General features: G+C 34.4%; 5 protein-coding genes, 1 long non-coding RNA gene and 1 pseudogene across 13 annotated transcripts; 3 read left to right on the top strand and 4 right to left on the bottom strand.

Annotated features, from left to right (window-relative positions):
• Positions 1 to 15,095: 15,095 nt before the first annotated feature.
• On the top strand, positions 15,096 to 19,727 carry LOC112771446 (K(+) efflux antiporter 6-like). 7 transcript variants are annotated; one of them, XR_011876191.1, is made up of 10 exons: positions 15,125 to 15,530; positions 16,013 to 16,278; positions 16,519 to 16,598; positions 16,740 to 16,884; positions 17,549 to 17,666; positions 17,746 to 17,827; positions 18,174 to 18,273; positions 18,476 to 18,520; positions 18,941 to 19,030; positions 19,135 to 19,727. XR_011876191.1 is itself a non-coding variant. In XM_072225161.1 (9 exons), exons 6-9 carry the CDS (start codon positions 18,226 to 18,228, stop codon positions 19,219 to 19,221), a joined length of 270 nt encoding a protein of 89 aa, XP_072081262.1. In that variant the 5' UTR covers positions 15,096 to 15,530; positions 16,013 to 16,278; positions 16,519 to 16,598; positions 16,740 to 16,884; positions 17,549 to 17,666; positions 18,134 to 18,225; the 3' UTR covers positions 19,222 to 19,727. The 7 variants fall into 7 exon arrangements, 6 of the variants coding, with proteins under 6 accessions (XP_072081262.1, XP_072081263.1, XP_072081264.1 ...); XM_072225161.1 differs by lacking the exon at positions 17,746 to 17,827 and having other exon boundaries at positions 15,096 to 15,530; positions 18,134 to 18,273; XM_072225162.1 differs by lacking the exon at positions 17,746 to 17,827 and having other exon boundaries at positions 15,099 to 15,530.
• A 3,165-nt stretch (positions 19,728 to 22,892) lies between these two features.
• On the top strand, positions 22,893 to 23,267 carry LOC112771782 (VQ motif-containing protein 1-like). Its single transcript, XM_072224916.1, has 2 exons — positions 22,893 to 23,040; positions 23,152 to 23,267. Exons 1-2 carry the CDS (start codon positions 22,893 to 22,895, stop codon positions 23,265 to 23,267), a joined length of 264 nt encoding a protein of 87 aa, XP_072081017.1.
• Positions 23,268 to 26,704: 3,437 nt separating this feature from the next.
• LOC112772885 (uncharacterized) lies at positions 26,705 to 31,699 on the top strand. 2 transcript variants are annotated; one of them, XM_072225602.1, is made up of 5 exons: positions 26,705 to 27,002; positions 27,133 to 27,361; positions 28,892 to 30,370; positions 30,601 to 30,964; positions 31,076 to 31,699. In XM_072225602.1, the coding sequence occupies exons 3-4, from the start codon at positions 29,187 to 29,189 to the stop codon at positions 30,788 to 30,790; spliced, it is 1,374 nt and encodes a 457-aa protein (XP_072081703.1). In that variant the 5' UTR covers positions 26,705 to 27,002; positions 27,133 to 27,361; positions 28,892 to 29,186; the 3' UTR covers positions 30,791 to 30,964; positions 31,076 to 31,699. The 2 variants fall into 2 exon arrangements, with proteins under 2 accessions (XP_072081703.1, XP_029150590.1); XM_029294757.2 differs by having other exon boundaries at positions 30,568 to 30,964.
• A 3,187-nt stretch (positions 31,700 to 34,886) lies between these two features.
• LOC114925874 (histone deacetylase HDT1-like) lies at positions 34,887 to 36,327 on the bottom strand (annotated as a pseudogene).
• A 374-nt stretch (positions 36,328 to 36,701) lies between these two features.
• On the bottom strand, positions 36,702 to 37,159 carry LOC112769002 (uncharacterized). Its single transcript, XR_003186306.3, has 3 exons — positions 37,087 to 37,159; positions 36,929 to 36,990; positions 36,702 to 36,772 (listed from the first exon to the last, which is right to left on the bottom strand). It is a non-coding gene; the product is annotated as an uncharacterized lncRNA (long non-coding RNA).
• A 5,296-nt stretch (positions 37,160 to 42,455) lies between these two features.
• LOC112773161 (uncharacterized) lies at positions 42,456 to 47,463 on the bottom strand. Its single transcript, XM_025818222.3, has 8 exons — positions 46,747 to 47,463; positions 46,344 to 46,436; positions 46,166 to 46,209; positions 44,964 to 45,352; positions 44,557 to 44,683; positions 44,180 to 44,464; positions 43,985 to 44,092; positions 42,456 to 43,106 (listed from the first exon to the last, which is right to left on the bottom strand). The coding sequence occupies exons 4-8, from the start codon at positions 45,347 to 45,349 to the stop codon at positions 42,531 to 42,533; spliced, it is 1,482 nt and encodes a 493-aa protein (XP_025674007.3). The 5' UTR covers positions 45,350 to 45,352; positions 46,166 to 46,209; positions 46,344 to 46,436; positions 46,747 to 47,463; the 3' UTR covers positions 42,456 to 42,530.
• A 708-nt stretch (positions 47,464 to 48,171) lies between these two features.
• On the bottom strand, positions 48,172 to 50,093 carry LOC112769989 (uncharacterized). Its single transcript, XM_072224915.1, has 2 exons — positions 48,345 to 50,093; positions 48,172 to 48,258 (listed from the first exon to the last, which is right to left on the bottom strand). Exons 1-2 carry the CDS (start codon positions 50,091 to 50,093, stop codon positions 48,172 to 48,174), a joined length of 1,836 nt encoding a protein of 611 aa, XP_072081016.1.
• Between the last annotated feature and the right edge of the window lie 21,672 nt (positions 50,094 to 71,765).

Below are 71,765 nucleotides of genomic sequence, written 5' to 3'. Positions count from 1 at the left end.
AAATAATAGATATATTAGATGTTTATTTCACTAGGTGTACGGATAGTTATTTTAATACTAAGATTTAGATGGGTAATTTAGAGATGTAATATATTTTTATTTGATTGATAGTTGTTCATGTTATTCAAGAAAGTCATTGATTACCTAGCATAACCCATTAATTAATTGTTTAATTAGTTTTCAAGGTTTCACTAGAATGTTGGCAAGAAACATGAATGCTTGGCTTATTGGCTTCCGTGCATGTGCAGCGATCATAATTCATAGTTGAATACGGTTCCACAACCCTGAATAGAAGAACATATATTTTGTTTTTGATTTTACCAAGGGAATTCTTATTTAGTTGAATAATTCAAAAAAAAAAATGGTTTTGCTGTTGACGTTTATTAAGATTCTGACTAAAATCTTGATAAGTTCATGCCAAATATATATGAAATTGTTTTCTTTATGCATGAACCTCATCAAAGTTAGGCTTATTACAGTGTCATCTTTACCAGCTATTATTGAAATGCATGCCCTTTTACTTTGAACCTTAGTTTGATCAACTTATTATTATTTATTAATTAATTCTTTTTCTTTTGACCTTCTCTACCACCCATTAGGCCATTATTGACATGTGCTTTTACTATGACTCTCTTTGAAGTGTTCATTAATAATTAACTAAATTATTGTCCCATCTTGATATAATCCAAAATATAAAAGATAGATATACTTAAACATATATAAACTTTAGGGTTATTTTACATAACATATACACTTCTCTTTATAAAACATTTAGGGTTAATCACATTTTAGTGTAAATTAAATAATATATATTAATTAATATATTTTTTAATTTACACTAATTTGTTTATTGAAAAATTTTGGAATCATAATTTATATATATATATATAATAACACCTAGTTATTATTTAAAATAACCTATAATATATACCTTCACAACTATCACACATAATTTAATTAACGTAACTCTTGCATTGGAAAATATTCATTATTGGTAAAAAATGTTTTATCTCATCAATATCCATGCATGCCACCTATTCTGACTTATTGAATCCTCTATGTAGGTCAAAAGAGGAACATGTTACTCTACTATATGGAAATTCAATTTGTGTGTCCTAAGTGTGGTAAAATAAATAAATAAAGAAAAAAAAATATAAAATAAAAAAATATAAATAGAAAATTTTAGTATTAATATTCTATAATATTATTATCTCAATAGAGATAATTCATATTTTTTGATAATGCATTTTTTTGTATGTTAGAACGTACATATATAAAGAAAAGTGTTTTATTATTTTTGTGTATGTGTTGTCTAAGATCTTGTTTTTCCTATTTATACACATACAAAAATCATCTTTTTCAATTTTTATTAAATTCGACCTCTCTTTATAACGTGAGCCTCTCACCATTAAAAAATTGAGCCACTCATATTGTGAAAGAAGTCATACATTATTAAATGGGCATCCATATCACAACACTTTCTCTTAGATGTTCATTTAGGACTATGTCTCATTAAAATTTTATTAAAGAAAAATTCAATGAAAAAATTTTAGTGAATGAAAAAGAGTATAATATCCTTTGTGATAAGGACTATCTCATTAAAAATCTTGTCAAGAAAAGCACAATAGGAATAAAAACCTGACCAAGAAAAAAAGAGTACAGCCTCCTCCTCTTTTCAATATTATTTAATATCTTGAAATTGGCGCATCACAATTTGATGTACCAATCATTCAAAAAAGAATTTTGGAAGTGACTTTGTAAATAAATCTGTCAAATTATCACTTGAGTGGATCTATTGGACATCAATGGTTCCTCAATTTTGAAGATCATGAGTAAAGAAAAATTTGGAAAAAATATACTTTGTTCTATCACCTTTAAATTTGATGTATCCACCCTTAAGTTGAGCAATGCATGCTGTATTATCTTCAAATAGAATAGTTGAAGCTATTTTCCTATCAGTTAGTCTACATGATGATAGAATATATTGGACTAAACTCTTGAACCAAAAATACTCGTGACTTGCTTCATATATCGCTAGTATTTAGCATGATTAGAGGACGTTGCTGCTATCGTCTATTTTGTAGACCTCCATGATATAACTGTATTATCATATGTGAATGGGTATCTTGTTTGAGATCTTCCATTGTGTAGATTAGATAAGTATCTTGCATCTGCATAGCCAACTAATTGTGAATTAGATTCATATGGATAAAATAGTCCCATATCAGCTGTTCCATGAAGATATCAAAAAATTTATTTAATTCCATTCCAATGTCTTTTGGTTGGAGAGGAACTATACCTTGCTAGTAAATTTACAGCAAATGATATGTCAGATCGTATATTATTAGCAAGATACATTAGTACTCCAATGGCACTATGTTACTTTAGGACTTTTCCGGACAGAATTGATCATTTCCACATCCAAAGACTTTACGATCATTGGGATAATTAATAGATGTGACTTATCCATATAAAATATTTTCAAGATCTTTTTTATATATTTTTTTTATGAATAAAGATCCTATTATTTTATGCTCGATCTGCAGGTCGAGACGAAATTTAGCCATCCAAGATCTTTCATCTCAAACCTTCTTTTTAGAGTTTTTATGATTGTTGGAATCTCTTTAGGGGTTCCAATAATATTTAAATTATCAACATATACAGCAATTATAATGAATCCAAATACAGATTTTTTTAACAGATATCATCATTCTTGAATCTATTTTTTTACCAGATACTTAGTAAGATTATTGTACCACATTTGTCTAGATTATTTTAGACCATATAAAGATCTTTGCAATTTGACTGAGTATAGTCCCCTGCGAATATTCATTGGATGGTTTAGATATCTTTAGTCATTCAGGAATTTTTATATAAATATCACGATCCAATAATCCATACAAATAAATTGTCACCACATCCATTAGATACATATGTAGTTTGTGTGCAAATAAATTGATCAAATAAATGTTATTGCATCTACAACAAGAAAATATATTTTTTCATAAGCTATACCGGACCTTTGTGAAAAATCTTATGCCATAACTTGAGTTTTGTAGTGTATAACTTTATTTTTCTCATTTCATTTTTTCACAAATACCCATCTATATCCAACATGTTTTATATCTTGTGGTGCACGAACTACAGGTCCAAAGACTTCACGTTTTGCAAGTAAGTCTAACTCAACCTTCATAGCTTCTTCCCATTTTGCCCAGTCATTCCTTTCTCGACATTCTTCGACTATTCTTGGCTCAAGATCTTACTTTCATGAATGATGTGTAATGCCATTTTATATACAAATATTTTATTAAAAATTATTTTATTTCGGTTCTATTTTTCTCCTGTAAAGATATAATTTATCGAGATCTTATCATTTTCACAATTTTTAGGTACTTGAACGTCTTCTAGCGTCAAAACTATATCAGAATTTTGGATACTTGTTGGTGTATTTTCTATGTCTTTATCCTTTTCAACAAAAGTATCATTTGTCTTGGTAATATCAATTACCTCTCTTCTTTTTCGAGAATTTTAATTTTTAGAACCAATTGTTCTACCAAGCTTCTGGCGTGTACTTGTTTTAGTAGCTATTTGTCCAATTGGAACATCAATTCAAATTGGGGTATTTTCAGCTAGCATGTAGGATTCGGTTATCCTCTTTGTATCAGAAAATACATCAGACAATTCATTTGCTATACTTTACAAATGTATAATGTTTTGAACTTCTAATTTATATTGTCCTGATCGTGGATATAGATGCATTAACGATAATACATTCCAATTAAGTTCTTTCTCAAATGGCTTATTCTCTCCCCCGAATGCTGAAAACATTGATTCATAAAATTGACAATCTGCAAATCAGACTTTAAACACATCTCCTGTTTGTATCTCAAGATAATATAAAGGGAGAATCATGTCCCACATAAATTTTCAATTTTTTTGGGTCCCATTTTGGTGCAAGAAAGTGAGGCAATTGAAACATATATCGCACACTCAAATATTCTAAAATGAAAACTATTTGCCTGCTGGCCAAAAGCTAATTGCAGGAAAGGGAATTGATGGTAACTTTTTGGTTCAAACGAATAAGTGTTGCGGCATATAAAATTACATGCCCCACGTAGAAATAGAGAGATTTTTTCTCATAAATAAGGATCTAGCAATTAATTGGAGACATTTAATAAGTCTGCTAACCCATTTTGTATGTGAACATGAGCTATTGGATGTTCAACACTTATTCTGCTATCCATTCAATAAGCATCAAGGATTTAGGAACTGAATTCACCAACATTGTCAAGGAAAATTTTTTTGATTGGATTTTCTGAAAAATGTACTTTTAATCGAATAATTTGAACATGTAATCTCGCAAATGCCAGGTTGCGAGAAGACAATAAGCACACATGTTGTGACCATCTCGAGAACACGTCTATTAGGACCATAAAGTATCTAAAGGATCCGTATGATGGATGAATTGGTCCATGTATATCTCCTTGAATTCTTTCTAGAAATTTAGGGGACCTAAATCTAATTTTCACTGGTGATGGCCTTACAATCAACTTTCCCTAAAAACATGCAGCATAATAAAAAATACTAGATTAAAGAACTCTTTGACTCTTTAGTGAATGTTCATGAGAATTTTCAACAATTCTCTATATCATGGTTGTTTCAGGATGCCCCAATCGATCGTGCCAAATTATGAGTTCATTTGAGCAAGTAAACACTACTAGAAAACTAGTTATTACAGACGAATATTTTCGACGGATTTTATCCCACGGAAATACAGACGGAATTTCAGAGAAATTTTTTGTCGGAAAACAAAAAAAAATGAATTAGCATAAATTACAGACGGAAAAGAGAATCCGTCAATAATTCTGTCGAAAAAATTAATTTTTTCGTGGAAAATCCGTCTGTAATCAAATGGACAAAAACACTGATTTGATTAAATTATTACAGACGGAAAATCCGTCTGTAACTTAAAATTTTCCGTCGAAAATAATAAGTTAAACCTATCATTGCCCGAGCTTGAAGAGATTGAAGATTGATGGTTTAGAAGTTATAATAAGTTCTCGTTGCAAGTATAGTTTCTAGACCAAGTAATCAACCTTTCTTACAAACATTTGGTTGTCACAAGTAACAAACCCCTTAAAAATTGATAACCAAAGTATTTAAACCTCGGGTCGTCTTCTCAAGGAACTGCAGGGAGGTGTTCTTATTAATGGTTATGAGTCTTGTAGATTGGGGTTTTGAAAGTAAGGAACAAGTAATTTAAATGACAAGTAAAGTAAATAAATAACTATAAAATAAACTCTTAGTAAGGTATGAAAATTCGGAAGTCCTATCCTAGTTACTCTTATGAGAATTGAGTTTAATCCCACTTAGTTAACCTTTACGAAAGCAAGGGAAAGTCAAGTGAACTAATTAGTTAGATCCCTAAGTCCTAGCCAACTCCTCAGAAAAGACTAGAGTTAGTGGGATTCCAGTCAATTAGCAGACATAACAATCAATCACGATAAGGTTGATAACTCAAGAGCCTCCAGTTAATCAATTAAAGCCAAGAATATAAAAAGCTAAATAAGAATCATAAATCAAAAATACCTCAATTGCATTAATAAGAGAAAATCAATCTAAACATAGAAAGTTCATAAGCCAATTTGGCAACATAAGTAAGTAACGAAAAACATTAAAGTATCTGAAAATAAGAGAGAAATATAAAGTAAAAGAAATATTGAACCTGATGAAAAGTTAAAATCCTAAATTCTTTAAGAGGAATCCTAATCCTAAAGCCTAAGAGAGAAGAGAGAACCTCTCTCTCTAAAAACTACATCTAAACTATGAAAAGTGAATGATCCGAAGGCTTCTCTATGAATGGATGCATTCCCCCACTTTATAACCTCTAATATGTGCTTTCTGGACTTGGATCTGGGCCAAAAAGGGTTTCAAAAATCGCTGGGAGCATTTTCTGCAGTTTCTGGTGCGTGGCGTCTGTCACGCATCCGCGTGGGTCACGCGGTCGTGTCATCTGGAGTTTTCCTTATCACGCATTTGCTTCGATCACGCGTATGTGTCATTTGTGTTCTGCTCAAGGCACGCGTCCGCGTCAGTCACGCGTTCACGTCACTGCCTTTTCGCGCTAGGCATGCGGTCGCGTCGTCCATGCATTCGCGTCGCTGCCAGTTTCTTCAAAAACTCCATTTTGTGCTTTCCTTCCATTTTTGTATGTTTCCTTTCCATCCTTTAAATTATTCCTGCCTTAGGAGATCTGAAAATACTTAACACACAAATCACGGCATCGAATGGTAATAAAAGGTAATTAAAATTAATATTTTTAAAGCATAGGAAACATATTTTTCACATATATCACATAATAAGGAAGGAAAAGTAAAACCATGCAATTTCACATGAATAAGTGGGTGAATGATTGAATAAATCACTTAAATTGAGCACAAAATATATCATTAAATATGGGTTTATCAACCTCCCCACACTTAAACAATAGCATGTTCTCATGCTAAATCCAAGATAAAGAGTAAGGTAAAGTGGTGGAATTTCATGCAATGCAATCTATTCTAAATGCAAACTACCTAAATGAATAATGCAATTCTAGTTATTTTTCACTTGTATATAAAACTTACATGTAGTTAAATTAATTCATATCCTCAAAGAATCATATATGCATAGCCAAACCTTAGATAATGTTAAAGCACTTTTACAATTGAGATGGGTAAAAATATTTCACAAACTTGCAAGATAATTAACAATTAAGCAGAGATATATGGTGATGAGCTATTGAACCCTCACTGGATTTTGTGTTTACTCTCTAGTCACTCAGTGTTTATTGGGTTAATCACTCTATTCTTTTTCCATCCTTACTTTCTAAAACTTTGTTCTTCATCTAACCAATCAACAATTATAGAATACAGACATATAAAAATCATGAGGTCTTTTTCAAGGTTGTAATGGGGCCAGGGTAAAGGTAAGGGTATATGTATAAGGCTAAGTGAGCTAATAAGTGAATCCTTGATTAGTCTAAGATCTCACCTAACATACATACTTTATATAATTTTAAAGTTTCTCTACCTATTGACCCAAATTCTCCCACTTTGTATTGCAAGCTCATGCATTAATTTTAATTTTTGAAATTTTGTCCCATGTGCATTGACTCTTTTTATTTTGTATTTGGGGAATTTTTGTATCCCCTTATTTAAATACTGAAAATATAAATTTTTTTTTATCAATGCACATGGTAATTCAATTGTTTTGATTTCACATGAGCATGCTTCCCAAATTTTGTTTTTGAAACAACTTAATCTTTTTTTTTTAAATTCCTACTTTGTTTCTATCATCCCATATTCCCATAAAATTCCCTACTCTTAAATTATACACAATATCTATCTTAAGCTAACCAAGGATTCAACTTGGGATTTTTATTTTGTTTTTCTACTTAAGGCTAGTAATGTGGTTTATAGAACAGGAGGGGATTAAAAAGCTCAAGGGGGGCTAACAAGGGTGATGCACAAGGTAGGCTAATTTGGAATAAGTGAGGAAAAATTCAAATGATGGCCTCAATAATCTCTTGGTATGTATCTATATTCTATATTGGACATATAGATTAGAACAAAGTAAAGAACATCAAAATGAAAAAGAAGGGCAGAACACACAGGAATGAAATTTATGGTTTGAATGTAACCATACAATTAAGCTCAAAACTCACAGGCTGTGTATTCTCCAACTCAAAAATCATATATCAGTTATACATGTCATGCAAGTAGAAATTAAGAGTTCCCATTATTCTCAATGTAAATTTTAGGGTGGCCCTTAAAATCTTAGTGTTCCTCCTTGATGAAATGTTGTTAACTAACTAACATGTAATGCTATATATACAAGGTGTGTGGATTGTTTTAATTTACTAAAGTCTCTAGTTTATTTCTTTTTTTTATTTTTAATTGAACCAAACTATCATATGCTAAAAGGGTAAATTGTACTAATGAATCCACATATTCTATAACTAATAAGTTTAGAATTGCAAACTAAACTAAATGGCTAAGATATAAACTAAAGTGCAAAATACGGAAATAAAGTGAAAAATACAGCAAAAGAATAATGCGCAAGTACTGAAAAATAAAAATAAAAATAAAGATAAAAATACAGAAAAATAAACAAAATAAGATAAAAAGAGTCTGTAGTGGTTCACCAAAAAGATACGCCAGGGATGGCGACCTCCCCACACTTAAAATATAGCATCGTCCTCGATGCTCACTCAAGTTGGGTGTGAAAAAGTGTCATCACCGAAAGGATGGGCTGCTGGAGTCTCTGTGGTGGTCTGAGGGTCTGCAGACTGGATAAGTGTAGGAGGATCTGTCTGCTGCAGTAGAGGCGCTAACTGCAGAGGGATCTCTGGGTCTGTAGCCTGAATCTGGTGTGGCTCCGCATGCTGGGGTGCAGCCTGCTCTGGTCCTGCCTGCTTAGCCTCTCTCTGTGCATGTGTCTCCTCCTCATGCTCGTCCGCCTCCTCCTCAGATGGCTCTGATGGTGTGTCAAGCTCGAAGGGGATGTCGCCGCCGGATCGGATCATCAACTTGAGGTGCTCATAGCGTCGCTTGTTGCGATGCTCAGATCTCTCATATCGTCACCGGTTGTGGCGCTCCATCTGGTCCAGCTGCTGAAATAAGCGGTGCACGAGGTGGTAAACGGGCTTTGAGGCAGGTGGAGGTGCAGTGGTGGTAGCTGGTACAGCAGTGGAAGAAGAAGGGGCAGCTGAAGGCGTGGCGGTCTCATCAGAAGCGGTGAGGAATGGGGGTCTGTGGCCTAAAGCCTGAAACTTCCTACTGCGAGGGATAATCTTCTTGCAGTCTGTAACAGGTGGCTTCTCATCAGCAAGCTCTCAAGGCACATCAGCTCGACGGCCTAGCTGGGTGATCAGATAAGGGAAAGGAAGAGTGCCTTTGACATGGACCCTGGCCATATAATATCGGATGAAACGTGGCAGATACAGGTCCTTACCCTCCATCACATACCAGATGAGGGTGATAATAGCAGCGGGCAGCTCTATCTCATGAGTGCTTGGCATCACATAGTTGCTCAGAATCTGGTGCCAGAGCCGAGCCTCATCATTCAGGTAGAGCAGCTTGATTCCCTTAGGCATCACTGTGTTCTTTCCCATGACCCATGGGACAGTAGGATCAAGGGCTATCCTCTGCTTGACAGCATCCCAGTCAAATCTCATAAAGCGCATGTCCTCTTCAGCCTTTTGGTAACCGTCAGGCTGATCTTATTTAGGCTGAAGGTGGAGGATATCCTCAATGGCTTCCTCAGTGACCAAAATCTGTTTCCCTCTAAGGTGCACTGCATCTAGGAAAGTCTTGAAATAGTTGCAGTAAAAATTTCTGACCCAGGAAGCATTGACCTCTGTCAAGTTTCTCTCCAAGAAGAACCAGCCTCTCTATTTTATCTATTCGGAGGTGTATTTTGTAGTTCTTCTGGAATTTTCAGAGTTCTCTCCAGGTACAGGTTCCTGGAGGTGGCAAACACTGGATACTTCAGCTCACAGTATCTGTTTGTAAATTTAACTGGATCATTGGCAGTGAGGAGCTGGTCATCCTTCTCCTGCGGGGTAAAGTGCTTCTCCCGCCAGGAGTCATCATGTATAATGTCCAGGATAGACATAGAGGATTCGCCTCTTTTCCGTTTGCCAGTGGTTGCTTTGTCTTTTCCTTTGCACTGAGGGTCAGACATCCTGAAAAGCAGAAATTCCAGGGTATAATTGAAGAACAAAGCAGGAAAATAAGTAGGCAAATAGAATAATAACAATATAAGCACAGAGTGGCAAAATAGCAGGAGAATTATGAAATGAGTTATGTATATGTGCATTATAGATTGTATATGAGTTAGAAATCTGAGATGAAAAATTACAATCCAAAATATAATATAAGTAGAATTCATGTTAATTAGGAAAAAGAATAATCAAGCCTTGAGTTAGAAAATTAAAGTAAATAGTTAAAAACCAAAAAGAGAAGTTTGAAAGTTAGATCGGTTAGGATTGAAAAAGAGGTTAGAAGGTGGAAATCAGTGAGTTAGGAGAAAGAAAATTAAATTGAGTGGCATTGATAAATGTTTCCTAGGTAACAAAGAATTCATAATTTAAAGATTAATCAACTCATGTTCAAGCAAAAATTTTAGTGTATTGATGATAATTCAGATAGATACAGAAGTTTGCAAAATTAAAACAAAGTCATCAATAATGTAATGTATTAACCAGGGAATCAAAAAGAAATAAGAATGCGAGCCCGTGCATTCATGAATTGGTATGGTTATAGCTAAGTAATGCAAAATTCAAAATTGCCAAAATCACTACATGAATGAAAATGAAACAATTTGCAGAAAATTGGGCAGCATTCCGGCTAAAATTGGACGTTCCCAGAAATAAACAGTATGAAAAAGCAGTTCATATAAATTCAAATAAAGTTGCAAAGAGACACAAATAACATGAACATGAAAGAGCAGTGTAACAGCAGCAAGAAACATGGAAGAACAATATATGAACAATATGATCATCACAGCCAAATCAGAATTGCGAAATTGATAAAACAAATAGCAAGAACGGGGCAATTATCAGGCCTAAATCCACTAACCACATCCTAGCTACCTAACCACCTATAATCCACTACAACATGCATCTCTAACTATCCTAATTTGAACATAATATGAAAAAAAAGCAACTAACTACGAGTGATAGAGAAATTGACGTTCGGCGGAACCTGGTATGTGTAAGAACAGAGGTGAGGGTAGAGAGATGGTGGTGGTGATGCGGCGGCGCTGGGGGGCACAGTGGCGCGGTGGCAGAGCAGGGGCGGTGGCGGGGGGCGCGGGTAGGGTTTTAATGGTGGAGGAGGAGAGGAAGGGAGAAGGGGGCAAGGGTTGTAGGTTGGAGGGGTGGTTGTGATGGTGGGAGGCAGTGGTGGATAAGGGCGGCGGTGGGTGAGAGGGAGGGTTGGGAATGGTGGAGGAAGAAAAGAAAGAAGAGAGGGGGGTGGGTGTCGCAGCGGGGTCTGGGTGGTTGGTGGTGGTGCGGCGGTCGGAGGTGGTCGGCGGTGGTAATGGATGCAGAGGAGGGAGTTGCAGAGAAGGGGAGGAGAAGGGGGGGCGGGTATGGGGGCGCGATGGGGTTAGGGTTCGCGTGACTTGGGGTTAGTGGATTCAAATCCACGCGAACGCGTGGGGCACGCGATTACGTGGCTAGGGTGAAATGGGATTGACGCAGTCGCATAATTGACGCGATCGCATGGAATGGGTAAAAGATGAATGACGCGGATGCGTGAGGCACGCGACCGCGTCGCTGAAATTTGTGCTAGACGCACACTTCCAGCGTTGTTTCAACGCAATTCTCTGTCTCCATTTAGGGGGCTATACTACCCACGCGACGCGAACGCGTCGCTCACGCTTTCGTGTGGGATAAGTGTTTTGCAAATGATGCGTTCGCGTCCGGGACGCGAACGCGTGGGCCGTTTTGTGCTAAACGCACACCAGCCGCACAATTCCAGCCCAGATTTCTGGGCGTTGGATTTTTACGCCGATTTCCAGATCACGCGTTCGCGTGAGTGACGCGGACGCGTGGGAGGTATTTTTCGCAACTGACGTGAACGTGTTAGCGACGCGGTCGTGGGAATAATTTGTGCCAAAGGCACGCCTCCAGCCACACTTTTGCATGACTTTCTATTCACTTTCCTTTTCTTCCTAATGCACTTGTGACGCGGACGCGTCAGCGACGCTTACGCGTCGCGTGCATTTTTTTTGTAATTATGCAATATGCAATGCTGATGCAAATACTATGAATAGTATTCAGGTTCAATGAAAATAATATAATATAAAAACAGACAAAACAAAATAAAACTAAAACAGGAACGATCATACCATGGTGGGTTGTCTCCCACCTAGCACTTTTAGTTAAAGTCCTTAAGTTGGACATTTGATGAGCTTCCTGTTATGGTGGCTTATGCTTAAATTCATCCAGAAATCTCCACCAATGTTTGGAATGCCAACAGCCTCCAGGGTCCCAAACTAGGCATGTAAAGCTTCTGAGCAGCTTCAAACAGATTCTCAGGCTCCCGGAGTGACTAATGTCAGAATAGATTCCAGGATCCCAAACTTTGCTTTTAAATCCGCCTTTGTCTTGATCTATATTCTTCTATCCGGGCGGTTTAGAAATTGTATTCTCACCAAGATGACCAAACGTCTTCCGAGACCCGTTCAATTGAACTTGGTACCAATCCGTGCACTTCGAATTGAAGCGTGGAACCTTATTGAATCTTGCACACCAGCTCTGAGCACGAGCCATTTCCCTCTTGCTCTTAAATCCGCAGAGAGCTCTAAGCTGGCCATCTGTTTCAAGCAAACCATATTCAAGTGGAAAAGTAAAGATAAAGGTTAAGGATTGTACCCACTTGAAGCTTGTATTAGGTGGTAATGGCCTTGGGATAGGTGTTTCCAGTGGTTCTGTAAGCTCTACTCCCTTGTATTCTTCTGTGAATTCCTCCACTTCTTTGCAAAATTCTTCAACTGCAACTGTGTCTTGATCAAAGTCTTCTATGTCTTCCTCGTCACTCAAGTCATAAGTTGGAGGTTGAGAGAAATCTACCTCGACATCATCTTCGTACTCTCTTGGATAAGGCTCTTCAGGTTCAAGGAGTTCAGTTGCGGATGTAAGTTCGTGACTAGGAGAGCTTGATTCATGGTCATCACTGCCTTTGGAATCAATTTCTTAGTCTGTTCCGTCCAATTTTTTACAAGGTATATGCATTGGAGGTTGTACACTATCCTCCTTGGCATCAAATTCGAATGTCTCGGCGAAATTCTTTACAGTTCTTGATTCCCATGGAGGTTCAGCATCTCCTAAATCTTCAACCACTTCTTTCTCTTCAACTATCATGGCTTCCTCCACTTGTTCCAATATAAAGCCATGCTCCTCATTGTCCACCGAAGTTTCTAGTGTCTCCTTCATGCTACGCTCTTCTTTAGATTCTTCACATGTAGCCATGGGAGTACTTTGAGTGCTCAGATGTTGGGAAACTATTATATTTACTACCTCAGTTAAGGCAGTAGTGAGTTCCAGTACGCCCCTTTGCATCTTCGCTTGCCCTTGAAGAAGAACACGAAGTTTGTCATTCACTGGAGGTTGGGGGGTATGAGGGTTCATTATTTGGGAGAGAGGGTTCATAATAAGAATGTGGTGGTTCTTGGGAGTAATTGGATTGGAATTGTGGTGGATAAGGGTCATACGGTGGTGAATGGTGAAAAGGAACTTGTGAGTGTGGTGGTTCAAAGCTATGTTGAGAGGATGGTCTATAAGCACAGGGTGGGGCTTGTTGGTAATTACAAGGGGGTCCACCATATTTATCAGCTTGGTATGCATTGTAGAGTGGTCCTTGCCCATGATATCTTGAAGGGTGTTGTTGCCTAAAGGGTTGATCAGGGCCTCTTGGCTCCATCTATCTTCGATTGCTTATACCTTGATGCACATTCCTGTTATAGCTTCCACCCCTTTCAACAGATTTAGAACCAAACTCAAAGCGAGAGGGTGTGAGAATTCATAGTAGCTAATAGAGAAAAAAGGGGAAAAAAACAAATAAACAAGTAAAAGGAAAAAAATATTTACAATAACCAATAATAAGGCACACGTTTGCAATTCCCGGCAACAGCGCCATTTTGAAGAGACTGAAGATTAATGCTTTAGAAGTTATAATAAGTTCTCGTTGCAAGTATAGTTTCTAGACCAAGCAATCAACCTTTCTTACAAACGTTTGGTTGTCACAAGTAACAAACCCCTTAAAAATTGATAACCAAAGTATTTAAACCTCGGGTCGTCTTCTCAAGGAACTGTAGGGAGGTGTTCTTATTAATGGTTATGAGTCTTGTAGATTGGGGTTTTGAAAGTAAGGAACAAGTAATTTAAATGACAAGTAAAGTAAATAAATAACTATAAAATAAACTCTTGGCAAGGTATGAAAATTCGGAAGTCCTATCCTAGTTACTCTTATGAGAATTGAGTTTAATCCCACTTAGTTAACCTTTACGAAAGCAAGGGAAAGTCAAGTGAACTAATTAGTTAGATCCCCAAGTCCTAGCCAACTCCTAAGGAAAGACTAGAGTTAGTGGGATTCCAGTCAATTAGCAGACATAACAATCAATCACGATAAGATTGATAACTCAAGAGCCTCCAGTTAATCAATTAAAGCCAAGAATATAAAAAGCTAAATAAGAATCATAAATCTGAAATACCTCAATTGCATTAATAAGAGAAAATTAATCTAAACATAGAGAGTTCATAAGCCAATTTGGCAACATAAGTAATTAAAGAAAAGCATTAAAGTATCTGAAAGTAAGAGAGAAATATAAAGTAAAAGAAATATTGAACCCGATGAAGAGTTGAAATCCTAAATTCTTTAAGAGGAATCCTAATCTTAAAATCTAAGAGAGAGGAGAGAACCTCTCTCTCTAAAAACTACATCTAAACTATGAAAAGCGAATGATCCGAAAGCTTCTCTATGAATGGATGCATTCCCCCACTTTGTAACCTCTAATCTGTATTTTCTGGACTTGGATCTGGGCCAAAAAGGGTTTCAGAAATCACTGGGAGCATTTTCTGGTGCATGGCGTCTGTCACGCGTCCGCGTCATCTGAAGTTTTCCTTATCACGCGTTCGCTTCGGTCACGCGTACGCGTTATTTGTGTTCTGCTCAAGGCACGCGTCCGCGTCAGTCACGCGTTTGCGTCACTGCATTTTCGCGCTAGGCATGCGGCCACGTCGTCCATGCGTTCGCGTCGCTGCCAGTTTCTTCAAAAACTCCATTTTGTGCTTTCCTTCTATTTTTGTATGTTTCCTTTCCATCCTTTAAATCATTCCTGCCTTAGGAGATCTGAAAATACTTAACACACAAATCACGGCATTGAATGGTAATAAAAGGTAATTAAAATAAATATTTTTAAAGCATAGGAAATATGTTTTTCACATATATCACATAATAAGGAAGGGAAAGTAAAACCATGCAATTTCACATGAATAAGTGGGTGAAGGATTCAATAAATCACTTAAATTGAGCACAAAATATATCATAAAATATGGGTTTATCAAAGCTCCATTCACAGTACACAAATCAAACCTAGCATTCCTCACCCTTCTTCTCCGTCAACGACTCAACGGGCAACTTCTTCTTCTTCTTTCCTAACCCACAGCGCCACCGCCGGCCACCTTCACCGCCGCAGCTACCTTCTCCTTCTTCTCCTCTTTTTTAAACACTGAACCAGTAAAAACACAACCCCTATCTCTCTCGTTCTTTCTCGTTCGCAGAACAAAGCAAGCTCAAGCTCCACCACCACCGCCCCCTCAAGCTCGCATATCTTCTCAACGCTACAACCATCATCTCCTCCAGTCAATGCGGCGGCTATCTTCGCACAAGCCCTAGCTTTTCAAATCCATTCCTATATCTTCTCCTTCCTTTACTTCCCTCTCTTCAAGTTTCAAAGGCAACGCGAACGCAACCATGGTATGGTTTGGCCTCTTTGTTTCTCCTCTATTTCCACTTCTTGTCTCTTTTCATAGTGCTTCAATTTTCTTGCTAGCTCCTTATTATTTATTTTTTAGTTTCGAAATTTGTAAATATTTTGATCATCGGTTTGGGCACTTTGCGTTTGTGTTGCTAATGTTATGGCTTCTTCCACATCCTCGATCTGATCATTGTATCATTCCCTTCTAGATTTGATTATTGATTTCTATTCCTAATTTTAGTCTTGCTAACCCTAAAATTTATAACATGCTTTGGGATCTCATCCACGGAATCTTCCCCTCTAATTTGTTGACTGTATATCAAATTAGGGGTGAAGATCGAAATCACTTGATTTTGTTTTTCGTTGAGGAACTATTAGCTACTCAAGTGGCAAAAAGATTAAAGTATGCGTGAGTAATGATTCGTGTGGGTATCTGCTTGATCATAATTGCTTTGCTTTGGTGTGCCTTTCAATCTCTCAGGAAAATGCAGCTTCCGGAATGGCGGTCCATGATGACTGTAAGTTGTGGTTTTTGGAGCTCAAGACAAAAAGGACTCACAGGTTCATAGTTTTCAAGATTGAGGAGAATCAAAAGCAAGTCATTGTGGAGAAGCTTGGTGAGCCAGCTCAAGGCTACAAAGATTTCGCTGCTTGCCTCCCTCCTAATGAGTGCCGCTATGCTATATATGATTTCGAGTTCTTGACCGAAGGCAATATCCCCAAGAGCAGGATTTTCTTCATTGCTTGGTAATTAGATGTTTGCTTGTTTGTTTGTTCATATAGCTGCTGGTTGCTTTTGCTGTTGATTGATATTGATTTGATTTTCGTGTGCCTTTGTGATATTAATTTGATTTACTAGTTATAAATTAATCTCTAAACAGTTGCATTGTGTTACTTGTTCCAATTTTTCTTGCGTACTACTTGAATAGGAAGATGAGGTTCAAAATTTTAAATTTCTTAACCCTGTTCGTTTCTTCTTTTTGACAGTTTTGTACAGGAATATGATCCCTAGTAACTTTACTATGAATACATCTAATGTGATGGCTAGTTTGTCCACAGATCTGCTGGTGAGTTATTTTTTTATTTTAATTTACAATGTTCTCTTGTTGATGGCAAAGTTTCAGTTTCTAAGTGTAAATCTAATTTTGATTTCAATTTTTGTGTTCTTTCTATGTGAAAATTGGATACTGGTGCAAATATCAAAATAGGGATCAGCATCAAAGACAGAAAACACCAATTTTCTTGAATCCGCTTTCTTTTCAGGCCTTCCTGTTTATTATCTACAAAAGCAATGCACAGAGAACTCTACATTTTCCTTTCCACTCCAGATAGAATCCTATAGTATACAGCAAGGTATGGTACATTCCTGTATTGATAAGATTTCGTGTATAAAAATGGTAACTGAAAAGTGAATCGATAGTTATGGGCTTATGGCTGTGCTGTTTATGCGGTTATTATAATGAAAAGTGTACTCTGTTATTCGATTGCTATAGTAACAATGGGGTTTTAAGTTGGGTTGCTAACCCGTTAGTAGATTTGTGCATCTTCAATTGAGAATAGATTAGAGAACAAACTTATAAAACTTTTATTTGTCACTTGTGCCAATTTGAAATCAGTATTATTTTTTGTTTCTTCACCCATTTGTTAATGATGATAACTTATGCCAATCTGAAATCAATATTATTTTTTATTTTTTCTACTCATTTTCTTAATCATTATAACGCAATTGAACAAGACCAACAGTGACAACAACAAAACCTTTTCTCAATAAGTGGGATTATGTATATGGATCAAATAATGTGATAGTTATAATATAGCATATAGCAGTTTGGAACTGCCAATTCAGCAATTGCTTCTTTTAATTTCTGTTATTTTGCAAATTTCTAGTATTCTTAAATATGCTCAAATACCGTTGTCCTAAAGTTAAATGGATCTCTATTGTACACTGCTATTGATGGTATTTAGATTTTAGTTATAATTCATTCAATAAAATATTTAACATACTTTTTTTTTTCAGGTGACTTCATTTACAATGTTTCGTCTTTCTCTCCCACTAAGCATTTCATAATTCACTCAAGGAAGGGATTGCTCAATGGCATTAGCCCAGTTGAAAATCGGAATATTCCTCCACTAAAGTAAGTTCTAGTAGAAATTGACTTTTGCAATCATATTATATATTGGGTCACCAATGATGTTTCATGCTCTCTAATGCAGATATGAATATTTTTACGGCCTTTTACATGATTTTCCTAACTTAACATTTACAATCAATGGTGGTATTTTTGGTATTGATGAGGTGAACTCTTCTCATGCTGATCAGTCTTTGTTTATTGACTCATATTCATAAGTATTTAAAGGAATTTTCCAGTACTCCATTCTCTTAAAGCATATATATAAAAGGTGTACTCCATATATATGTTCTTCACAAGACTGGGATATTTATAGAAATTCCTTCTGGAAAGCCATTGTTTACAATCTGGTTCTCATTTTTCTATCATTTATAAATTTGTTGATTATTTCATGAACCTAGTTTCTTAACTGGAATGCTTGGTGGTAAAAAGTATTTTATAGCAGGAATTTGACATGTTCACTTTCTCTGCAGATTGAACTTATTCGCAATCTTTTTGTTGCTCTTTTCCTAGCCAGCATTGGAATGTTGATTCATGTTCATTTTCTCTGGAACCATGTTGATTCATGTCATTTTCTCTTCTCAGTCGTGCTTCTAATCTTCATCTAGTTGAGGTTTGTGCTAAAATAATAGTGACTATACTGATGAATCCAGTCTTTGATAGTTTAACGGTTTCTAATAAAAAATCATCCCTGATGTTCTTATTATACAGTGATTTTGCTTTATCTATTGAACCCAGAAAGGCAGAAATGATGATATAGATTGATACTTAATTATTGCCAGCCAATAGAGATTCTGATATTTTATTAATTTCAGGGTAAACTATATTTGCTGCTTCGTGGGACCACAGCTCTTAGTCTGGTACGAAACATTTTTATATATTTGAATTAACAGCTACAGGGATCCGTAACTGATCTATAATTGGGGGTTATAGTCTTGCAGATTTTGAAATGTTGTGAACATGGCAATATACACATATAGCTGATAAACTTGGTGCAAAGAAATGGATAGGACAATAAAAACTTCTTTGTCTTTCAAAGAGATTGTTCTTTCATTAAAAAGAAAGTTTGAATCGAATGTCAATGTTAGACAAGCTTTGATGTGGGAAAAAATTATCTATTCTGCAATATTGAAGTTTACCAAGATCAAGTATTTAAGTCTGAAAAGCGTGAAGTATATCATAAGCTGCCATCAATTTCAATGCTTTGAATTCAATGATACTACTATTAATTTATTATGAATGCATAATCCCATCAATAATTTCTCAGTTAATTTCTGCAGGTAACAACTCTTTTACTTTTCAAGCTACTTCCTACAGTAGTGCATCTCGGTGTGCTATTGAGGTGGTTCTCTCCTGACAGTTCATTGGAGGTAATCATTCCGGGAACTGATGGATTTTCTTTAGGTGAAAGTCTGTGATCTAATCTTTTTAGTTATTTTTTCTAATAATTGCCTTATTTGTTGTCTGAGTGTAGATCGGATATATTAAGGTAGACATCCTCTGCTCAGAAAGTGGGAAGCAGCGAATAACTTTGATGGACCAAGAATCGCATGATTCTTGATAAGTGCTTTTTTTTGTTGGACCAAGAATCTTTATAATTTACATGTTCCTAGTTATATTTCTACCCATATGAAATATTTTGTTGCCTCATTAGTCTTAATTAATTCTCTACTGAATTGGAAGCAGAGATAGACTGCCTCAATCAGATATACATTTGGCGGCGGCATGTTCGAGATGAATGAAGTGAAGGGTGGCTGTCCATACGGTACCCGAACTTATGCTGGTGGTGATGGATCAAGACAACCAACTAAACTTGAGTTGGAGCAAGCATTCCACCAAGGCAAGTATATTGCCACCATCACTAAGAAGCTCAAGAAAGAATGAAGCTATTCATAAATTAGGGATATTGAATCCTGATGAGTCCACTAGTAGTTACTTGTCATCTAATGTATTTAGTTTGTATTATTGCATGGAAATAATTGCTTCTTATCATAAAGAAAGCGCTTTGTACTCACTTCAGTGTTTTTCTATTTGTACCATCAATAAAAATTTGTATTATTAAATTTATATTTATTTTGTATGAAAACAAGTTTATTTTGCAATGGAAAAATCTATAAAAAATTCTATTTTACCTTACTGACGGATTTACAGACGGATTTTCTGTCTGTAATCAGAGTGTGGGATGATTTTCCAAGGTTCAAATTATAGACGGAAAATTTGTTGAAAAATCTGTCTGTAATTACAGACAGAAAATATGCCGAAAAATCCGTCTGTAATTACCGACAAAAAATTTGCCGAAAAATCTGTCTGTAATTACAGATGGAAAATCCATCGAAAAATCCGTCTGTAATTACCGACGAAAAATCTGCCGGAAAGTTCGTTGTCTCCAGGAAATGGATGGAGAATTTACAGAGGGAAAATCCGTCGGTAATTGGTAAAAATCCGTCGGTAATTTTCCGACAAAAAAAATCCGTCGGTAAATAATTTCCTACGAGGCTTTTACAGAGGGATAAAATCCGTCGGTAATTTTGTCGGTAACCAAAAATTCGTCTGTAATAAAGACTAAATCTGTCTGTATTAATCCATTTTCTAGTTGTGAAATTTCTGGTTTACAATGGCATGTGATTCAATAGCACCGATTTTAGTATAATATAACAGATAAAAGTGAGGATAACTTTTCTAATATAACCTTTTTATTTAAATCATGAGTTGTGATATATAAGTACTCATGATTTTTCTCATTCATGGTTTCAATATGATATCCATTTCGGCGAATATCTTTAAACCCAACAAGTTTCTTAGAGACTTAGTAGATAATAGTGCATTATTTATTATGAATTTTTTTCTCCAGAAAATAAAATTATAATTCTTCTGGAGCCTTCTATTACATTGTCTGAACCAATAATAATAATATTAACACATTCTTCTTTTAGTACAAGATGAGTAAAATATATATATTACTTTTGAAAATAGTATACAAAGTTACACTATCTACAAGACAAAATATCTTTGTTATATGTCGTCGTCATTTTCTTCAAAAACAAATAATAATAAGATTATAATATAAAATAAGTAAATGTGTATGTGCAATAATTATATTCTTAATTGTAACTATTTGTCTAAGTAGCATTGTACATAAGAATAATATATATATTAAAAAGTTTTTTATTATTATTATTATTATTATTATTATTATTATTATTATTATTATTATTATTATTTTAAAACTTGACAATTTAAAAATTTTGAAATTCTTAAACATAAACATCAATATTTTATTAAACATTATTTATATACATTATACTTAAAATTTAAATACATAAGAGATAAAATTTAACAAGAAGTTTCTTACATTATATATTAACATAAGTACTTAATAAATTCAAATATTAATTTTTTTTATCCATGACTAAATGACTAATATTTCCTTTACGATCCTTAAAAAAATTATATACTTCATAATGAATGGTGTAATTTTCAGCAACATCCTTTAAAACAAAAATTTTCTCCTTTCGTTTGTTATCATTTTTAAAAAATGCTTGACAAAGATCAACTAAGTGCCTTGGGGTACGAGAAGTACGTGACCAATGGCTCTTTCTACCACAACAGAAATATTTATCTTCTGTTGATTTATTTTGTCCATTATTTCTTTCTTTATTCCACTTCTGGTAAGATCCCTTCTTATGAAAATAATTTTTCTTTCTTTCATAATTTTTTTTATTACCAAAACCTTACCATTTACCTCTTTTGAAGTTTTAATTTACTGCATTTACTTCAGAAAATGGAGCGGCGCCAGCTAGGTGCGCTTCATTATTTTTTTAAAGTAATTCATTGTTACCTCCAGCAACAAGAAATGAAGAAATTAGCTCAAATATTTTTAAAATTTTTTTTTCGACACTGCTGCTGCAGGAGCATATTCGAGACATGGAAGTTTGAAAAAGTAACATGTCATTATCAGTTGTTTTTTCCCACATAATTTTATTCGTGAGATAATTCGAAACATTGCTGAATGGTATTCATTTATAGATTTAAAATTCTATAGACCGAAGTGTGTCCACTCATATCAGACTTGAGGAAGTACCACTGTCTTTTAATGATTATACCTTTCTTGAAGAAGAATTTTTCACAGATTTACAAAATCTTTTAGTGAGATATCATTTTTCAATCCTTCGTCAAGATGACGACGAAGGAAGATTATGACTTTGACTTTATCCTTCTAAGATGCTTTATTTTTAGTCTTAATGGTATCTTCAAGATCTATTGAATCAAGATGAATTTCGACATCTAATATTCATAATAAATAGTTATTTCTAGATAAATCAAGAACACTAAATTTAAGATGAGAAAATTTTGACATAATAAAAATTTATTACCTATGTCTTCTTAAATTTTGATCAAAATTTCGTGCTAATAACATATTGTAAAATAAATAAATAAAAAAGATGAAATAAATATAAAATAAAAAAATTTAAATAGAGAACTTTAACATTAATATTTTTTAATATTATTATCTCAATATAATAATAATAATTTATATATTTTTTAATAATTTATTCTTTTATATGTTAAAACGTACATATATATGGAGAAAAGTGTTTTGTTATTGTTGTATATGTGTTGTTCCAGAGATCTTGTTCTCTTTATTTATACATATATAAAAGTTTCTTTTTTTTTTAGCTTTTATTAAATTCAATCTCTCTTAATAATCTGAGTCTTCCATCATTAAAAAATTGAGCAGTTTATATTATAAAAAAAAGTCATACATTATTAAATGGAGATCCATATATCACAAGAAGTAAATATATATTAGCATAGTGGCTCTTCTGGCTTATAATTATTGGCTTGCAATTGCGAATTGTGAGGCTTGACTATATCAACCTTAAATATCATAGCTTTATTATTAAAATTGGAAACTTTCTTTCTCATTAATTAAATTTCACATAAAAACATAAAAACAGCACCGGTCAACTTATTTCATCTATATAACTTCAAGCCGTCAAACCAAACCCCACCACCCATGAACCACAAAAATTAATTTAATAAACGCGGAAAAAGCCAAACCTTGATGCATCGAATAATATAAATATCCCACGTCAATAACCCAATTAAATTAAGCCCTTTTCACTCCCAAAAGAAGAAGGAAAAAAAATCATCTAGCTAGAGAAAGCTTCTGGGTTTTTCTTCTTTTAGTTTTTCTTTTTATTATTTTAAATTATTATATTTTGTTGAACAATGTCTGGTTATGGCGGTGGAAGCAACAAGGGTCCGGTGAAGGTTGTGATTATAAACACGCAATATGTGGAAACTGATGCTACAAGCTTCAAATCTGTGGTTCAGAAGCTAACTGGTAAAGACTCTTCTGATGATTATGGGAAACCTCGTCATGATAAGCTGAGAGATCACCATCATCATCATCAAAGGAAGAATTATTACAATAATAATAATAATAATAATAATCATGTTCATGTGCCTGATTCTTCTTCATCAGCAGGTAACAATAATAATAATGGTTTTGTAAACCAGTTTTTGATTAGAGATATGTCGTTTAAGGAGTTTGATAGGTTTTTTAGTCAGATGCCACCCATAAACGACATTTTGTCCGAGTAAATAACCACTATTTTACAAATATTATTATTTATTAATTCGAGTTTGAGTTCTTTCTGCTGAGAACTTTTGTGTAGTATATTATGATTTGTAAGTAATTTTATAAATGTATGTTCATTAATTGAACTTAGACATATCTGTTGACTTCTTTAATTTAGCGGGTTGACTTTTGTTGTTGAACCCATTACCCATCTAAATAAACTGTATTGTTTCCGGAAAGAAATGAAAGAAACTAACTTGACCAATAGATGGATACACGTATGAACTTATTTGATTGATTAATTCAATTTCTGTATGAATACATATACTTGTGTTTTCTTTCATTTTTCTTTTGGGGATATATAAAGATTCAAAAACGCTATTTGTATATTAAAATCAGTTATTAAAATTAATTACGAATGGATTTATATATAAATATACGTATAATTTAACTTAATTTTAATATATATTTATATTTTAATATATATTTTATATTAGTGATTAATTTTAGTGGCTAATTTTAGTTTACACATAGTATAATTGATAAAAATTGTATGTGTATTTTTATTCCTTGTCTTTATAATAGGTTGAGATAAAAATTTATACCGGTTGTCTACGTGTAAAATTGATAGTTAAAAATTATTAAATAATTGATATACATATTTAATCAATTTTATTAGATAGATAATGATTTTCGTAAACAATATAAACAATAAGTTTTAAAATTAATCTAATAAAATAAAAAAAAGAAATTACTATATGTATAACGGCATATAAAAAAAGGAGATTACTACACTCCAACAGAAATCACATATAAAAAAAGGAGATTACTATATGCATATCGGTATTGTTCACTAAATTTATTATTTTCCTGCATTTTTTCATATTTAATTAAATTATCATTTAATCATCTTCAACTATTAACTTTATATGAAAATAAATTAACGTGAGTTTTCACAATAATAAGCGGAATATTACTGCTTCAATAATGTTGTTCTTCATTGCATGTAGTCATGATTTTAATTAAGCTCCGGTTTTAGATAGCTACTATGTTGAACTGATATATGTAATAGCTAGTCACATACTATAGTAATATGGCGACCACAACTACAATGGCGCATTTTGGAATTTCAAATCCTGTATGGATGGAATTAAATAGAAAATTATATTCAATCAGTTCTTCTCGATCTTTGATATCTGTAGCAGTGCTTGAAAATATAATAATTAGTTCAGTTTAAGGAAAAATACATATGGTATATTTTATCATACTCTAATTAATTATAAGGACCGCAAACATAATGATAAGAATTTAAGGGTGGAGAGGTGGTGCGGTGGCTCCAGAGGGTGGAGTAATGTCAACAGTGGCAGATTTGGGGGCTTTTGGGAAAGAGTGGTTGAAGCAGGAAGGTGATTTTTGGGGTTTGGGAGGGCGAGTTTGGTGTTTTAGAATGTAAAAAGTGAAACGAGGGGGTGGGCGGAAGGAGGAGGCCGTGACTAATATTACTATATTAGGGTGTAATAACTTAGTTGTCGGATCTCGCTTGGAAAAATTCTGACGGAAATCCAAATTTCAAATGATAAAATCCTGTGTTTTGATTACCACTCGAATACAGATAATGTCCAACATAATTTTTTGATCAAATATTTTCGTCAAATTATTTTATAGTAAATTTGACAGAATGACTCGTGTCATTTTAAATATTTTTTGCGTGAAATAGTGTTACACTTTGTGAAGGATTATTTTATTTGATAGTGAGAATCATAACCTTTTTTATTGATGTGTTATCGTATAAAAAATTCACGAAATTTTCGAAAATAATATCATTGAAAAAAACTGACAATAATTTTAACGATTTTGAATTATTTTTTGTAGTGACGAGAAGAATTTAATATAAATTTTAGCTATTTTTTTTAATTATTTTTGTTATTAAACATCATAATTCTTTAAAATAGATAACATTAAATTTAGATCGGTTTGAACATGAAAGTTTCGTACAATAAACAACTAATATAAAAGGAATGATGCTCATCTTTATATATACTAATGGCTAATTATAATAATTCAACAAAAATAATTATTTTTGTTGAATTCACATATTACATTGGCTAATGAAATAGAAGGAAGAGCATAATGATTATTTGACGATTTACATATTGCCTAATGATTATTAAAAATACCCTCTATTTATATTAATGTGGGCTAATAATATCTAATATTTAATTTCATTTTCTATGTTTAGTATCTTGTTTTAAGAAAGCATCAAACCAAGTTAGCAATTGATTTGTCGGCTGAAAATACCTCATCGCCATGGTAGTTTGGGTTCTACTAATAAAACCTATGGTGGTGTCCCGCCATCACTTAATAATTCAATAATGGGGACCAGATATTAATTTATTAAGAATTAATTGGAATTTTTTATTTAAATAAATAAAATAAATTTAATAATCATCAAAATAAATAATTTAAAAAATATTTACCGAAATAAATATTTATCTTTTATCTCGTTTACACTGTAAATGAGATAATTTTATATTTATCTTGTTTACAGTGTAAACGAGATATATGTATTTTTTTTAAAAAAATAAATTAAAAATAATAAAAAATATTAATAATATCAATAATCCAAATTTTTGGCATGCAATTAGTACATAAAAAGATTGGTAGAAGAGATTAAAATAGATATACTTGATCAATTTTAGTCCATTTTAAATGATAGGAAAACCATTAAACTACCCACTATTAACACGGTTACCTCTTTTATAACTACCCACTATTTAAAAATTTAAAATATAATTTAAATACACATGATTTATTTGATGACTCAGTTAATGCATGTCACTACTCTATTGATATATAATATGAAATATTTTTTTACTTACATTATATTTCAAATTTTTATGTACTCTGATGCAACAAATAAAATTTATATGTACTCCCATACAAAATAACAAAAGGAGTTGGTGAATATGGAAGAAAACAGATGTGCTGTCCACTAATGGGTAGTTACAAATAGGTGTTTGCTACGATACGATGATAAATTCATACGTACCGATACGTTTAAAATATAGACAAATAACAATAAGACATGTGGAATTTATTTTCCACGTCAGCATTTAATTTTTTCTTTTTTAAATACATAGTATATCACCACTTTTACTAAAACACCCTTTTTAATTAAATAAAAATAAAAAATATTTATTTATTTAATTTTATAAAAAGACTTAAACATCCTTCCTTTATTTGATTAGACAAAAATATCCTTTTAAATTAATCAAATTTTAGAATTCAATTAATCCTAATTTTATAGTTTCAAATAATTGAAATAACAAAACAAAAATATATTAAAAAAACAAAAAATCAAAATTGTTCTTCATCTGTGTTAAACATATTAAAAAAACAAAAAAACAAAATTATTCTTCATCTGGGTTCAAAAACCCTCTCGTTCACGCCTCTGAAGGTTTCAGTATTCTTCATTTTCTTCCAAGGTAGTCAAAAACGCGTTTCAACTCGTGGAAACGCACGATTTCACGTTTCTGCATCCTCCTTCAGTCTCGGTTTTGCTTCTCGTCCAGGACCAAGCTTCTTCATGTGGAATCGCCGCGCAAAAACGCAGAGCCGCTGGAATCGCGTTTCTGCCCCGATGTTGCGTTCAAGATTGAAGATGCTCTTTTCTTGATCCTGAGTGCAGCCCAGTCCAACCCAGTGGCCCAATCTGAATAGAAGACCATGGAAGATGGAGGAGCCCTAGCAGATTAGCAGTAAATTCCTTAATCTCTTTACCTTCCTCACTTTACAGTTTATCTCCATGGCCAAAATTTCAAAATTTCACCTTTCTCAAGTCTTTCAATCTCTGACTCTCTCTGACTCTATCTCTCTATTCCTCTGAAGTTTAAATTTCGCGCGACCAAAATCCCCAATTTGGTGTGTCACAGCCTGCTGCCGTTGTTGTGGAATTAGACTGGTGGTGGTTGAACTGTGTGAGGCTGTGAGCATCAATTTGCAATTGTTTTGCGAAACTTTCTGACTCTGCCTCTGTGTCTGGTTCTCTGGCTCTCGCTCTCTATTTCTGGAATCTGGATTGCTGCTGCTCTTCTCCTCCCCTTCACTGGTAGTTCAGGTATGTTAAAACTTTTTTAATTTTGATCCTCTTCAAAGTCAGTTCAATCTGTTGTTGTACTTGTTTATTATGGATTATATTGTAGGTTGAATTGCTATTGTGTATATTTATTGGTTTACTGATTATATTGCAGATTAATTATATTGTTCAATTTAGATTATGATTTTATACGAATTATAGTAAGTTTTGAGACCTGAAAAACCGTGATCTCAGACCTGAAAATAACTAGTATGTTACGACTTACGAGTATATGTCAAATTTTGAGAGAGGATATTGCACCTCGACTCTTTTCCACAAATATGTCCTGTCAAACTTAATGTACAAAATATCAATGAATAAACTTACCTTAGCTCCATCCACCAGCTGGTTTTGGTTAATGGCTTCAGAGGTAGTATTATGGTGCGATACTTGAACTTGAGGTTCAGTGCAAATCAATAGGCTATTTTACTATCACCATCTTTTGATATATTAAAACAATAATATAATGGAAAACATGGATTAATAATGGCGATCGAAATGTGAAACAAAAAGTGATTTGCTTTTATCCATTCTTATATCATGGTTTTGCTTTTAGCTCTTTCTTATTAATTAATGTTTTATTTAAAAATTATAAATATTTGACACAGTTTAATCCTCCTAATTTCTAAGATAAAAATTAATGAAATTGTTTATATATAATGTTAACTCTGATTGACATCTGATTCACGACTAAATGTTTCTTGGTGGGTTGACTGCTCTGTGCTTTCCACTAATGTCCCTCCTAAACTTTTCACTTCATCTTGAGCAGTGTTGTTTAATAAATGATTTTTAACACCATCCTCAATTTTTTCATCCACTAAACTAGTAGTCTTTGGGGTCTCTATACCATTTAATTCAGACCCCTCCTGGTGTCCTTCCAATTCCAACACTTCTATATTGTTCTCATGTTAATTCATGTTAATGAAAACAGGACTAATAATGAAAACAGGACTTTACCAATATTTTGATCAATGCATGTTGCAACTTGCAACAACTCATTTCTATTAACATATCCTCATTTTTAGTTATTGCAATTGGATTATACACATCATTCTAGTTGAATAGATTCTACCATTTATTTTCTTGGCCAAGTTATTTTGTCAACTAGAAAAATGATCAAGTCAAAATGTGTAAATTAGTATCATCAATTTAATATATATTACTTTGGGAGATTCAACTATTTCGATTTCATCATCATGGCATTCAAAGCTTCCTGCATTATACAGTCAGATACTAATAATAAGTGTCTGCTTTTGTCTGTTCCAGTGTATCCAAATGAGGACATTGTATGAAACAGTGAAATATTCAGTTAGTGAAGACAATGAATCACCGTTTGTTTTAACAGTTTGTTCATTGCTATCATTTTTACTGCTTGATCCTTCATCTGAGCTCCCTGATTGAAACTTCTCTTTGTCACCTATATCCCAATAATTTTTGTTAAATTGTTGAATTTTTACTATGATATTGAATTGATTCATTGAATATTTACTGTTTTTATTTTTTTCTAAACAGGAATGGCATCAAATCAAGCTAATGCAAGTGAAAATCCGATTAACATTCCAGCTTCTCAGTCAGGAAGTACAGCTGGAATCGCTTGTAAAAAAAAGTTGCTAAGAATGCTCTTGGAAGTAGAACTGATGTAGGATGGGAGCACGGGATATCTGTTGGAGAAGATGGAAAGAAGATACAATGTAAATACTGTCATAAAATTTTTTCAGGAGGAGTTTATAGATTGAAACACCACTTAGCAGGAACTCAAAAAGATGTTGGGGCTTGTACAACTGTTAGTGATGAAGTTAAGAAGCAAATGTGGGATGTTGTGAGTGGGTTACAAGTAAATTTGATGAAGAAAACAAACATGGGTGGGGCAAGCCCAGGAGAAGCTACTAAAGAAGTTGACACTACCGGTGAAAAAAGAAAGGGAAAAGAATTAGATGGCAACATATTCAAGAAAACACGCATTAGTACTCAAACAACAATCAACAATATATTTAAGAAGAATTTGAGAGAGGAAGTATGTTTAGAGATTAGTGCTTTTTTCTACAACAATGGCATCCCCTTTAATGTTTCAAGGAGTGAGGAATACAGTAGAATGTTTGAGAAAGCTATAAGATACGGACAAGGATTCAAGCCACCATCCTACCATGAATTAAGGGTGCCTCTTTTGAAGAAACACGTGGAGCTTGTTCAACAATCACTAGAGGAACATAGAGAATATTGGAAGCAGGTTGGTTGCACAATAATGACTGATGGTTGGACAGATAAGAGAAGACGGACCATCCTAAATTTTTTGGTTAATAGTCCTAAAGGGACTGTTTTTTTGAAATCCATTGATGCCTCTCACATTACTAAGACAGCTGATAAAATCTTTAAAATGATAGATGATGTAGTTGAAGAGGTTGGTGAAGAAAATGTCATCCAAGTTGTCACCGATAATGCGGCTAACTACAAAGCTGTAGGAGAAATGCTAATGAAAAAGAGAAAAAAGTTGTTTTGGACGCCTTGTGCAGCACATTGCATTGATTTAATGTTAGAAGACTTGGAAAAAAAAGTAACACTTCACAAGGACACAATTTATAAAGGTAGAAAGATTACTACTTACATATATGCTAGAACTGCTCTTATTGCACTACTACACATCCACACTAAGGGGAAAGATTTGGTGAGGCCGGGTATGACCCGTTTTGCAACTTCTTACCTTACTTTGGGATGTCTCAATGACAACAAAGGTTCCTTAATAAAAATGTTTCTTTCTGATCAATGGACTTCTAGTAATTTTGCAAAGACAAAAGATGGAAAGATAATTGCAAGTGTGGTGTTAGATAAGGTGTTTTGGAAGGAAGTCGTAATTTGCTTGAGGGCTGCCTACCCTCTTCTTCATGTGCTTCGTATGGTGGATTCAGAAGAAAAGCCGGCAATGGGATTTATTTATGAAGAAATGACAAGTGCAAAGAAGAAAATACGAGATGCATTTCAAGGAGTTGAGACAAGGTAAAATGTCTAATTATTTTATTTTTTAATTAATGCATAAGAGTTGTACATAATGTTGAATGATACGTGTAAAGTGTAATTGTAAAATGTAATAACGGCAGAGGTAGAAAAGCAAAAGCCAGAGAGAGTTAAAAAATTTAAATTCTGAAAATATTGTTTATTTTGTAATTAATTTATTAATTTTTTTTATGTTTTAGTTATATACCTATTTGGGATATTATTGATGCAAGATGGGGCAACCAACTTCATAGGCCATTGCATGCTGCAGGCTATTATTTGAATCCTCAGATTCATTATAGCTCTGGTTTTAAAATTGCTTATGAGCTTAAGAAGCAGTTTTATGCTTGTATGGAAAGGATGACAGGAAATCCAGATTTAATCACTAAGATGGATGTTCAACTTGAAGATTTTAAAACTTGAAAAGAGTTTTTTGGTAGTAAAGTAGCTCAAAATGCAATTTATACTAAAACTCCAGCTCAATGGTGGGATTCTTATGGAGATCAGCATCCAGAGCTCCAACAATTTGCAATTCGTGTCTTGAATTTGACATGTAGTTCATCTGGATGTGAACGTAATTGGAGCGCTTTTGAGATGGTTAGTAATTAAATATAAATTGCATTTTACTTTTATAAATTTGGTTGTTAATTCTTCAATTCTATCTTATTGTTTGATTAATGTCTAATATTTTTTATCTACTTTTGAAAGGTTCACACAAAAAGGAGAAACCGTTTGAAAGCTAAAACCATGAATGATGTTGTGTTTGTGATGACAAATTCAAGATTAGCAAAGAAAAAACAAACTAGAAGAAGTCTTGATTATGACTATAGTCTTGATGAGTTGGACTCTGATGAAGAGTGGATTGTTGCTGACGAAGATGGAGAAGAAGAAGATTTAGATGCTCTAATCTCAGATCCTGATTTAAATGATGGAGCAAGTGGTAATAGAGTTGTTGGTGCCTCTAAGGATCTTTTGGCAATTCCTTATCTTGATGATGATGAGTTTGAAGAACTTCTCCAAAGACCTCTTCCTCCTGCTCCTGATAATGATGAAGATGGTAATGCAAAAGTTTGTGAAACTCGTGAAGATTTTATAACTGATGAAGAATAGAATGATTATTAAAAAACTTGTTTAGATTTTAGTTAATTAGTTGTTCATTCTAGTAGTTTGGTTGGTTTATTTGCTACTTGAATTTATTTTAGTGTCATATGAACTTGTGAGTTGTGAATTTATGTTTTGATTTGTGAATTTGTGTTGAATTGTGACTTTTAACTTGTTATAGTATATATATTAGTTATAATTCTATGGATAATTTAGTTTATTTGAGATTTATTTTATTCTCTATAAAATTAGTTGTTGCTATTAAATTTTTCTAAATTTTTATAATTTACGAGTCATATTTACGTTTCGTCTCACGATTCAACGAATTACGATTTTGAGTTAGCTTAACGAGTCAAGATAAAAACTACGAGTTCACTACCTTGTCTTCTTCTCTCCTCTTCCTATCCTCTCTTTCTGTCTCTCTCTGCTCGATCTCTCTCATCTGTCTCACTGTGCGTCGCACGCAAGATCTCTCCCTCTCTCCTCTCTTGTCTCGCAATCGAGGTCATCGTCGCGTCACAGAGCATCGCCATCTTGTGCGTTCCAAAGAGCGTCGCCTTCCTTCTGGTTCCAGAGAGGTTGCCTTCCTCTTGGTTCCGTCTTCGTCACCGTCTTCTTTGCCGTCTTCCTCATTCTTCATCACTGTTGTCAGCCTCTCCCTTCCGGTAATTTCCTCCCTATGATTTTTGTGATTTGAATTATTATAGCACTGGTGTGATTTTTGTAATTAGGGTAATTTGGTTTGATTTATATTATTTGATATTAGTTGTTAATTTTGACAAATTGTTGAATTCTTGTTGTTAATTTTAGCAAATTGTTGAATTCTTATTTTTTCTATTTTTTGAGAAAATATATATTCCCCCTTACCCATCGGAATCTTCAAAATCTTCAAAGTTCTCTTCAATTGGATCTCGTTTCAAAGGTGCAACTAAATTTGAATTTTCTTCGAATTTTTATATACAAGACTTTAGCAAGAGTTGTCTTTCCTATGCCTCCCATACCCCATATGCCTATAAAGCGAACATCCTTTACATCTGGTCTTAAAAGTGAGTTCATGTCTTCTATCTTCTTATCAATTCCAACCAATCCATCCCTAAATGTTGGCAATTTAGGTTGTAGCCTTGTCCAAATAGTTGTGACAATTTCTTCAATTAGTTCTGCTTCCAACATGCATAAGAGAAAAATAATCTAACATGGACCAAGCATGAATGGTAATAAAATAATAGAACAAAAAGAATATGTATGTTCCAAGAATGAATTGATTATATCTTAATTTCCAACAATAATGTAGCATTCACATGATGAGTTGAGATCTTAAAAGCACATATTGCTGATTTTCTTCTAGCAGTAGTTTTCATTGCATTGCACACAACTTTGACAAAACAATACAAGATTTTCTGCATTAGGATAAATTCTTGAGGTTCAATACCATATTCAGAAGGTTCCAACTAACATAAAATTTTCTATTAGGCTACCTAAAGTGACAATTTCTTTTTGTTGTATAGGGAGCCCTTATTTCTTGTTTACACTACTTGTATGTACTCGATAGCTCTATAGGTAATGATGTGTAAATATTTCCTGTTTCCCTTGTGTTCCTACAAATTTTCATACACTCTGTCCAAGATTGTCGCAAATTATTGGCCCCCTTTTTGTTTTTTTCTTTGTCTCAAATCTCAATTATTTCGTTTTGGTTCATTTTGTCCAATTTGCTTAGAGTTACTTTCCTAATCCATATTCACAAGAATTAAGCAGCCACCCCTCAGTCCCATCTCCCAACAAACACAAGTTCTTGTTAAGCCTTGGATCTTGTTAGTGTAAAATGGAAACATACTTTGTCATGTTAAAGATATATCCTCTTTATTTTTTAAAAACCTTTCATTACAAAACCAGATTCCTTTCTTTCTTTCAACCTGAATATCTTTTTTACAAGGGATCGGTTATTAGTTTTACCATTCAGTTGATCATGTATGCTTGTTATTATGGTTGATTTGCATGTGTGCATGAATTCTTTTATTTTACAGTCAGGGACTGATCTCCATCATACATGAAGGGCTAGTGAACGACCAATTCAATGGTTCTGTATGGGTTTTGTATTCTATAAAGCTTTATTTTTCTCTAAAAAGTCACTTTCTTACATTATTTACAAGTTTTGCAGGTTCAGGGTATCCTTCCTTCTATGAACTGAACCATTGATTTAATGCAATTTTACCATGGAATTGTGTACAGGTTCTTGGAGTGCGCTGCAGGTTCCTGGTTTGGTGATATTTTCAACAAGAAATATCGGGTGAAGCCGTTACTGGCATGTTGGTTTCTTGTAATGGCAGGCTATTTGAAATGGCTTTTTATTTTCTTAGCTTATTAGGATATATATATGGTTCAGAGTTCAATTGAAGGCTGGATTTCAAACTTTAATTATTTTGTTATGTTGTGATTGTAAATTACCGTGGATGGTTAAAATGTATGATTAGCTTCCCTTTTATTTGTTTTTGCATTGGTAGAGGGGCATTGTTGTCAAACTCAGTGAGTTAATTTGTAAACTTGTACTCGTATTAGGTGGTGAAATTGAGTTAACTTGGATATAAACTAGATTGAGTAGACTCGGTCAAACTAGGTTAAACTCGCAATTTTAGGAAGAGTTTGCGAGTTTATGTGCCATTCGTTAATGATGGTGATGATGATTCAATGCAAGGTCAAGTCCCATCCATGCATGAAGATTAGTCCATGTGAGTGGTTTACAAAACGAAAAGATTTTAAGGAAAAAAAACTAGGATATTGAAGGAGGGAACCAAAGGAAGACAATGAACGTAATTACGTAAATATGAATTTAGCCATTGTTGCGTAGTTTAGTTTGAGTATTCAGAATATTGGAGTTGAATGGTGTATAATTCGGTTCACGACCATGCGATCCCCAAAATATCGTTTGCAAATGAGCGGAGACTCAAGTTCATATCGTTTTAAACAACGAAGGATGAGTTCCCAAATCCCAATTAGAGCATTAAGGCTCAAATTTAAAACGAAGTTTTGATCCTGACACAGCAAGCATCTTTGATTGTTCAATACATAAAATAGCCTTAACAATGTCTTTAGAAATACCAAGAAAACAAATAGAAATCATGTAGTTTGAGTTATGAAAATCAAGGGTAAAAAGTAACCTGACATACAGAAAATAGTCAAAACAAGTGGTGCCATGGACGTTCTCAGCATTAGAGAGTAGCTCAGATTTGAATAATAAAGATAATTAATATATTTTAACTCAACTAATACACAATAGTTGTCCAACAAAATTTCTGAGAACTCAACTCATCGAACTAGTAGCCACCTCTAGCAAACAAAATTTAGTAAACCTCCTAACCATTACACCGATTACGATATTCCAATGCAATAAAGCAAAAATTAGTACATATTAGAAACTTCATGATCAACGACCACCCTTGTTTCCACCCTTTTTTTGCTGCTGTGAACCAGTTTTAGGTGACTGGAACTTCCCTGCGCTGTTCGGATTTCCACATTTTTTCACGAGGTGAGGGGTTAGTGCATGTGCAATTTTCTTGCCACCTACAACACAAAGTACATTAAATATGATGGTGCACTTGGAATGCTATCAAGTGAGCATGCATGACATGTCCCAATATCGACTATTTTCCTCAACAACACTACGAAGTTATGCAATATCGAATTGTAAAGATAGCTAATAGTCTCACCAGACTTTTCAGGAGTTACATTCTTAGCTTTCTTAGCAACAGGAACTATAGTTTTTGTTGTAGACACATTTGGTCTCTTCTTGCCCTGGTCGACCTTCAAGACATAAAGCAATGCATTTAATTTTTAATGTCAAATAATAATAATACACAAGACAATATATGAGGAAACAGGACCACACAGTAATGTTACCTTTTTCACAGGTGTCTCTTCATCTTCATCACTCTCGTCCTCATCAGTATCAGCATCCATCTACAATTATCAATAAAGGTTTCCACAAAATTAATACTTGAAAGAAGCGCAATGCTTTTATTTTTCCATTAAGTTTTAAATAAAATTAAAAAGTAATTGCAACAGAGAGTAGATAACAAACTCATTGTGTTACCTCACTTCCAGATTCATCCTAATCATTAGACTCATCATCATTGTCGTCATCATCGTCATCATCAGAGTCCTCGTCCTCTTCATCTTTCTTTGGAACAGCAACATTGACTTTCTTTGCTGGGGAACCACTCACATCCATTTTTGGTTCATCAATCTTTACCTTTTCAGACTTGGTTTCAACTTTTCCTGAATGTAGATTAATAATTAGTTACTCACATCATAGAATGCACAAGTAAATAGTACATTTTGGATTGAGCAGAACTATCAACCTTTATCTTTGAGATTCAATGCAGCCTCTTCCTCATCACTCTCTGTACAAATCAAACAACGCAACAATGTTTGAGCAAGTGAATCATAAATCAATAACAATTCATCAAATTTACGAGATAGGTCTGTGCTATACCTGAATAGTCATTAGAACCAAAATCACCAGGTACGTCCTCATCAGTGCCACAGGGAACACATCAAAAGTCAAGGAAAAAATATTCACAAATAACAACACACATCATTGAAACTTGCACTTTTCATATTCAAAATTTTCTAATGACAGGGGACCAAGACCAATTCAAAAACAACGAATAAATTAACATATACTAGTGGTGTAAAGGATATCGATCAGCCCTATATCCTCAGAAATAGACACTGGCACTCTGGCAAGTGTGGGAAAGCTCAGCCTCTTGGTCAAGAACCAAATCCAAGGGTATTTGGGGGATTTTCTCCCTGTTCAAAGTTCCCAAAACAAGCTTCTGCACTCCAACTTTGAGGTAGACAACCATAGGTTCCTTAGATTTCTCATTCTTTGAGGCCTCTCCTAGTGCAACTTGAGAGGGAAAACGCTTTAGAAGATTTATTCCAAAAAAACACGAGAAAATAATAAGCATGAAAAGAAGTGAACCTGAGAGATGTGGATGTAGGCATTAGCTACTTCCAACTCATCTATTTTGACACAATCCCCTGGCTTAACCTCAACACCTATTTTATTTTATTCAAATTAGAACAAAGATTACAGTGCCATAAACATAAAATATTTCAACTATGAGAGTTTATAAATGAATTTTGGTTGGCTTTAAAGTAAAATCATAGCACAAAACATTGAAGGAGAGTTTGGGCTACAATGAGTATTACATCACAACAGGACTACAATGTAGTGGTTATCATGTCAGTGTCACCTACACATTCGAAAGAAAAATCTGCTCTGCCATCAGTAATGCGCTTAATAACCTGAAAATTTTCAACATATAAACGATTGTTACAAATAAACTTGTTTCACAGACATGTAAGTCTTAACCTAGTAGCAGCTATTTGATATGATATATGACCATATATATATTATCTGAAAGGTTAAATTGGATATTTTCAGATGAGATAAACAACAACCTGAGCAATAGGTTCTTGGTAGGAACTCGGGTCAACAACTTCTGTAAATCCAAAAGCTTTTGCTGCGGCAACAACAAACACAATAACAAATAATGAACCAAGGATTGTGCTAGGTGAAAAAACAATATTCAGATCGATTTCAGGACTAATTTTGGCACCTTTTTCACACTTCTGTGGATTCTTATCCACGCCAATTATTCGAGATGCTCCCCTTAGTTTTGCACCTTATGCAACCTAATTAAAGGAGAATTCATAAATTATCTTGTAGTTTGGAAATGATAATTAGTAACCAATTGAGAACTGAAAAGTTAAGACAGACAGAGTTGTTCCCTGCACTTACAGAAAGGCCAACAGTTCCGAGACCAAATATCACCCCAGTTGATCCTTTTGTCACATTAGCAACATTTCATGCTGTGCCTAGACCTTCCATGAGTGACATAATCAATCAGAAACCAAGAATTTATCAATGGAATTAAGAGTTATGAATTTATGATACTCTACTCTAAGAGATTGCATTATTAGGACTCTTTCCTTGGCTATAACTTAACTCATTCGCCAAATCATCAACATCATCCACATCTTCATCTCCATCCACTCGAGGACTCCCTGAAATCCAAAGATGATTCTTTCAGTTCAATTAAAAGTTAAGACAATGGATTATCAGAGTCTAAAACAGAAAAAAAAACACATATGCACAAAGTGAACTACCTTTGTGCCTTTTGTATCTAGTCTTGTACTGGAGGCAACACTGGTATATCCTTTCACTCGTATTCATAACAAGGACGACAAACTAGAAATGCACACTCATTGCAAGCAACAAAGACATCGCCGATGTCTGTTAATCCAACAGTTTCACCACAAATTTGATAGATTAATCCATTCAAATTCTTCAGAGGTTTAGGCTACAGATAAAAGGCATTTCACAAGTTGAATTACATCAGTAGAATTTAAACCAGATTAGCTTCATCAAACTCTTATAAACTGATAAACAAAACTAGTCATTTACCATCCAAAGGAAATGCTTAAGCAGGGCTAGTTCGAATCTTAGAATGGAAATTAGTTTGACTTCATTACAATATTTGTGATGTATAATAAGAAAAAAAGTTAAGTTCAATTCATTAACAAAAAGCAATAATATCACTATATAAGTACATAGATCTATAAGAAAAATATCCAATCTCATTCACATTCACATCAATCGCAAAACTCCATGAAAAGAAACATATCAATAGCATCACATTCACATCAATCGCATTATGTGACTTTTCTAAAGTCAAAACCAATCCAAAACATATTAAGATACATACATGTGAATCTAAATACACATATGAGCTGAGTAAGTACCTTTTTTCTCTGATCAGGCAGCATCTTCAAAGTTGAGCATAAATGAACTTTTAATTATTTAAGCAAAAGCTACATCAATCAGTCCCTTCTCTTGGGTATAATCCAAATCACCCGAACTCCCACTTCCACTTCAAACCCCAGAAAAAAGGAAAAACCAGAGTTGCACTAGAACTCCCGCATCAAGAGGGGATGATCAAAATGCAAAGAAATATCCCAAAGAGCTAATAAATAAATAAGATAAAATAAAAGTAAAAGAAAAAATCTTCACTGCAAATCCCAATAGAGCTCAATGCATATATCAAAGATATTAATATTAGGTAACATGTATTGATTCTGAATCCATCTAATTATGATCAAATCAATCATAATATCAAAATGGCATAATAATAAGCACCACTAGCAGAAAAATCATAAAACGTAAAAGTAATAATGATGGTCAAGAAAACCCACTTTTAAAAATAATGCTTCTTATATCTCTAGTCAAATGGAGACATTAAATAATCCGGCAAACAAATACGAACACAAACGTAAACAAATTATAATGCGTATGTCACAAGAAGGTTTATATGCCCACAAAAAATAGAAAAAGGGAATGTTATAAGTCTAATCTTCCGAGAATTCATATTAATCAAGATGGTGATTATTATACAGCTTTCTAAGATTTTCAGAGGCCTTTCTTTTGACCCTATACGCGATCATGTTATGATTCTTCGACACGAGTGAGACTGCAATCTTCATTCGACTCACATCATCAACCTAATAAAACATTAACATTTACACATAATGCTTAACTACCTAAACATCAAAGAAAGAATGAGAATAAAAAATAATGTATAATATTACCTTTATATTAAAATGATCATCTTCAAAACAAGCTATCATCCAACTTGCAACCCACACACCCGCGTCATTACTAAATATCGAGCAAGATATATTAGAGTGCTATATAATGCATAACTTTCATACCAATAACTACTATTAATATTATCTTACGATCCATGTTCGAGGGTGGGAAGGCCCTCCGGTTCTTCTAATTCAAATTGTGAAGAATTCAGATTCGGAGTAGTCTCAAAGTCATAGAATGGACGGTCTTCTACTACTTCGTCTAAAAAAATGGCCTGTTTAAGTCTATGTCAGAATTTGGTTTTTTAGTCATATATCTAGATAATTAACAAGAAAACATAAAATATAGTTACTAATTTCAAGGCTGTCCTCTTTCGCTTGAACTATTTCTCAGTGGGCAACGGGTCTAGCAAAATGATGTGTCCTTTAACACGATCGATCACTACCAGGTACCAGTGTTGATGACCTTCATCAATAGTCTCAGATACAGGGATAAACACCTAATCAAGAGAAAGTCATTTTAGTTATTAAATTTATTTCATACCCATATTTGCTATTTTGAATTTAAAAATGATATAAACTTCTTGAATAACAAGCATTAAGTTATGTTATATGGTGTATGCAACAATTCTTACTCTTTTTAAGCAGTCCACTTTGCCCAAATAAATATCTGTGATGCAAGACGGCAGACAGTTGGGATCCATTTTTGTCTTCTCTGACAACTGCATTATTTTTGTCACTTGTTTATATGCACAATAAAAATAACAAATACCAGCATTATTTTAGTGTTATTTCTCTGATATGCTTACCGCAAAAACTGTAGGTAAAAACCAATAACTACTTTCTCTGGTCAACTCTATCTTCATCATATCTGCTACTAAGTCTAGCACAAGAGAAACAATTGGCTTGCCTGGAATCAAACTCCTGAATACATCTCTATGAGCTGTATGATCTGAAAACACTATATCCTCCTCATCGTTGCCAAAGATAAATTAACGTAAATAAAAATAGCTAAAAAAATTCACAACGCCGTTAAAAAATGATATGCCTATTAAATCTACTTACTTATCTACCAATATATCACCATACAAGTATGCTGTAATTGCAAGCTCAATATCGTCCAAACTCATCGAAACTGTTGGTCTAAAAGATACGTGCACCCACTAAATATAAAAAAATAATTATTACTATAATAATAATAATAATAATAATAATAATAATAATAATAATAATAATAATAATAATAATAATAATAATAATAATAATAATAATAAAACTAAATTACTTATTACATAGTACTCACAATAAGCAGCTCTAATCCAAGAATAGTATTTGGAGCAAGTGAGTTTTTCTCCTTTTTTTTTAGCAATAGACAAATCCGTTTTTGCCTTTTCAATAGAGCATAGCAATAAAGGATTACTCGATGCACTACCTTGTTGAGTAAAGTATTAGATTCGGAACCAAAGACCTTAAACACTTTAGAGGGGGAGCTGACATTATTTTTCAAATGTTGAACAATAGATTGAACTAGTTGAGTCAATTGACCAATTGAATTGGCTAATAAATCCAAAGTCACTTGTTCCAGCTGTTCACTGTAACGATAAAGAAAAAAATAAGTACGGATGTAAAAATATAGAAAATAAAAACTAAAACTTATAGATTACTCTAATTGACATGTAAATTCTAATAAAAACTAAAACTTTATAAACAACAAAGCACCCCAAAGAGACATCCAAAGTATTAAACCGAATAACATGAAGAGAAAAAGAATACATAGAAAGCAATCAAAGAATGGCAGCACCCAAGATTCACCTCCAGATAAAGATAAAACAGAGCAACCCCCCCCCCCACACACACACACTCAACCAACCCAAAAGCAAAAACCCCTTTTCACAGAACAAGAAATAGGTCAGAATCCATAAACCACCAAAATCAACTCAGAAAGAAAGCAATCCAGCAAAGTAAACCTAGAAAAGACCAGTGACCTTGGCGACACAAAGCAAACCAAGCTCGGCTTTCAGATCCTTAATCCACTGACCCAGAATCAAGAAGGAAAGCCGGTTGCCCACACCTGTGATGACGAGTCAGCAACAATGAAACCAAAGGAATACGATGAAGAATGTGTAAGGAAGCACCAAGAGGGAAGAGCCGAAGAGGAACAGACCATTAACAGGATTTTGTGTGTGAAACTCGATTGTGGAGTTTGGATTTAGTTTAACATTCATATTATTTTTGCCCAGCTTCATGACCGTGGGGAGTGAGAAGGGAGTGCTTGAGCAAACCCTAAATCCTTTTTGCTTTTATTTATTTATTTATTTATTTATTTTTGCCAAAAAGAATACTCATATCATGTATGCTGAGAATTATAGAACAATAACTTTATATATTTTTTATATGATAGAATAATACTATATACACATATGTTTACATCAAAGAATCACAGAAAAATATTAAGAACAAATTCATAAAATAAGATAAGTAAAAATAATAATTATTATATGCCTGTTCAAATTTTTTGTTGGTTCTTGATAATTCTTCATGTTAGGCATAGAACTTGCCTCTACAGAAGCAACCCGATTATTTTTACATGTTTTGACCATTGTAATCAACTTAAAATTTTAAGTGTTTTAGAAAGAATATATAAAAATGATAAAAGAGACCTGCCATTATATATAAATTTAAAGTGAATCTATATTAAATCACAACTAGAAAAGTGATTAATACAGACAGATTTACAGACGGATTTAGTCTTTATTACAGACGGATTTTTGGTTACCGACAAAATTACCGACGGATTTTGTCCCTCTGTAAAAGCCCCGTCGGAAATTATTTACCGACGGATTTTTTTCCGTCGGAAAATTACTGACGGATTTTTACGATTTACCGACGGATTTTCCCTCTGTAAATTCTCCCTCCATTTCTTGACGGCGACAAACTTACAGACGGATTTTCCGTCTGTAATTACAGGCGGATTTTCAGACGGATTTTTCGTCTGTAATTACAGACGGATTTTCAGACGGATTTTCCGTCTGTAATTTAAGCTTTGGAAAATCATGATTACAGACGGATTTTTTCAGACGGATTTTCCGTCTGTAATTTAAGCTTTGGAAAATCATGATTACAGACAGAAAATCCGTCTGTAAATCCGTCTGTAAGGTAAAATAGATTTTTTTTTTACTTTTTCTAATTACAAAATAAACTTATTTTCATACAAAATAAATATAAATTTAATACAAATTTTTATCTAATTTATATTTGAATATTTATAATATTTCAAAACATAAACAAATTCATCGTATTATCAAACTAAAAGAAAATATTATAAACAAGCAAGTCAATATAATTCAAAACATAAACAAAATGTATTGATCATCAACTATAATTCCTAGTATATTGTTCAACCATACTAAAACTATCAGCTATAGTCTTCAGTGTCATCTTCATCCTCATCATCATCATAGCCCTCATCCGAAGACATTGAGGGTGGCGGCGGTGGTGGTGGTAGTGGAACTGCACTAGAACTACTTGACGCTCTAACCTTCTCATAATAGCTAACATAAGCCTCATTCCATCTCTTCTGTTTCAGCTTTTCCTTCTTGGCCTTTCCAATTGCCCGTTCCAACTTTTCTAATTTCTTTTGAGTCTTTTCCAAAGGAGCCAAGCGTGTATCTAACAACTTACTAATACGCTCATCTGTTTGTTGAGTAACACGCTGAAAAAGCTCTTCATTGAGATTATGAATCTGTTCTTGCAAATCAGGAACAAAATTTTGATTTCTTGGTGCTCTTCCAGATACAGAATTGGCAGAAGTGGTTCCAGACTTGATAGAGCTAGAAAAGAATGACCCTTTTCCATAAACTCGATTCTTCTTTTGCCCACCACACACTTCCTCCCAAATCAAATCTTCATCAATTGGTTGTAGCTCCATTCCCTGTGCTTGAGCCTCGGCACGTTGAGCCTGAACTTCTGCCAACTTTTTTATAAACTTCTCCTGTTGCACAATGATTATATCAATTATATTATTATTATTAAGACAAATAGCCATGCATATTACTTAATAGAAAACTCCAATAATAGTCACAAGCAAAAATGAGGCTGAATTTTCACAAGAAATCTTCACAAACATCCATGATCTTATATAACAAACAGCAAGAACAGTTTAATAGTCCCAAGAATATTGAGCTAAATATTAGTATCAACATTCTTTATGATATGCTAAAAGCAAAAACAAGATTAATACTACATGATGAAGGAGATTCTGATAATAGGAAGGGGAGACATGAACACTACATGTTATTCGTGGACACACTTAAAAATTACTCTACTGCTACTAATCTGCTCATCAGTATGTTTTCTTATTCTCAACAAACTTATCTGTCACATTAAACCATTCTTCATATCACAAAATGTGGATCTTAACTTTGCAAAGATGAGTAATTTAATCCATGTTGCACAGTTCCAACCTCATGATTTTGAGACAATCTCTGAAGAAGCATGGATTATATTATATACACATTAGGTGATGAGTAATGGGGACAAGCTTACCATATTCCAAGAGAATAATGCATGCTTCACATGCTTTCTACACAAGATTAAGATTGGTGAACTGTATTATCTCTTAAGTTGGTCTATGGAATCAAATTGTGAATAATTGAATAGACCCTATATAAGGAGATGTGTCAAAGGGCTTAGACTACAGAAACTTGGAAGAAAAGAAACCAACTATAAAATCACAAAGCACAAAGCTGAATAATAATAATAATAATGTTGAACATAGTTAGGACCACTAAATACAGTAATGTTAATGCCAGACAGCTAGAAATTAGTTAATAATTTTGACATAGGAGGAGTATTTGTGCTATATCTCACATGAGTGTCTTGAGAGCGCTTGTCCACCCATTTAGACTTGTCACTTTTAAGTGTGTGGGTTTCTTTGAAGACCTCCTCGTGGGTTGGTGTACGGCCCAACTGCTTCTTCTGTTCCACATAAAATACAAAATAAGAAAAATTTTACATAAATAGATGTCTATTAAATAAGATCTAAAGCCACTTAAATTATGTTACCATCCTCTCTATAGTTGAGCTCAATGGAATAGAACCACCGCAATGGACAGAACCACCTAAGAGTGACGCTCGATTCTCTCTTGCTTTTTTTCTTATATTTTTCCATTTCTCATCTGTTTCCCAATACCTTTCCAACACCTTTTTGTAAGCAGGAATTAGCCATTCGTGGGTTGTATCCACACCCTCACGGATATCTGACATCATTTGGCTAAATCGCTTACTTGTCCTATACTTGAAAGTCCTCCAGAAAAACTCATCATCATCATCATCAATAAGAAAGTGGCTCTGCACATACTCATCAAGTTGCTACTTATAAGATTCAAATCACATGAACAATATTCAATCCAAAATAATTTTATTCAATCCAACACTTTTACCTTCCACTCCTTAAACCAAAGCTTCTTTGTCGGAAGAGGGACATCTCCAAACTTTTTGTACGGTTTATCATATCGTTTCTTGATGATCTCTGTAATCTTCTGAGAACCAGGAGGGAAAGGTAACCAACTGATAATTTCATAAAGAATTGACAAGTTAGGAAACTAAAAAAAATAGTTTTAAGTCATTAGCACTTTAATTTGAAATTAAAATATAGTAGTAAACACATTTAGATTAGGAGTAGTAAAAGAAGAAGAGTGATTAGTATTGCTTGCTGAAAAAGTAATAAGAGGAATAGGTAATGCAGTATGTAAAAATTGTGTAGAAGAGTAATAAGAGAAATAGGTAATGCAATATGGGAAATCCACTAGAAGCTGCTATTTTAATTATAGAGAGATCCAAATTTTACCTTGTTTTTCCATCGGGAACCAATCTTTCTTTTGTGACACTATTAGGAACCGATGCAGTCTCTGATGGAGGAGATGTACTAGAGCTTCCAGGTGTCTCTGAATCAACTAATAGATTGGAATTGCGAAGCGGAGGAGGAATCGAAATTGGAGGAGGGGGTGGAGGAGGGGGACCCATACATCCTGGAGTAGGCCAACTTGGTGGAGGAAGACCCGTGTAGCCTGGATTAGGTACCATCAAATACGGTTGCTGGCTAAGTGATCCTGACTGAAAATCTGGCACAACCGAAGTCCCAGAAGAGGTGGAGGTGGTTGAAATAGCGGCTGCGGTAGTGGTGTGAGAACTTCTATGACCCTTGACACCTTTACCCTTGACCCGAGGAGCCATGACCTACATATATATTCAAGGACTATTAAGTAAAAATATTAAGCATAGAGAGGGTGCAGAGCATAGATACACTTGTTTAGAGAGGGTGCAGAGCAGATGGATGGGTACAGAAATCAAGCAAACAAAAAAGAGAATCAAGCAAACCCACTTCATAATTGATCAGCAATCTACCAATCTGCTGCTTATCAAATTAGATAGATTTTTTTTGCAGGCCTATATTGTGTAAAATATTCTATTTTCCCATTAAAGATGTAAACATAATCATTTCGATAAGATATCATAAGTCAGAAATTGTGAATGCCTTAACAAAATTTTGAAATTCAATCCGTAGAGTAATAACTTAACTTTACTACAAGAAATTTTTGTTAGTTTAAATAACTTAACCCATTATGAGGCTTAACAAGAAAGCCAGTTAAAATGGATCAAATCTGATTGACAGTTATCATCAATCGAAAAAGCAAGAACCTTAAACAATGCCCTGAAATTAACTGGTTATGTTGCTTATACTTTCTTTAAACCTTGGAATCTTTGTGGCTTAGTAGTAAGCAACCACAATGTCATCAGCAGATACATTCCAAAGAAGGAAAGAACTGTTAAGATGGCACCTTTTTTTCACTAGGCTAGCCCTTTATTTTATTTTATTTATTATTATTTTTGACAGTCTTTCTTTTATTTATTTTTTTTTCCATAGGAAATGATACATAACATTTAAGTCATTAACATCTGAATATCTTTCAATCACACTACAAAATAAGCATAAAAAGGATCACATTCACACGGCATATGTATCCATTGAGAGCTAGAGAAATGACATACGTTCCAGAGAAAGCCAAAATGCCAGTAGTTAGAAGGCCTCCAAACTGCACAAAAAAAATGCTGAGTCGAAGAGGAAAGAGAAAAAAATTGATGTCTTAATTTCACAAACACTTGATACCTGTAACATCTAAACTCTAAAGAGGAAAAAAGCAAGGAACTTTGAGAAATGGGAACTTACAATATTGGGATTTTTCGTCAATGGATTACCAAGTAAGGCAGCAGAGATTAAAAACAGAGAGAGAGATTCAATGAATTTCCTTCACTACTGCCACTGCAACAAAGAGAGAGATTCAATCTTCAAACCAAACTGTAAGAAAGAGATTAAAAACAATAAGAAAGAATATGAAGCTTCCTAAATATCAGAAAAAGGACAAGAAAAAAATTCCAGTGGTGCTTTAGACATGTCAGCTTAATGAGTGTGGGACAGAGTTATGCTTTAAATATATTGAATTTTTAAGACAACTAGATTAAGTTACATGACAACATATGTAAAGAACAATATATATAAGCTAAATATTAAGAACAATGTATGTAAAGAACAATATATATAAGCTAAAACAATACAAGCTAAAAATGATTACCCTATTAAAAATCAATATCATCATCAAAGTCTGCAACATCATCATCTTCATTTTTATTAGCCCCAGAACTAGAGCCGATGGACAATTCAACAATGCGGTCCTCTCCAAATGGAGACTTAAGACTGATAGGAGGCTCGGTGTCAGAAATCCTAGAAGGATTGCTCTCATCCGCTTGATAAGCTACATCATTCTCTTCCCCATCCTCCTCTACATGTACATGATTGATTTCAATTCGACCTCTTGGTTTAGTGTTTACAACAACACGCCACATAGACTTGCAATTTCCAGGATAAGGTAAGAAGTAAACTTGTTTAGCTTTTTGGGCGACAATGAAAGGATCATAGTGGCGATATCTTTTACTATGGTTGACTTCAGTTATTTTGTAGTCATTATGAATACGTGTTCCATTTGGACGACTTGGATCATACCATTGACATTTGAATAAAACAACTCGATTATAGTCACTACCAGTGTATTCAAGCTCGAGTATATCTTCTAATACTCCAAACCAATCACTTTCCCCGCTGCCTATATCACCTTTAACAAACACACCGGTGTTATCGGTTTTTTTTCCTTTTGACCTTGCAAGGGTATGAAATGTATATCCATTTACTTTATAAATTGGATAACTTGTTGCTTTGTTTGAAGGACCCCAAGAAAGTGATTGCAAACCAGGATCAACAATTTCATTACATTGATTTTGAACCTAGTTAGAAACATGCAACAAATTATAAGATATGTGATTCAAATCTTTAGTTAGAAACCTTTACAATAAATGATACGAATTTATGCACTTACATATGATGCAAACCAAGGGGGAAATCGGTCATCGCTTTCTCCAGGACAAGTTTCTTTCCAAAACCTTGATGAAAGTAGGACTAGAGTTTATAAGCTATGGGATTCGTTAGTAGAAAAAGTGTAATTAACTGTTTAATAAAAGATTTGGGCACTTACATGTAGAAAGGGCTAACTTTGCTTTCATTGAGTAGAATATGCAAATGAGCTGCGGCCTTGTCTCGTTCATCTAACCAATGATCTTTAGCTTTACCAACCTTGCGACCAGGTCTATTAAATATTGATAAAGAGGCTTTAATTGTGTCTTCGCCGTCATCATTTCTTCCCACACGGGTTCGCCTCGATAAGATATGTGGTTCAAAGTAGAAAGAAACAAAACTTGAAGTCTCCTTTGCCAAGAAAGCCTCACAAATCGAACCTTCAACCCTTGCTCTATTTTTTACTGTTCGCTTGAATGCTCCTATCACCCGTTCAAACGGATACATCCACCTATATTGGACAGGTCCACACACACGTGCCTCATATGCTAGATGAATTGGCAAATGCTCCATCACATTAAAGAATCCTGGGGGAAATATCCTTTCTAACTTGCAAAGGATAATGGGAATATTCTGCTCCATAACCTCTAAATCATGAACCTTGAGAGTGGTTGAACACAAGTCTTTGAAAAATTGGCTTAACTCGGTAAGAGGTTTCCATATATTTGTAGGTAGTTCTCTGAATGCAGTTGGAAGCAAGCACTGCATAAAAATGTGACAATCATGGCTCTTCATACCAATAAACCTCCCTTGGGAAAGACTTACACATCTAGCAAGGTTAGATGCATAACCATCTGGAAATCTAAGTTGTTGCACCCACCTATACACGTCTTGTTGTTGTTCAGAAGTTAAAGTATAAGCTGCCTTAGGTTTGGACCAACAATTATCACCGACATGCCGCAAATGTAAATCTGGACGCTTGCACAGTTCAGCCAGGTCTAACCTAGCCTTTTCATTGTCTTTAGTTCTATCAGTGTCCATAACAGTATTCATTATGTTATCAAGCACATTCTTCTCTATGTGCATTACATCAAGACAGTGACGAACCAGGTTATCCTTCCAATAAGGTAACTCCCAAAACACACTTTGCTTAGTCCAATTGTGAGTAATACCATACTCTCGCGATTTGATCCACTTTCCATTATCTGATATCTTCCCAAGTCCTTTAACCCTTTGCCAAATCTCCAAACCACTTAATCTGGTAGGAGCCTCTTCACTTTCTATTTTATTCTTCCTGAAGTCATTCTTATTGCGCCTATAAGGGTGGTTTGTCGGCAAAAACCTCCGATGACAATCAAACCATGATGCCTTGCCTCCATGTGATAGTGTAAAAGACTTGGTATCCTCCATGCAAATAGGACATGATAATCTTCCTTGTGTCATCCACCCAGACAACATCCCATAAGCCGGGAAATCATTGATAGTCCACATCAATGCTGCCTTTAAGACGAAATTCTTTTTTTCTACAATATCATACGTCAAAACACCAGGATTCCACAACTCATTTAATTCGTCAATCAAGGGTCCCAAGAATACATCAATGTTGGCTTTAGGGTTATTAGGACCAGGTATTAAGCAAGTCAAGAACAAATAAGGATCTTTCATACACATTCCAGGAGGTAGATTGTATGGAATTACAATTACGGGCCAACAAGAATAAGGCTTGCTAAATTGGATATTTGGGGTAAACCCATCAGAGCAAAGACCTAACCTAATGTTTCTAGGCTCCAAAGCAAAATCAGAGTGGATACGGTCAAAGCTTTTCCATGCCTCCCCATGTGACGGATGGGTCATCACGCCATCATCACGTTGGTTTTTTATATGCCACGTCATGTGCGGAGCTGAACTCATTGATGCATAAAGCCTTCGAAGTCTAGGGATTAAGGGTAGGTAGTGCATCCGTCTGACAGGAACTCTCTTGGACTTACAACCACCATCGGAAATAGGCTTGAATCTAGGTGCTTCACAAAACTTGCAACTAGTTAGAGCAGCATCGTCTTTTCGATACAACATGCAATTGTTTGAGCAACAATCTATTTTGATTGCCTTCAATCCAAGCTTTTGCACTAACTTCTTAGCCTCATAGTAATCCCTAGGTATGGCACTACCCTCAGGAGCAATTTTCCTAATTAAGGTGGCCCACTGCTTAAATGACTCCTGTGATTGGTTTCCCTCGGCCTTAATGCATAGCATTCTAACAGCTATCGATAGTTGAGAGTGCACACAACCTTCCCACAAAGGCTTTTGAGCTGCCTCAAGAAGATCAAAAAAATTTTTAGCCTCTACATGAGGATCCTCTGGACCAACAGAATCGAAAACCATTTCATGATACCTTCTGGAGTTGTCTTCCCAGCTAATGTCATACATATCACATTCTTCTACATTTGCACCACTTCCTGAACCACCTTCCCCACAATTATTGAATCCCGTCTGATTAATCCCTATGTCGTCAATCTCTCCATGTTCTGTCCAAATCCAATAATTTGGCATAAACCCCTTTTCCCACAAATGCATCTTAATAATGTTCAGCTCTTTATAATTTGTGCATCTACACTTAACGCATGGGCATCTACACTTTCCTTCCGACTTCACAACATCTAACTTACTAATTGTTTCTATAAACTCCTCAACCTTGTCATAAAACTCAGGTTTAATACCCCCTCTTGTTGGATTCAACCTATCATACATCCACACTCGATGGTGCCAAGACATTTCTTACGAATTCGATATTTTTAGTACCTATAAATCATCCAACACAAGCAACATTTCATCTATCATATAACATCCTATCAATATTTAATCATATCAATATTTTCAATGCAATACAAGCAACAACACAACACAAGTACTATTTCATTTATCATACAATACCCTAGAAATCAATGAAATTTATAACACAATAATTGCACTAACCTTAACTCCAAGCAAAAAGTTGAAGGGATTAGACCAAAAATCTCTGAGCAAACATAAATATGAGTAGTGATGATAAGATAAAAGGATATCTAACAAAATGTTAGATGAACTTGATAACAGGGTAGCACCTGAAACAGGGTAGCGAATATATATTAATTTATGTAGTGAAGGAAGAAGAGATATATATGTAGGAAAGAGATATATATGTAGTGAAGGGAGAAGAGATTTAATTATATCTATGCAGAAAACCCATCTCACTTTGGGTGTTTGGCTTTGTGTTTCAATTATATAAACTAAGTTCTGCCTATCAGCTGAGTAAATTTGAGGATATAATTTCTTAATATTAATGAACCAAAATTTTTAACATAAATATCAATAAGTTAATATATTTTCTACTATTTCAATTTTGTTGACTGTTCTAACAAGATTGCAAATAAAAGTTTTTCTTTTTTATTTTACAGATAGTGGCTACAAAATTAGGTGGCTGCAAAATTAAAGAATAATACATAAAATAATAAATATTTGTATTTTTATGTAAAGTAGTAAATATATAATTTTTTTATTTATTTAAAAAGAAGGCAACTATGACACCAACGTAATTTTATATAAAATTAATAAATTAAAATAATAATGATGATATGATGAAACATGAAAGTAGAGAGTGAAAATGTGTTAAAAGCTTTTTCATGTGTTAAAAGCTTTTATTTTGCTTGCATGTAGAGTTTTATTCTAAAAAAAAAAAAGTATAGATTATGGATGTTATTTTAAAATTTAAATGATATGGTCTATATATTGACCACCCTTACGCAACACGTCAATTTCAATAAAAATGAATTAAACATTTTTCTTACCCCAACAAATCAAAACAAAAACTATGCCAATTCGAAAAAATTAAATATACAAGAAAAAATATAAGAATCCAGAAACTTTTTTGTTTTTAGAAAGATTCTCTAGAAACATGATTCAGGAGGATTATTACAAACTTTTACAGAATGGTAAATAAATTTTAGTATTTTTTGTTCTCTAATAATGGAGTAAGTACATATTAGAACTAGGGTAACTTATTAGATATATATATCTTATTATTACAAATGGTAGCTAAATATAGTATCCCCTTATAATGATTATTATTTTGATAATGTATATATATCTAGCTTTCATTATATTAGACCGTATATATTGTATCCAGTTTAGCCACATTATCAAATCAAAATTATAATCACAACTCACAAGTGAACATTATTAACATTTTTGTACACTGACAACTGTATTAAGAAACATATATTCGGCTATTCTTATGGAATAATGTTAAATTCCAACTGTATACAGTATAAACGAATAAAACGATAAATTTTAACCTTTTTTAAGACACCATTAATGCATATTCTTTTTACTAATAATATTATGCATCACATTATACTGAGCTACTGTTTTTATGTAGTAGTAGTGAACTGTTAGCAGTTCATGAGTTCTCACACGCTAAAACAAATCCCTTACAATATTTTAAATGTATGCAGAAAAGTTATCAGTTCTGTTATAACTATCCTAACTTCTTATCTCTATAACAAACTATACAAAGAAAATGGATTAAGCAAATAGAGAATTTTAAGACTTCCTTCAACAAGCAAGCAACCATATTGTTTATAACTACTTACTTCTGAGTCCTGCAAGTATTATCACTGAGTCCACTGATTTTGAACTCAAAATTATTAACCTTGATTCTGAGGTTTTTCAGCACACTTTTTGCCTGAAAGTAAACAAAAAGAAAGCATCACAGTTCAATAAACATAAAAATCAGAACCTTGTTACAATTAAAATAAAGATAGCAATATCACCTTGGTCCAATCAATAAAATCTGGATGTTTCACATTCTAATTCTCACAAAGGAAGTCCAGTACAGGGCCAGGCTTTACAACCATAGTAGTTGACACATCTTTAAAAGAAGATAAGAATAAATGGTGTCAATTCAAAAACACAAGGAAAACAGAATTTTCCATGCATGTACCTTTAAAATCTTACCAAGATAAGAAGGAGTGATGGGTAGTACATAACATACTATCTTTGTGAAGAATGAATGGACACTTACAGCCAAGGACCAGAGGGACAAAGACACAACATCACCAAATTATTTGAAAAGGATTCATTTGATTGAGAGAAATGGACACTTACAGCCGAGGAATCTTCCAAGTGAGGGAGAGCTAACAGCTTCAACAGAATTAGACAGCTCAACCTATAGAGGCCCCAAATCACAGAATAAGTTCTAATCTAGCATAAACTTAAAAATTAGACAGCAGGTGCAAAAAGTGTTTCTCAAGCCATCACATGTCCACATTTGCTATTATTTCACAATTGTTACACTGCCAGTTCATCAACTCTAACTACTTGTTTCTCCAACTTAAACTACAAACTCTGACAAGCTTTATTTTCAATATATGTTTCAAATTACTCAGTATCACTAGAAAGAGTTTTATCCAACTAATATCATTAACTAAAGTTTGTCTGGACAATTCATAGAAATAAAAAATAAAAAGAGAAAATTAATAGTTAAAAGAAGCAGAGATGAATGAAAGAGTTTGAAGTACCTTCCAACATTTGCTCTTTGTAGTTGATTGTGTTGGAAGAAAGAAGTGTTGTGAAGCTTTGAAAAAACTGAAGATTTAGTAGTAGTAGCAAATGAATAAGGTAAAGCCATGATTAGTTTATCCAGAGTTATCTTTATTTTCTTCTAAGAACAAAAGGAGTAATTGAAGGGCAGAACAATCTGTTTGGGAGCAAATTAGATATTTGTATGGTTCATATTTGAGAAAGCCACTCAAAAGATAACATAAAAGAATAAAATATTGAAAAATATATGATTACTCTTTTTTTTATATGATAATATTCATTCTTAACAAACGTAGATATACATGTATAATCCCCTGTTGTCACACTGAAAACTGCAGAAATTGATATTTGATGGATCCTCAAATTGATATTTAAAAGACAAAAAAACCATGAAACCATATAAGCACACATAAACACACCTAAGCATGATCAAAATGAACAGCAAAACCCAGCTAGGCATTTTGTGATTCACTCAGTAATAAGTATACATATACTCCAAATCCAACACTGGAGAAAAAGGAGCTGTTCACAATATTATGGTGAAATGGGCAGAGCTAATTGAAGAAAATGTGTGACACTTGAGATTAAATGAATGAAACAGGACATGGGTGGACTTATTAATAAAATTAACATTGCCAATTATATATTCTTTCACACTGTAAGTACTTCAAACCAGTATCAGTCACACTGTTGTAACTTGTAATGATAATTAATATCATGAACTTTTGATCAATTATTTAAATATTTTTCATTAAAGAGAATATGAAATCATTCAAGCCAAGCAAGTCTTTTCATTATAATGATAACATTTGAAAGCCAACTTGCATGCAACAGGAAACAACTTATTAAGAGCATGCTGAGGAAAAACACAGAACATAGAGATTGCTGAGATTCATCCGATTGAGGGAAATGGACACTTACAACCGAGGAATCTTCCAAGTGAGGGAGAGCTAACAGCTTCAACAAGTGCAGAAGACAACCTCGAGAACCGGATGGTTGATCTTACAACATCAGAATCAACAACCTCGAGAGAGAGAGTAACGAGCAAAAGAAGCGTCATCTGAAGAAAAATACAAAATACAAACGAATAGAAAAGTTAGGGTTTGCGATCTACCAGTTGCGCGAAGGGAATCTGACAAAGAAAGCGCTGATCTGGAACGAAAAGAAGCTCGGAATCCGACGGCGACGGATCTTCTACGGTGGCGGTGGAGGCTGTGTCTGTGTAGCGGCTGCGGTGGCTGCGCCGCTGAGGGGCTGCGAGGCTGTAGGGGTTGCGGGGAGCTGCGAGGGCTCATGCGGGGGCTGCGTGGCTGCAGTGACGGCAGAGACTGCGGTGGCTGTGGGCGGCGGGGTGCAGGGCGAAGTTGGCGAGTGAATGGAGTGAATGGTGTGAATGGCGAGTGAATGGGTTAGTCTTCAACTGGGTTTTCAATATTTCCGACGGATTTAACTTAAATTACAGACGGATTTTCCGTCTGTAATAATTTAATAAAACGCGCGTTTCGTCTGCATAATTACAGACGGAAAATCCGTCTGTAACCATTCCACGGAAAAAAAAATTAATTTTTCTGACGGAATTATAGACGGATTTTCTTTTCCGTCTGTAATTTATGTTAATCTATTTTTTTTTGTTTTCCGACAAAAAAATCCCTCTGAAATTCCGTCTGTATTTCAGTGGGATAAAATCCGTCGGAAATATCCGTCTGTAATAGCTAGTTTTCTAGTAGTGAATATAAATTCAATCAATTAGTAACAATCTTATTAGTGTTATAATCAAAATGAATCACACAAATTTTATTTTTAAATAAATTATATATTTCATCTAAACTTGACCATAAATAATTTTTAGATATTTAAAATAAATTTCCAATTATATATGTTATATAAAATATTTATTTATTATAAAAATTATGTTTTTACTACACGTAAATTTGAATAACAATATTTACGATGATAAATATCTAAATAAAAAAAAATAATTTTTACATAATATGCAACTTTAAAAAGTAATATATATATATATATATATATATATATATATATATATTATTAAAAATTATAAATTTATTATTACGAAGATTAATATTAACTTATAAAAATAATATCTACTTTCAATAATTTTTAAATAAAAATAATATCTACTTTAAATAGTAAATTTTTTTGAATTACAGGCAGTAACAATGCACATACCTTATAATTATATGATATGATATGAATATAAAATAAGAAATTTTTTTTAAAAGATAGTTTCTCAAAAATAAAATAGGAACAAATAAAAATTTGAACTATATATAAAAACATATTTTAACATGTCATTAGCAAATTATATTCACATTATATAATTCTAATTGTGTTACATATATGCTTGAGTGCTTGACATGGGTAAGCGAGAATCATCCGAATCACCTCCAGGTAGCTAGAACAAAAGAGACACAAGAGAGGTTAGCATTAGTGCTATTCTTAACCAACTCTTACATTATCCGTACTTCAACCATATACCTCACATACCCCAATTTTTCTATTCTATGTACCACGGTTTTTATACTGCTGCAGCATATTCTAACCAATCTCCGACAACCATGCATCCATCACTATACAACATATTCCCACCATCATTTATTGTAGGTCCAACTGTCACAAATTTTCAGCCTCCTACTCTCTTATATCCTTTTCAATCTACTAATCCAAGAGATACAGATGAAATTCTTAAACTGCTAAAGTCTCCACAGCATCATCAGTCTGACTCTGGTACAAATAAAAAAGCATCAAAACAGACAAGTGTACGCGATAAGAAGATATCTACAGTCAGAAGAAGAATTGTCTGAAAATAAGGTTGGTATGAATGCTACCTCCATTAAAGGAAAATTTTCAAAAAATAAAAAAATTCCACCAGGGACCTCACACAAATCTCTAACTGAGGAGCAAAAGGCACTCTTAAAAAAGAGTACACCAAGTAGATATTCTATTAGCATGCCTACCCTAAACCAGAAAAAAATCGAGCACAATAAACAGAGAATTGAATGGCCATCTGTAAGTTCTCATTTCACAAGCATTCGCATCATTCATCTACGGTTACATAACTTAGTGATCTCACCAATTTTTTGCAGTGGATCCCGATTTTATTTAAGCCTCTACATACATGGATTTGGATGACTTAGATATTAAAATGGCAACCTATGTGTTTGCACCAAATAAAAGAAGGTTAAATATCTCATTATCTATCTACCAAAAAATTTTAAAAATAGTACAATATTAATGTGATTCGTATTTGTAGTGATGAGGTATTGGCGACAACAAACAAATTTAGCAGAACTCGTGGCAATTTCAAGTCATTAATTCCCAAGGAGTGGGTGCATGGGGATGTAAGTGCATAATTATACTGCTATCTCTAGCATACTTTTAATTCCTAATAAATTTATTATTTACCACATAGGTGTTGGATTTGGTGGCTACTATGCTAACCATGCAAGAGAAAGAAATAGGATGTCAAACACACTGGTATTTGCCAGCTGTGTTTTTGGTACACAATGTGTTTTTCAGGCTTGTTACCATTTTTATTTATTTTATCTTATTACTTAATTGGTGTCACTGACTTAGCCCCTAACTATTAAATTCAGCAATTCATACTGCAATGTGATACCAGAATTGAAGTTCTGTTGAAATATTATAAAAAAGAATTTATGGGAAAAGTTGATGAAGGTCTAAAAAAGGTATATGATTTATTGTATTTTTAATTTTTTAATTATTTAATGGCATTTATCTTTATGAACTGATCTATACCTTTTATTTTTTTAAAAAAAATTGTATCTAGTAATATTCTAATACGTGAAAGTTGGTACTAAATTTTTTTACCTGTCAACGAGAACAACACACATTGGTATCTGGTTGTTTTTGATTTGTGCAATCATCAAACAATTCTGCTAGACTCCCTATCGATTGCTTCAGATAAAGAGCAAAAGAGATCGAGTATAGTAAAGCTGGTAAATTAACTTTCCCCATTTTCATTTTTATGACATTTTTTAGGTTTCAAATATCGTCCTTTATTTAATTTTTTCTATATAAATAGGCAAAATATCTGGAAGATATGCTCAAGTATGACTCGTTCTATAAATACAACACTCCGTTCAGACCAAGGATACTTGATTTTGCACTTGTGGATATGCTAGAAACAGGAGAACAAGCTCCTAGCTCGTAAGGAATATCTGTAGTTGTGTTTTCCTCTTTCAAATTTTTATCTGTATAAGCTAACCGTGTCTTATTTAACACAGTAATGATTGTGGGGTATGGGTGGCAACCTGGATGACAAACTATAAGAAGACGTATAGTTATACAATAAATGTAATTTTCGGTTGCTAAAAAAAATAGTACTTCAATTGCTAATGTGTATGGTTTTGTTGGTAACCTAAAATATTTATATTTTTCAGGTTAATGATGGTACAAGGATGCGACTTGCGTTGGATTTGATTCTAAGGCCCCACAACTTGATGCTGCGTAATGTCATTGACTCTGCTACCAGGAATTACAATAAGTATAAATAGAAGGAGTCAAACAAAAATTAAATAATCGTAATTGTCACGTAGTCATGTTTAGTTTATATTAACTACTAAGACTTGTTAGTTTCATCTCTTTTACTTAAAAAATTATTATGCACTATATTTTTTATGGACTCTTTTTGAAAATTAATGTTTTTGTCTTTCGTTCAATTATAGTTGAATTTAGGTGAAGTTTAATTTTCACTCTAGCATTTTGATTCCTTGAACCACTTCTGTGTTGTAAGCTTAATTGAAAATTTGATACTAAAATATATTAAGCATTTTAAAATAAAAACAACATGAGAGAGTGGTTATAATCTATCTTCTGAAAATTGGTTCGGACCGGCCGGTTGAACTGGTTGAACCATGAACTGCTACAAAAAATAACTCGGACAAATGTTAAAACTCCCAATTTCAAAAACCACAATTGAACCTTCGAACCGGCCAGGAACTGGTCGGTCGAACCGAACCGTGACCTGGCCAGTTTTTTGGAATAAGGAAAAATGCAAATTTTTTAAAACGGTTCGAACCGACTAGTCGAACCGGTCAAATCCTAAACCGAGGGGAAAAGCGGTTCGGACAATGGACAAAACCGTAGATTTTGAAAACCATGATCAAACCAGTGAACCGGTCGAACCAAACTGTGACCCTACCAGCTTTTTAATTTTTGCTCAAAACGCTGCGTTTGTCAGCAAAAGAACCCTAGCCTTCAGTCTTCACTCTTCAGCAAGGTTCTGAAAACCGGTTCGGATCGGCTGGTCGAACCATTTGAACCGTGAACCGCACAGCAAAGTGAGTCGGGCAAACAGAAAAATTGGAAAATTTGAAAACTGGAATTGAACTGGTGAACGGCCGGTAACCAGTCGGTTGAACCGAACCGTGACCCGGCCGATTTTTTAAATTTTGCAAAACGCCATCGTTTTGCTGGGATGCCCTAGCCAATTACCCAACCCAGCAACCTTAGCTCCACACAATGACTAAACGTGAACCCATGCCTGCCATCACCCTCGAGCTCCTCCTTCCTCTCTCCGTCATCGATCTCACTCCCTCACCTCCGTCCATCTCCTGCCGCCGTTGCCGAAACAAGCTTCGAAGCCACCGTCGTTATCGTGCAGCTCTGTTCCACCATCGTGCAGCTACTGTTTCAGCTTTGAAAGCACCATCGCGCAGCTCGGTTCCATCGTCGCTGGGCTCGCCTCCTTTTTCCGTCGTGTAGCTCTGTTCCATCGTCGTCGGCGCTATCTCTGTTCTACCTGTCATCCCTTCGGTTGTGCCCTTGTCCCCCTTTTGCTCAGGATCTGCTATGCTCTGTTCTATGGCTTCTAGCTTCTAGGTATTTTTTTATAACAATTATTGAATAATTGTTGTTAGTTAATTTGTGAACTTGTTATGGGTTGAATAATTGTTAAATACGTGTTAATTAATCTGTGAATCTTACTGTTTTTACCGTGAATTACTCCATTGTTAATGATTCTGATAATTCATCCGCAGAAGGTGATGGGGTCTTAAGGCTTGAATCTTTTGAAACTAAGTGTTGCATGTGGGGTATGCCTGTTTTGTGTCTTCTTTTTCTTTGAGAACTTAGCTTTGTTATGCTTGATAAATTGTGCCAATTATGAATTTCTTGAAATTGGTATGCCTCTGTAGATTCTAAATAGTGCGATTCATGTTTCTAATTTTGATAATTTGAGTAGTTTATGAAGCATGGTTCACTGTTATTGCAAATGATTTGGGATTGCTTTTGAGGAGTGTATGATTTGGGACTGCATTTGAGGTAGTTGAGACCTGAATGGCAAGAACAAGTTACTAAACCAAGCATATTTCTATGTAATCTTATTTTGAATTATTCATGTGTTCTTCCTTCTTTTAATTCTTTGAATGTAACTACTGATCTTCCTTGGTACCCAGGAGTTTACTAGACATGTTTCAGTTAAATTATTTCCTCACTTCATTTCATTTAATCATATATTCATGTTCTTTTTCTTTTCCAAAATTAGTTTCTCTTTTTATTTGCATAGCTGTTATGACATGGTTTGTTTATTGAAGCTTCAGTTTAAATCCATTCTTCACCTTCCTTGAGCTGCCCCTTGGTGGGATATTACAATTTTGTGATGAATAAATCTGTATTAACATAGCTATTATATTATTTGGTGCCTGAATTTCATTATTGTGAAGAGTCAGTACAGTGCTATTGCAATATACTTGTCTGTGCCTTAATTCAGTTAATTGTTACTCTCTCCATATAACAATGATTTATGGAATGGAGGGAGTAATAGTTACTGAACAAACATAAAGTGGACCTTTCATTTCATTAAATATATTTAGTAATATTTTCCCCCCATTTTCCTGCACAGTTGTGGTTTTTAATATATTGTAGCCTGGGAACATATCAAAGGCTTTCTGTGGAGAACAAGTTGGAACACTAGCAGACCAAACTGGATCAATAAGCTAACATTTAATTCAACTAAATTCAATTATATTAGTTAGCAAGCTACAGCCGTTAAGTTGAGCACTGTGATGGATACCTCGAGAAGAAAATATAAAAAGACCCAACAGCTTCAAAGTGCATGGTGCAATCAATGGAAACTGTGTTTTGGAGTTGAAGTCTCTAGTTTCCTATCCCTAGGATTTGAGATGGTGTTGTATTTAAGTATGAATTTTTGTAGAGAAAAGAAGGAAAAAAAGAAAAAAGAATGCTTGTGTAATAACCTTATCTGTTTAGGAAAATTATATCAAAGTGTCCATCTATTTACATTTAAATTTAATTAAATTAATAGTTGACTAATTACATACCATAGTCCATAGCTACCTCGTTCAAGTTTTGAACAATAACAATCATGCTATATTGCTATGCAATAATTAACACCAGACTTCAAATATGATAATATTTTGGTTATTATTATTTTATTTGGAATTTGGACACTCTTGTCTTGTACGACATATAATACGACTCAACTTGTGTCAATCAAGGATAGAAAGGAGAAAAAGGAAAAAATTTCTAATTTGGAATAACCAAACACAGCTTGAATTATATCGTCACAAATATTCCCATAATTACAGTGTAGCAAAAAGTTTGGGATCCCATTCTTTGTGAAATCCATGTATCTATCTATATCGTTACTTTAAAAGATGTTTACATTCTCTGCTCTTCTCTTCGGCATCCCTGTTATAATGGTAGAACAATATTCATCATCATAGAACTAGGTAGCATCGTAAATGAATTATCAGACAAATCAATTACCTGCAATGAAAAGAAGAATTTGCATTGTGGTCTCTTAGCTTGAAGTGAGTGAGAATATAAACATGATGTTTAGTGAGCAATATTATAGTTTTTAATTAAAAAAAATTATCATCTTGAAAATTTGTTCCTTCCACCTTTCGTCAATAAATCCTCATACAAAAACTAAACAATGCTAAGGTATTTGGAAGCTCATAAAGTGAAGGAGGAATATGACTTTACCCTAAAAAGATGCTGCCAAAATTCAAATGCACAGAAGTTAGGGATAGAGTTTTCCTATAAAAAGCATTAGTAACTGGAGTTTTCCTATAAAAAGCATTGATGATGATAATAATAACAACAACAACAATAATAACAATAATGATAATTACAACAGTTTCTGCTCAAGATATCAAGATCATATTAACTAACCTTTTGGATCATTGATAGCCTTAGATCCAGCACAGCACAGTGAAAGAGCTTGAAGCCTCAAGGATAACTTTAGAATAGACGGACTCTCATGATCCTCAAGTTTGTTGAAAAATGAACTAGTGACCGATCATATAAACGTGACCATCACAATTCGGCCAGTTCTTCCCTCCTATAAAAGTTATCATATTTTTTGTAATGGTTTGACTTAAAAAAAGAACTCAAACATCGAACTTCCAATATATATATATATATATATATATATATATATATATATATATATAAATCAGTGTCAATAACACAATAAAAACAACGTCGACAACATTTATAATGATACAGCCTTATGAACCAGCCCTAATTTTTATAAATTGATAGCACAAGCACTTGAAAGGGAGATATAATCAGCAATTTTAACATGCATAAATTAAAAATATAATATATAAATTATAACTCTATGGCTTTTTGTTGTTGATGACATCATTCAAAAGTCCAGCCCATGCATTGCTATCACTGGGTCCACTAGAATACGACGAGACATGAGAAAACTGAGGATATGATGTAATTCCGGCAGTAGAAGGATATTAGTTGAAGTACGCCATGCCATTTGGAACAGGATGAAAAGGAATAGGGAGGACTCCACCATAAGGTTGATAAGGAAGTACCAATGGATAATGATGCATAGGATATTGTAGCAATCTTGGTATCTTGGTTGTGGCTGCATTTGGAACTTCGGTCACTTCTATTCCGGATGTGTTGGTCTTATCTTTTAATGTCTCTTGAGTTAGAGTGATTTCTTCGGTCTAAACATAAATCATAATTTTTAAATAATTACGATACAAAATTTAAAAAAATAAATAAAGAAACTAGTCAGACAAGCTAGAGTCGAGTAAGACTTTTCTCAAAGTGTTGGCCTCACTCACCCTTAAACTCTCAGTTGCCCTTTGATAAACCACTATTTTATAATTTATCTTGTGCTTAATTGAGTGGATTTTATCAATCTTTCATACACTTATTCATACTATTTGCATGGTTTTACATTCTCCTTCCTGATTTTGTGCTATGATTAAAAATATGTTTCTATTGGCCTTTAAATTACTAACTTTAATCCTCTCCTATTACCATTAGATGCCTTGATATGTGTGTTAAATGATTTCAGAGTTTATAGGGCAGGAATGGCATAGAGGATGGAAAGAAAGCATGCAAAAGTGGAAGGAATACAAGAAACTGAAGGAACTGCTAAAGCTGTCCAGCCTGACCTCTCTGCACTCAAACGGTCATAACTTAAGCTACAGAGGTCCAAATGATGCGGTTTTAGTTGCGTTGGAAATCTAACGTCCGGGGCTTCAATTTGATATATAATTTGTCATAGCTGTTCCAAAGTTAGGCGACGCGAACGCGTGAATGACGCGCTCGCGTCGCATCTGCGAACTTCAATCCGCGCGGACGCGTGGACGACGCCTCCGCGTCACTTTGCCGTGACCTGAACGTAACAGAAATCGCTGGAGGCGACTTCTGGGCTGTTTTTGACCTAGTTTTCGGCCCGGAAAATACATATTAGAGGCTATAAAGTGGGAGAATGCATCCATTCATCAACAAGCTCACAATTCATAATTTTTAGGATTAGATGTAGTTTTTAGAGAGAGAGGTTCTCTCCTCTGTCTTAGGATTTAGGATTAGGATTTCTTTTAATTTTAGGATTACTTCTCTTCAAGTACAAGTTCAATGTTCCTCTTATTTATTTTCTACTTTATTATATACTTTTAATTATTATTTATCTTTTCAATTTGGCTTATGCTACATTCATATTATGATTTTCTTAATTAATATTATTTGAGGTATTTCAGATTTAAGATTGCTTTGCTTTATTTATATTGATGCTTTTAATTTAATTTAGATATTTTCTCCTTTTTGGCTTGGGTTAAGTAATTGGTAACGCTTGAGCTGTCAAATAAAGCAGTGGTTGAAATTGGGAGTTGCTCCAATAACTCTACTCTTTCCATAGGAATTGACTAGGACCTGAGGATTAAGCTAATTAATCCACTTGATTTACCTTCATAGTTAGAGGTTAACAAAGTGGGATTAAAATCCAATTCTCATCACAACTGATAAGGATAGGACTTCCAATTCTATTACCTTGCCAAGAGTTTATTTTATTATTACTATTTTATTTTTCTTATCCTTTAACATACTGCTTCCTTACTTTCAAAACCCCCAATTTACAAGACTCATAACCAATAATAAGAACATACTTCCCTGCAATTCCTTGAGAAGACGACCCGAGGTTTAAATACTCAGTTATCAATTTTAAAGAGGTTTGTTACTTGTGACAACCAAAACGTTTGTAAGAAAGGTTGATTGCTTGGTTTAGTAACTATACTTGCAACGAGAGTTTACTATAACTTCTAAACCATCAATCTTTAGTTCTTTCAAAATGGCGCCGTTGCCGGGGAATTGCAAACGTGTGCCTTATTATTGGTTATTGTAAATATTTGATTTTTGCTTGTATATTTGTTTTTATTTTTGTTTTTATTTTTGCTTTTTCATAAATTAAGAGGTTATTGATTTTTATTTAGTTATTAAAAAAAATTTTCAAAAATTTGTTCTTCGTGTTCATCTTGATCTTTAAGTTGTTCTTCGTGTTCATCTTGACCTTCAAGTTGTTCTTAGTTGTTTTCTTCGTTTTGATCTAACAATTTTAAGTTTGGTGTCATTTTATTGTTTTTCTCTTTCCTCATTAAATTCAAAAAAAAAAATTCAGTTTTTGATTTAAAATTTTTATCTTATCTTATCTTAGTTTTAAATTTCAAAATTCAAATATTTTTTTTCAAAAATCAAATCTTTTTCAAATTCTTATCTTATATTGTTGACTTTTTCAAAATTCAAATTTCAAAATTTAAAAATTCAAATAAAAAAAATTTTCAAAATTTAAATTTCAATAACATTTTAATTTAAAAATTGTTTTTATTTTTGTTTTAAATTTTTATTTATTACTATGAACTCTCACCCCTTTGGCTATGAGTCTGGTTACAATTATATTGCAGGAAGAGGAAATTACAATGAGAACAGGCATCAAGGTTAGAACAATCAAAGATGGGAGGAGCCACAAGGATTTGATCAACCCTCATGGCAACAACCACCTCCAATGGACTATCAACAACCACCACCATATGCCTATAAACCCTCTCCTCAACATGACTTTGGACCACTATACTCACAAGCCCCTTTTCACCATTCACCTCCATATGACCCTAACCCGTATCCACCATACCACCCACCTTATGAGCCAAATGAACCCTCCTATCCACCCCAAACCTCCATGGAGAAAGCACTTACTGATCTAAACTCTACTATACAAGCTCTCGTCGCCCAAATCGAACCACCAAATACCTTCAACAATCAACCCTCAAGCTCTAGTACACTTTCTTTTCAACCACAGAATGATCTCTCCATCCCATCACCACCATCCATGGAAGGGCACCCACATCCATCAATCCAAGAGCAATATGATCCTAATAATGCTATTGACATGGAACAAGAGAGAAGGGATCATCTTCGTGAATCCATACTTCATAAGGAGCTAGAGGAGGCCCTAAAGGTGAAGGAGCCACCATCTCCATATACATCATGTCCATATCCATCTACCCAAGAGCCATATGATCCTAATCATGCAATCTAAGCGGAACAAGAATCAAGAGATCATCTCAAGGAATCAGTGGATCGATTTCATACAACCCTTCACCAATTGAACTAAGCGATAAATCAATTAGCTTCCCGACGTTCGGACACTCAAGGAACCCCCATGGCTTCATGTGGACAATCTAATGAAGAACATAGCATGAAGGAGACATTAGAAACTCCGGTGGACAGTAAGGAGCATGAATTTGTACTGGAACAAGTGGAGGAAGCCAGAATTATTGAAGAAGAAGAAGTAGTTGAAGACTTGGGAGATGCTGAACCTCCATGGGAAAGTCAAGACATAGAACTTCCTTCCAAGACGGTTGCATTTGATGTTGAGGAGGGTGTACAACCTCCAAGGCATATCATAGTTGAAGACTTGGAAGAGGTTGGTCAAGAAATGGAGATTAAAGAAGAAGAAGCGCAACCTCCCATGCCCTTGGTGAGGAATAAAGAAGAGATTGAATTGGAAGAAAGCTACCAAGAGGAAGAGGTTGATATTGAAGAAACTTGCAAAGAGGTGGAAGTTGTCAGAGAAGAGCACAAGGGAGTGGAGCTTGCAATTTCATTAGAAATACCTCCCCCTAAGTTGCCATTATCCTTCACAACATTCAAGTGGGTAAAATTCATATCCCTTAGCTTTCTAATTCCACTTGAATATGGGCTACTAGAGACGGATGGTCAACTTAGAGCTCTTTGTGGCATTAAGAGTAAGAGAAAGATGGTTAGTGGTTGGAGTTGTCAAGCAAGGTTCAATATGGTTGTGTGCTCAAAGTTTAAAGGTTGGTGTAAAGCTCAACTGAATGTGTATAGGAAGTTGTTTGGCCGTTTTAGTGAGAATTCAAATCGCTTGCTACCCAGATGGAATCATGATGATCAACAAGAATACGGGTGCAAAAGCAAGATTTGGGACCCCAGAATTCATTCCAACAATCAACACTCTTGGGGCCTTTTCACTTGCTTTAACCTGCTTGAAGGCTTTCTGCGCCTAGTTTGGGATCCCGGAGGTCATTGGAATTACAAACATTGGTGGAGATTCCTGGATGAGTTCAAGCACAAGCCGCCATAACAAAGGACTTCCCAAATGTCCAACTTAAGGACTTTAACTAAAAGTGCTAGGTGGGAGACAACCCACCATGGTATGATCGTTTCTTTTTTTTTAATTTAATTTCATGTTGTTTGTTTTTATTTTATTTTATTTTCATTGAACCTGGAAGTATTCATAGCATCTACATTAGCACTGCATATTGTATACTGCATAATTGCATATATATAAAAAAAAGAGCACGCACGCGACGCGGCAGCGTTGCTGACGCGTCCGCGTCACAAGTGCATTAGGAGAAAAGAAAAGTGAACAGAGAGTCATGCGAGAGCGTGGCTGGAGGCGTGCCTTTGACACAACTTGATCCATGCGACCGCGTCGCTGACACGTCCGCGTCACATGGGAAAAATGCCTCCCACGCGTCCGCGTCACTCACGCGGCCGCGTGACCTGGAAATCGACGTAAGAAAGGGTGCACGACCGAAAGTTGTGCTAGAGTGGTGTTGGAATGGTGCTGAACGCACAATTCTTACCACGCGATCGCGTCCACCATGCGACCGCGTCACCCAAAAATTTGGTGAAAAGAGTTTTGAATAGAGAGTTGTGCGAACGCGAGGCTGCTGACGTTGGGATTTTTGCCAGTAAAGAATTTCATAAAAACAGTCGCGTTGTAGATATAGTCTCTAAACCGATAGAAATCCCTTCGTACAAACGTTTTGGTTGTCACGAGTAACAAACCCCTTTAAAATTGATAACCGAGTATTTAAACCTCGGGTCGTCTTCTCAAGGAATTGCAGGGAGGTATGTTCTTATTATTGGTTATGAGTTCGTAAATTGGGAAAACTTGGAGTTTGAGCAATGGGCACAGGTATATTTTCAAAGCAATAAAAATAAATAAATAACTATAAAGCAAAATTTTGGCAAGGTATGAGAAATTGGAAGTCCAGACTTAGTTATTCTTATCAACAACAATGAAAGTTGAATCTTAATTCCACTTAGTTAACCTTTACTAAAGCAAAGGAAAGTCAAGGGACTAATTAGTCTGACCTTCGAATCCTATTTATTTCCTAAGAAAAGATTGGGATTATTGAAAGTCAATTCAATTAGCAAAGATAACAGTTATCAATTATGTTGAGCTAAGATATCTCCTGAGTTACTGATTTCTTAACCAAGACCAAAAGGAGAAAAGTAAATCTACCGGAATAAAAATGCCTTCAGATGGGAAGCAACAGTAACATAAATCAAAGAAAGCAATCATGAATTGAAATACCTCAAATAACATTAATAAGGGAAATTATAATCTAACATGAAGAGTTCATAAACTAAATTGGAAGAATAAATAAAAATAAAGAACCTGGGATTGAGAGTTACTCCTAAAACTAAGAGAAGTCATAAATCCTAATCCTAAGAGAGAGGAGAGAACCTCTCTCTCTAAAAACTACATCTACTCCTAAAATTGTCAATATGAGAGTCTCCTCATGAATGGATGCATTCCTCCACTTTATAGCCTCTAATCTGTGTTTTTTGGGCCAAGAACTGGGTCAGAAACAGCCTAGAATTCGCTGGTCTCGAATTCAACCACGCTGGAATTCCGTCACTGCGACGCAGCCGCATGGAGCACGCAGTCGCGTCGCCTAGCATCAGGGAAACTATAGCATATTATATATCAAATCGAAGCTCCGGACGTTAGCTTTCCAACGCAACTGGAACCGCGTCGTTTGGACCTTTTTAGCTAAAGTTATAGCTGTTTGAGTGCAGAGAGGTCAGGCTGGACAGCTTAGCAATTTCTCCAACTTCTTGTATTCCTTCCACTTTTGCATGCTTCCTTTCTATCCTCTGAGCCATTCTTGCCCTATAATATCTGAAATCACTTAACACACATATCAAGGCATCTAATGGTAATAAGAGAGGATTAATAATAAGCAAAAATAAGATCAAAGAAACATGTTTTCAATTAAAGCACATAATTAGGAAGGCAAATGTAAAACCATGCAAATAGTATGAATAAGTGGGTAAAGAGTAGATAAAAACCACTCAATTAAGCACAAGATAAACCATAAAATAGTGGTTTATCAACCTCCCCACACTTAAACATTAGCATGTCCTCATGCTAAGCTCAAGAGAAGCTATAAAGATGAAGAGGGATGGTAGAATGTATGAAGTGCAACCTATGAAAGTAACTACATGCAAAATGTTTCTACCTATTTAGTTAAAAGTAAACAAATCTTTCAAGAGGAAATATGAACTGGATTTCACCAATTCAAATCATAAAAATGAAGTACAAATAGACTTGCAAGAAGAAAATAGCTCATGAAAGCAGGGAACAAGGAATTGAGCATCGAACCCTCACTGGTAGTGTATATACTCTAATCACTCATGTGTTTTAGGTTCGATTCTCTCAATTCTCTACTAACCTTGCTTTCTAAGGCTTGCTCTTCATCTAACAATCAACATAAATTTAATGCACGAATACACAAATCAAGAGGTCTTTTAAGGGTTGTAATGGGATTAGGGTCAAGGTAGGATTGTATTTAGTCAAGTGGACTAAAATCTGAATCCTTAATTAACTTAAACTTTTCCCACCTAACTTAAACAATCCATGTAATCATAATACAACATCTGACCATCCATTAACCATGTTTTCCACATATTCATGCATTCTAATTTCAAGTACAACTCATATGCATTGCTTTCACCACATATTTTGGGGCATTTTGTCCCCTTTTACTTATTTGATCTTACTCTTTTTCTTTTTCTCTCTCTCTTTATATATATATATATATATATATATATATATATATATATATATATATATTCTTTTGTTTTTCTCAATGCATATGATTAATTTATTGAATGCATGAACATGTCCTAAACATTTCTTTCACATTTTTAGAAAATTCTAACATACTCAATTCTCAAACTAAATATTTCCAAACCCAATTTTCCCACACTTAAATCATAAGCACTCTCACTAGTCTAAGCTAACCAAGGATTCAAATTAAGGACATTATTGTTTTTCGCTTAGAGTTAATGATGTGCTAAATAAAAAGAGCAAAGGGGTAAAATAGGCTCAAAGTTGGTTTGCAAGGGATAATAAAGAGGTTAAGGCCATATGGGTATGTAAGCTAAGTGAAACGAAGGCCTCAATCATATAAGTGCATGTATACATCAAACCATGGAAATATAGAATTAAGCAAGACAAAGATCACAATTTTAGAGAGAAAAATACACACTAAAACAAAATTTTTGGTTGATAAAATACAACTAATTCAAATAGACTCAAAATCTCACTGGTTTTGTGTGTTCGAGTTCTAAACCATGTTCCAGTATAATATCTCTTCAAACAAGTGTAACATTAAATTTTATTCAAATTAGTCAAATTTTCAAAAAATTCTCTTGAAAAAGAAAATATTACTTCAACCAAGTGGTAAAATATGCAAAAAAATCAAACAATTATGCAATCAAACATGCAAATGCAACAATGAACAGACAAATAAAATAAAAATTTTTTTTTTGGTGTTGAGTCAAGAAATAACTAACCCATGGAGATCAGTATCGACCTCCCCACACTTAAAGATTGCACCGTCCTCGGTGCATGCTGAGATGTGCAGGTGGACGGGTTGCTTCAACTAACACTTTTCTCCAAAGATTGTGCAGGTGGACTTGTTTGTCTTCCCATTAAGAAGTTTCTCCCTTTTTCCGTCTTCGGTGGCCAGCCTGAAAGAAGAGAAAAAGAAGAACAGTAACCCAGAAATAAAGATAAGAAAATAAGTAGAGTATGGGTGGGTTAATGCCAGATAATGGGGGTTTCAATTACATGGTAGCTACAACATGCAAGTGAGAAAACAATAGAAGCATATGACATACCAAGAGTGCAAAAATTTTGCAACAAAGGGGAAGAGACAGTAGATAATGAAAGATAATATAAATTCATGTCAATGCAAAAGAAATATAGTTATCATAAAAGATGGGTATTGACAGATAATTAGTATCATCCAACAGTGTAATACAAGTCACTAAGCACCAAAATAATACCAGAAAAGATATAACAGTTGAATATGAACAAGTAACACTAATGGAAAAATAATAAATTTAGAAAAGAAAAGAAAAATATGCACAAAATTAAAATGTAATGAATGAAATATGCAAATAAATTAAAAATAAAATAAAAGATAAGAAGAATGAGAAGTGAAAAGAAATAAAGTATGAGAGAAAGAAGAAAGAAGAAAAGATAGAAGAAATTAGGATTAGAAAAGAAAAATAAGATAATTGGCACTAATCTGGATAGGTTGTGCGACGCTGGCGACGCGGTCGCGTGGGTGACGCGGTCGCGTGGGGCACGCGATCGCGTGACTTGATTTGTGCTAGTGGCGCGAGTGCAGCCTCGCGGTCGCACAACTTTCTGTTCAAAACTTAGTATTGCCAAAATCCAGGGTGACGCGGTCGCGTGATCAACGCGATTGCGCGGGTGGCCTTTTTCTTAAAATGACGCGGCCACGTGGGGCACGCGGTCGCGTGGTAGGTCTTGGGCTTCCAGCACGAGTCCAGCCCAATTCCAGCTCAACTTTCGGCCATACACCTTGTTACGTCGAAATCCAGGGCCACGCGGTCGCGTGGGTGACACGGACGCGTGGGGAAGTCATGTTGCAAATGACGCGGCCGCATCAGCGACGCGGTCGCGTGGGACGATTTGTGCCCTTGGCACGCCTCCAGCCCTGCTCCTGCGTAACTCTCTGTTCAATTTCTTTTCCTCCTAACGCACTGGTGACGCGGACGCGTCAGCGACGCTGCCGCGTCACGTGCGTGCTTTTTTTTTCATAATCTGAAAAAAATGCAGAGTGCAGTGTTAATATGAATGTTATGAGTAATTCCAGGTTCAATGAAATAAAATAAAATAAAACTCAAAAACAAACAAAATGAAATAAAATTAAAACTGAAAAGGGAACGATCATACCATAGTGGGTTGTCTCCCACCTAGCACTTTTAGTTAAAGTCCTTAAGTTGGACATTTGGTGAGCTCCCTATTATGGTGGCTTGTGCTTGAACTCATCCAGGAATCTCCACCAATGTTTGTGATTCCAGTAGCCTCCGGGATCCCAAACTAAGCATGTAAAGCCCTTAAGAAGCTTCAAACAGATTCTTAGGCTCTCGGGGCAACAAGTGTCAGAGCAGATTCCAGGATCCCAAATCTTTCTTTTACACCCATCTTTGTCGGGATCTGTATTTTTCCAACTGGGTGATAAGTGAATTGAATTCTCACTGCAGCTACCAAACAGCTTCCTAGACCCATTCAGTTGAGCTTTACACCAACCTTTGCGTTTAAACTTAAAGCTTCCAACCATGATGAACCTTGTAGGACAATTCCTACCACTGATCATCTTCCTCTTACTCTTAATGTTACAAAGAGCTCTAAGTTGACCATCCGTCTCCAGTAGCCTATATTCAAGTGGAATTAGAAAGCTAAGGGATATGAATTTTACCCACTTGAATGTTGTGAAGGATGATGGCAACTTAGGGGGAGGTGTTTTTAATGAAATTGCAAGCTCCACTCCCTTGTGCTCTTCTCTGATAATTACCACCTCTTTGCAAGCTTCTTCAATTTCAACCTCTTCCTCTTGGTAGCTTTCTTTTAATTCAATCTTCTCTTCATTGCTTTCCAAGGGCATGGGAGGTTGTGCTTCTTCTTCTTGAATCTCCATCTCTTGATCAACCTCTTCCAAGTCTTCAACTGTGATATGCCTTGGAGGTTGTACACCCTCCTCAGCATCAATTTCA

Source organism: Arachis hypogaea, chromosome 18 (assembly GCF_003086295.3).
Source record: "Arachis hypogaea cultivar Tifrunner chromosome 18, arahy.Tifrunner.gnm2.J5K5, whole genome shotgun sequence".
In the NCBI taxonomy this organism is placed as follows: domain Eukaryota; kingdom Viridiplantae; phylum Streptophyta; class Magnoliopsida; order Fabales; family Fabaceae; genus Arachis; species Arachis hypogaea.
This window is presented reverse-complemented; position numbering and strand designations above follow the sequence as displayed.

What these genes read in the sequence shown, in the direction of transcription:
- LOC112771446 (XM_072225161.1), top strand. Translation starts at nt 18,226, where the DNA reads ATGTCATTTTCTCTTCTCAGTCGTGCTTCTAATCTTCATCTAGTTGAG. An exon ending in CTAATCTTCATCTAGTTGAG is followed by an intron (nt 18,274 to 18,475) that starts GTTTGTGCTAAA and finishes TATTAATTTCAG; the next exon opens with GGTAAACTATATTTGCTGCT. An exon ending in CTCCTGACAGTTCATTGGAG is followed by an intron (nt 19,031 to 19,134) that starts GTAATCATTCCG and finishes GTCTGAGTGTAG; the next exon opens with ATCGGATATATTAAGGTAGA.
- LOC112771782 (XM_072224916.1), top strand. Translation starts at nt 22,893, where the DNA reads ATGTCTGGTTATGGCGGTGGAAGCAACAAGGGTCCGGTGAAGGTTGTG. An exon ending in TGATGATTATGGGAAACCTC is followed by an intron (nt 23,041 to 23,151) that starts GTCATGATAAGC and finishes CTTCATCAGCAG; the next exon opens with GTAACAATAATAATAATGGT.
- LOC112772885 (XM_029294757.2), top strand. Translation starts at nt 29,187, where the DNA reads ATGTGGGATGTTGTGAGTGGGTTACAAGTAAATTTGATGAAGAAAACA. An exon ending in TTTCAAGGAGTTGAGACAAG is followed by an intron (nt 30,371 to 30,567) that starts GTAAAATGTCTA and finishes TTTATGTTTTAG; the next exon opens with TTATATACCTATTTGGGATA.
- LOC112773161 (XM_025818222.3), bottom strand. Translation starts at nt 45,349, where the DNA reads ATGGCTCCTCGGGTCAAGGGTAAAGGTGTCAAGGGTCATAGAAGTTCT. An exon ending in GCTCAACTATAGAGAGGATG is followed by an intron (nt 44,093 to 44,179) that starts GTAACATAATTT and finishes TATGTGGAACAG; the next exon opens with AAGAAGCAGTTGGGCCGTAC. An exon ending in AGCGCTCTCAAGACACTCAT is followed by an intron (nt 43,107 to 43,984) that starts GTGAGATATAGC and finishes ATTGTGCAACAG; the next exon opens with GAGAAGTTTATAAAAAAGTT.
- LOC112769989 (XM_072224915.1), bottom strand. Translation starts at nt 50,093, where the DNA reads ATGCATTTGTGGGAAAAGGGGTTTATGCCAAATTATTGGATTTGGACA. An exon ending in CATCTAACCTTGCTAGATGT is followed by an intron (nt 48,259 to 48,344) that starts GTAAGTCTTTCC and finishes AACTGCATTCAG; the next exon opens with AGAACTACCTACAAATATAT.